At 38.9% G+C, this 72,089-nt stretch overlaps 4 protein-coding genes and 1 long non-coding RNA gene across 5 annotated transcripts; 3 read left to right on the forward strand and 2 right to left on the reverse strand.

Annotated features, from left to right (window-relative positions):
* Nucleotides 1-10,002: 10,002 nt before the first annotated feature.
* Nucleotides 10,003-14,148, forward strand: LOC107790941 (uncharacterized). Its single transcript, XR_001649148.2, has 2 exons — nucleotides 10,003-10,210; nucleotides 13,444-14,148. It is a non-coding gene; the product is annotated as an uncharacterized LOC107790941 (long non-coding RNA).
* Nucleotides 14,149-20,752: 6,604 nt separating this feature from the next.
* On the reverse strand, nucleotides 20,753-21,583 carry LOC142168098 (uncharacterized). Its single transcript, XM_075228758.1, has 2 exons — nucleotides 21,444-21,583; nucleotides 20,753-21,371 (listed from the first exon to the last, which is right to left on the reverse strand). Exons 1-2 carry the CDS (start codon nucleotides 21,581-21,583, stop codon nucleotides 20,753-20,755), a joined length of 759 nt encoding a protein of 252 aa, XP_075084859.1.
* Nucleotides 21,584-31,110: 9,527 nt separating this feature from the next.
* Nucleotides 31,111-31,626, forward strand: LOC142168099 (uncharacterized). Its single transcript, XM_075228759.1, has one exon. The coding sequence runs from the start codon at nucleotides 31,111-31,113 to the stop codon at nucleotides 31,624-31,626; it is 516 nt and encodes a 171-aa protein (XP_075084860.1).
* Nucleotides 31,627-41,912: 10,286 nt separating this feature from the next.
* LOC107831306 (uncharacterized) lies at nucleotides 41,913-42,498 on the forward strand. The gene has a single exon (XM_016659064.2). It carries the CDS (start codon nucleotides 42,045-42,047, stop codon nucleotides 42,405-42,407), a length of 363 nt encoding a protein of 120 aa, XP_016514550.1. The 5' UTR covers nucleotides 41,913-42,044; the 3' UTR covers nucleotides 42,408-42,498.
* Nucleotides 42,499-43,009: 511 nt separating this feature from the next.
* Nucleotides 43,010-46,803, reverse strand: LOC107831305 (replication protein A 70 kDa DNA-binding subunit A-like). The gene is made up of 2 exons (XM_016659060.2): nucleotides 46,385-46,803; nucleotides 43,010-44,964 (listed from the first exon to the last, which is right to left on the reverse strand). Exons 1-2 carry the CDS (start codon nucleotides 46,642-46,644, stop codon nucleotides 43,308-43,310), a joined length of 1,917 nt encoding a protein of 638 aa, XP_016514546.2. The 5' UTR covers nucleotides 46,645-46,803; the 3' UTR covers nucleotides 43,010-43,307.
* Nucleotides 46,804-72,089: the final 25,286 nt, after the last annotated feature.

A 72,089-nucleotide genomic window follows, 5' to 3' on the forward strand; every position in this document is an offset into this window, starting at 1 on the left:
CCATGATACTCACTATCAACAACCATAAGCATATCAACATCAAACACATGAAGCGTGTGACCATAACTATGGAGATATGGACAACACTATATATCTGAAACAGGAAGACCATAACCAAGGCACAATCAACCATTCAACATCCCAAGAGCAATCTCACTCGAATTCCGCTACAAAGCCCAAACATAACTGCATAGGTGTGTAGATAACCAACATATCACAACCCATCGCAGCATAGGAGAGTAACGCATGAGACAAATCAGAACACGAATGTGATCCACCCTAACCGATAACATACCCCTCCACAATAACTGTGGTGAGTAAATAAATCTGACCCGACTTAGAACACGCGTCCTTATTAGACCTACTAGTAGTCTCCAAATTAATTCTGATCCTTTAGAAGTAGGTAGATAGACTTTGAAAAACCCACATTAACATATCTATAGTACATACCGTCAGCTTCCAACCTCTTAACATACCTTCATCGTTCACAAATATGGAGCAATCTGCCTCAAGAACCCTCTTAATCTTCAAATCCCTAGAATACTAAAATCTCCATATACGATCACAACTACACTACTTAAATAACTGACGTATTCCTCACATACGGCCAATCCACAATAAGTACTTCCATAATTCTTTCGTGCCATAAAGCAAAATCCGGACATCAATTCTAGATTGACGATCAATTCACCAAGTTATAACAGAGGCACAAATTGGCATGTTATAAAGCAACACAATAAATCACATAGAATGCATGACTCACACAAGAAACCACAATCGTTCCAACACCAATATAACAACAAATAACCAAAAATAATCAAAATGCAGATGAATGATGCCGCGTGGCTTTACGTAGTTCCCTTACAAGCAACACACACATAAGTCTCACCTTATACTGTCGCATGCACATAAACCCCAAGCCTTATACCGCCGCATACGCGTCAATATCACATCACAATAACAACTCGCACTACAAGTGACCATATATCATAATTTTCCAACAATCAATAAAATCAATGTTTTCACAATATTAGCTTATGGCTCTACCACAGCGGGTACAACAATATCAACAACAACAATGAATATAAAATGCCCAACAAGGAAGATGTTTGAACAATAATAATTTTGCCTCAACATGATAACATCCTCTACAACCTCAACACCAATAACTCAACAATGAGCTAATGTATAACCACGATATTAAATAAAAATAATTCATAATGGAAGAGATAACATATAACAATAACTTCAAATAGTAGAAATCAACAAGGAAAGAGATAACATGAACAATAACTTAAAGTAATGATAATCAAGAATAAAGGGGATAACACGAACAATAACATCAAATAATAATAATTAACAAAGAAGAGATAGCATGTAATAATAAAAGAGGCATCAAGTTCAACTAAGGCATTAGAGCAATTTATCAAGTAGGATTTAGAACAAGTTTTAAACAACACAATTAAGGAATGTACGGATAGACTAACACAAACAAGAATAGATTAACTAAGAAAATTTAGAACATGATATGGCATTTTAACTAAAGCATGGAAAATAGTCTAAGTATCCTAAACCGGCAAAATACCACGTACAACCTGTGTACCCACCCGTCACCTTGCGTACACGGCTTTCACATAGCACAAATGAATCATTCAATACCAATCCTAAGGGGTATCCCCCCCCCCCAAAGTAAGGATAGACACTTATCTCAACTAGGACAACTCAACCCTCTGAAATAGCTTTTCCCCTAAAATTCACCTCCACACGGCTCAAATCTAACCAAAAATGACTTAATAATATCAAACAATGCAAGAGAAATCATTTACAACAAATAAAGCTATGGATTCTGAATCCAAGCTTACCTAGCGAAGCCCCAACCAATACAAGCTCATACGAATGAAATCTGACTCAATCGGAGTCCGATAGCTCAACCAATTCGCCAAAATATAGCTCTTGGTTGTTCAGAATCCAAGAGTCCAACCCACACTAGCTGGGTCCTATATCTCTCGAAATACTCTTCCAAAACTTGCCAAATTTGAATATGTTGTTCTCCTTATATAGGAGAACAAAACCCAAAAGGAATCGGTAAATAAATGCCTCTAACTCATTTTCAATTTTTAAAAATTAGAAAATAACCCTAGGTCTTGATTTAAAGAATTAAATGGGTTTTCAATTAAAATCATGGATTAAAGCTTAAACCAAGGGAATGAATCAAAGGGAAATACTTAGGTTATGGTTTAGACCCTACCCCATGAAAGAAACTTGAAGAACTTTCTTGAATTCTCCTAATCCCAAATTTTCTCGATAAGAAAACCTCCAACAACATTAATAGCCAAAAATACCTGAATATTCTACCTCGTTTCTTGTGCCAAATAATCTCGAAACTCGTTTTTGATGTCTCCAATGGAATTCGCATGAAATTTCAGTCGATCTAGGCTTTTGAATCACATCATTTGTCCGTATAATAAAAGAAATATGTTGGTTTCAATATTTGGAAATAGTGTAGATTTTTAAATACGAATTCAGTGGCAATTTCGTAATTAATTTAAACAAAATCTAGCAACCCAATTCTTAGTAAAATGACCATAAGTTCCTAGTATGATTTCAAACCTTGATGATTTCAGTTGCTATGGTTCCAAAATTATTATACGGATATAATGGTTTAGTCGAAACATGAATCAAAAGTCGTTTGCTCAATATGGTAACCTTTATACTCAAATCGATGTCAAAAACAATCACCATACAACCCAAAGTTCTCCAAAACTCATCAGAATTTAACCAAAATTTGTGGATATGTCCAAAATTATCATACAATCTTATTGGAATAATTAAAACCCGATTCCGTGTTCGTTTACCTAAAAGTCAAACCTTGGCCAACACTTCTAATTTAAAGCTTCTAAAACGAGAATTATTCTTCCAAATCAAATCCTGAGCCACTCAAAAACCGAAACCAACCATATACACAAGTCATAATACATAATATGAAGCTACTCAAAGTCTCAAACCACCAAATGGAACGCTAAAGCTCGAAATGACCGATCGGGTCATTACACTTAGCTCTATCATGCATGTCCCCAATTGCCCTAATGTAAGCAACCAGCACACCTTAAGCCTCCAAGCATCTCCAAAGAACATCTAGGAACCTTTTCATACGCTTTCTCTAGATCAATGAATACTATGTGCAAATCATTCGTCCTATCCCTGTACTGTTCACCAACCTCCTAATAAGGTGGATAACTTCTGTAGTAGAATGTCCCGGCATGAACCCGAACTGGTTGTCAGATATAGACACCATCCTCCTTACCCTCGCTTCTACCATCCTCTACCAAAACATTCATGGTATGACTTAGTAATTTGATACCCTTATAGTTATTGCAACTCTTAATATCACCTTTGTTCTTGTACAACAGAACCATCGTACTCCACCTCCACTTATCCGGCATCCTCTTCATCCGAAAAATAATATTAAACAACCTAGTCACCCACTCCAAACCTGCACTACCCACACACCTCCAAAATTCTACCTGGATCTCGTCTGGCACGATAGCTCTACCCCTGATCATCTTACGCATAGCCCCCATGACCTCCTCAACCTTGTTGCATCTATAGTACCTAAAGTCACGGTGACTCTCGGAATGCCCCAACTCGCCTAGTACAATATCTCGATCCCCTTCTTCATTCAGACGTTTATGAAAGTAAGGTTGCCATCTCCGCTTAATCTGGGCCTCTCCCATCAATACTCTACCATCCTCGTCATTGATGCACCTCACTTGGTCTAGATCTCGAGCCTCCCTCTCTCCCGTCTTGGCCAACCGGAATAATTTCTTCTCCTCGTCTTTTGACACTAGTTCCTCATACAAATGACCAAACACCGTAGTCTTAATCTTTGTGACCGCCAGCTTTGCCTCCCTTCTAGCTACCTTATACCTCTCTCTGTCCGCTCTCCCCTCTTCCTCGCATGTGCTCCCTACTAACTTTAGGTACGTCGCCTTCTTTGCTTCCACTTTACCTTGTACCACTGCTTCTACCACCAGTCACCTTATGCCCACCATAGTAACCCGTCGAGACTCCCAACACCTCTCTTGCCGCCACCCTTATACAATCCGCCATCGTCAACCATATAATGCTCGCATCCCCACTATCCTCCAAACTCCCACAATCGATAACCTCCTTCCAACTCCTGAGCTTTATTCTTAGTCAAGGCTCCCCACCTAATCCTCGGATGTCCTCATGAAGTCCTCTTCTTCCTCCTTGTTATGATACAAACGTCCGTCACTAAGAGCCTATGATGCGTTGCAAGGGTCTCACCCGGGATAACCTTGCAATCCTTGCACATACCTTTGTCATACCTCCTAAGGAGAAGATAGTCAATCTGAGTCTTTGCCATCGTAGTTTGAAAAGTAACCAAATGCCACTTCCTCTTTGGAAAAGTAGAGTTCAAAATCAACAGCTCAAATTCCTTAGCAAAATCCAACAAAGAAGTACCTCCTACGTTCATATCCCCAAAACTGAAGCCGTAATGCACCTTGCCATAGCCAAATGAAATCAACCCAATATGTCCATTAAAATCCCCTCATATAAATAACCTCTCAGCAGGCGGAATATTACGCACAATCTCATCCAACCCCTCCCAAAAGCGCCTCTTAACCTCCTCAACCAAACCCGTTTGTGGCGTATAAGCGCTAACGACATTTAGGTTGCACTCTCTAACCACTAACCTAATAGACATCAACCTATCATACTTACAGATTCTCTAAGTTCTATATCCACCAAAATACTTAAACCATTCTTACCCTTTAGGACTCCAAAGTAACACAGCTTATACCCGTCTACATCTGTAATGACCCAGCCGGTCGTTTTAAGTGTATTAGCCTCGATACCCTATTTACTGCCTCCTTTATGTTATATTGTAGTTAAGTGACTTGCCGAGGGTTTTGGTTTTGGTTTCGAGTGAGTTCCGGAGTGAAATGGGACACATAGTCACGAAGTTAGAAGGTTAAGTTGTAGGAGTTGATCATAGTTTGAATTGTGTGAAGACAACTCCTAAATGGAGTTTTTATGGTTCCAATAGCTTTGTATGTTGATTTGGAGGTCCGTACATCGTTTCGGCGTGATTTGGCGAAAGTTGGAAATTGGAGGAATTTGAAAAGTTTGACCGGGAGTGGACTTTATTGATATCAGGGTCGGATCCTAATTTTGAAAATTGGAATAGGTCTGTAATGTCGTTTATGACTTGTGTGCAAAATTTGGTATCAATCGGAGTTGTTTTGGTATGAATCAACACTGGTTTCGGAATTTGGACGTTCACAATTGCTTAAGTTTGAATTTGGGTTGCGATTCGTATAATTCATGTTGTTTGATATGATTTTTGGCCTCAAGTAGGTCCGTTACATATTTTGGGACTAATTGGTATATTCGGATGAAGTCTGGGGGGCCCGGGTGTGAATCAGATTGAAATCAGATCATTTTTGTACTTAATGTTCTGCTGAAGTTGGGTTGTTCTGGTGTCATCGCACCTGTAGAGGGATTGACCGTAGGTGAGGGCTCGTAAAAGCGGGTTGGGGAGCGCAGGTACGAAAATGGCCTAGCCTAGCTGGGTTCGTAGGTGTGAGGAGTGGACCGCATCTGCGCGTCCACAAGTGCGGAGATGTGGTCGCAGATGCGGAAGAGGGGCGGCTGGTCGTCCTTCGCAGAAGCAGAGAAATATTTTGCCGGTGCGAGCAATGGTCCGCAGAAGCAGAATTTTGGGACTTAAGTGTTTTCCGCGCCTGCGATCGTTTTTCCACAGGTGAGGCGTCGCGAAGTGACCCATAGGCTGCAGAAGTGGAAGTCGCTGGGCAGAAAAGGGGAATACGAGAGTTTGATTTCATAATTCATTTTGGGACTTTGAGAGCTCGATTTAAGGCGTAATTCGAGGGATTTTCAAAGGAATTGTTAGGGTAAGAGTTCTTGACTCGATTTTGGTTAAATTATACTAATCTATCATTATTATTATCATGTAATTAAGGATTTGAGTTTAAATAATTGGGGAAAGAGTGTAGAAGTTCTTAGACTATTCTTTTTGAGTTTTGAAAGGCGAAATGAGATCGGATTTGAATAATTCATGTATTTTTGGACTCGATATCGAATGGGAGTTCGGTTTTTATAATTTTGGTCGGGTTTCGAGGCACGTGCCCAGGTTGACTTTTTGGGGCGATTATTCAATTCTTTGCTAAGGTCATAATTTAATTATTTAAATTAGTTTCCTATAATTATATTTATAGTATGAAATTGTTTTGGCTAGATTTGAGCTGTTCGGAGTTGGAAAATCAAAGGAAGGGCCTTCTAATTAATTGATTTAGCGTGGTTTGAGGTAAGTGACTTGTCTAACCTTGTGTGGGGGAAATTCCCCTTAGGATTTGGTTTGTTGTGATAATTGTGATATGTGGAGGCCGTGTACGCAAGGTGACAAGTGCATACACGGGCTAAATATTGAGATCTCGATTTTAGCTACATAGTTTCCTTTTCATGCTTTAATTGAGTTACTTTAGCATGTTATAGTCACCATGTTTAGTCTAATTTCACATGTCTACTTATCTTATCTCTTATTTGCAACTTGTATTACATATTTAGTTCAGTTACTTGCTTTCTTAATTCCGTATTCATTATTTAACTGTGGGATTCTTTACTTGAAATTTGCTATCCTTGAAATATCTTGCTGTTGAGTTTGGTGTTGAGTTGCAAAGGCCGTGGTTTCTATTGAGGCAAAGTGTAAGTTGTGAAATATAGTTTTATTGAGTTGTTATGTTTTGGCATGTGTGTTATTGTTGAGAGAATTGGTTGGTTGTTTGCACGAGGTTTCTGTTGTGTTGTTGTTACTATTTACACGAGGTTTTTGCCACGTTGTTGTTACTATTGATACGTATGTGGTGGCATAAAGTCTGGGTGTTGAAACACATGCAGTGAGATAAGGTGGGCTTGATACGCGTGGCTAGTAGGGAATTACTAGATGCCATGCAGTGTGATAAGGTGGGCTACAACGTGGGGTGTTATTTTGGGTAAAATGATATTCAAAACTAAATGTAAAGGCTCTCGCGGTGATATAAGGAAAGACTGTGAGTTACTTTTATGATTTCGGACTACGAAGCGGTACCTCGGTAGGCCCCCCCGTTGATCTTCTCTATTTGCTGTATTTGTTTGGTTATTGTTTCCTTAACATGTAAAATCCTTATTTTCCTTTGGTGTTGTATTAAATGCCTTGATTCCATGTTGTTAACTTTTTGTAGATTCTTTTTTTTTTTCACTTTCTTTGTCATTATCATTATATTCTTATGTCTTCTATCTTATTTTCTTATTATCTCCATTAGAGCCTTGACCTGACCTCGTCACTACTCTACTAAGGTTAGGCTTGGCACTTACTGGGTACCGTTGTGGTGTACTCATACTATGCTTCTACATATATTTGTGCAGATCCAGGTACATCTTATCAGTCCCGGTACTAGCAGGCTGAGCTTGATTTGGGAGACTTCAAGGTACACATGCCCGCGTCCGCAGGCCTCGGAGTCCCCTTCTATCTTGTTCATCCTTATTTCATTCTACTTTTATAGACAATGATGTATAGGATTGTTTAGCACTGTACTTAGATCTTGTGACTTATATCTCACTAGGTTTTGGGAAGTGAATGTATTTAGTTTACAGATTTTATTTATGAAATTGTTGGAGTTTTGAAATTCTAAGCTTTTATTTAATGTTTATGCAGCCGATACGACATTATACGGAGGGAATTTGGGGTCGTGACAGCATCCCTCACCTTCGATCCTACCCACCTAGTCTCCTGGACACACGCTATATTAACCTTCATCTTCTGGAGGATTTTCGCCAGCTCTATAGACTTACCCGTCAATGTACCTATGTTCTATGACCCAATCCTCAACCTATAGGCTCCCTTGTGCTCCTTGCCTCCCGTCCCGCCCCCTGACCCCTGCCCCACCCCCGCCCCACTCCCTGACCCCCGAGGACATGACCTTACTCTACCATCGAGACTACAACCATTATACCTACAACAAAATAAGGAGAATCACTAACACACAATAGGCAAACAGATCAAACTAGGAGAAAACAAGTTGTAACTACAAGCACGCTAATTGTATACTTTAAACTAATACAAACTAAAAAGGCAACAATATAATTAACACAAGAAAGAGAAAACAGGAAAGCGGAAGGTACCAACTCTCGAGAATAGAACCTAAAAATTTTCTTGGTGTACACAACATTGTTGCGACACATGGCGCGTTTACGTCCAACTTTCCACCGCCCCTTACTGATACTCGCCTAGCTGCTCTTCTATGCTTACGTGTGCGCTTCTCGCTCGTCTCCACTAGCCACTGCGCATTACCTGAAAGACACACAGAATACCCAAGAGCCAAACAAGGTGGTTGTCTCCGTTACCAATGGTAGAGCCCCAACAAAAGCAAAGAAGAGAAAAATAAGAGAAAACTAGAGGGAAAAAAATGTTGGGGGAGGGGGGGGTAATTTCCGAATAGTCTAACATGCAAGTACAAAGAAGAGGAAAAGAAGTAAATAAAAGGAGAGGGACAAACAAGGAGGGGACTGCAGCCGCCGGATTGGAGGTCATCAACGGGACAACAGTCGTCGAAGTAAACAACTACTGCGAATATTGGGGGTGAAGAGGAGGGGAGAACGAAGGAGGAAGAAAGAAAGAAGGGAGAGAAATGAGTGGTATAAGAGAGAGGAGTGAGAGAGGTGAAGGGGAAGTCGAAAATCATACCTTGTTGTTGTCGTCGGCACTGGTAGGGTTCCGGTAGAAGATGACCGTTGGGGTTGGGGTTGGGGTTGGGGTTAGTGTCGTAGAGAGGGAGAGAGAGAGAGAGAGTCGGGGAGTGCAACTTTCGTGTTCTTGCACATCAGAATTGCATCCAATTTTTATTAAAGTGCAAATATTTAATTTCAACTAACAATATTAAAATAGGATCGGATCAAGTAATAATTAAATTACAAATACCAAAAAACTGAAATGTTAAAAAACAAAATTTCAATGATTTTAAGTTTTATGAACAATGGTATAAAACAATATTTACAGTATCAAAACACTTATAAGGTAATAGAAATTAAGTTCCTATGATAATAATTAATTAATATTAATAATTTGATAAAAGTAATAGATACTAATTAACTTAAATTTAAATAACACTGATAATATTAAAAAAATTAACGTCGTGACTATATACAAGTGAAATCATTTTTTTTCAATATAAGAGCTTGTTTGATCAAGCTTCTAAAAGGTCAAAAGTATTTTTTTTTTTTGCCAAAAAAATATTTATTTAAAAATATAAGGTGTTTGGCCAAAACAGAGAAGTGCTTTTAAGCACCAGCGAAAATAATTTTTCTGCTCCTTGGAAGAAGTTAGAATTCTTTTCTTCGTCTCCTGTTACTCTTTGAAATAATAAGGCTAATCACCAAATCCAAGCACTTTTTTGGTAAGGCATGATTTTTTTTATGATCTCCACTTTGTAGCTTTATTTATATATTTTCTTTGCGTGCATGCATATAATATAGTTGACATAATGCAATACTACCTAGTTTATTTTTCTCAAAAATTGATAGTATTTTTTATATAATGTAACTTGTAAGAACATGTGTTCCTACTAATATTATTGTTTTTATATACTTATATTATATATTGATTAAAATATTAATATATATTACTTTATGTTTTATGCTTTAATATAATTACATAAAAATAAAAAAATTAATTAAATTCCTTCATAATAAATATATAAGATATCTCTTTTTAAATACTACTAATGTAAACTAATCTTTATTGTCCTTTATCATAATTTAATACTCAAAAGTACTTTTTTGAAAGAGATTGGTCAAATACAATTCACTTATTAAATATCGCAAAAATACTTCTCAAATGAATTGATCAAATACAAACTGCTAATCTCTAAAAAATAACTTTTTAAATTTTTTAAAAATAAATAGTTTTTTCAGCTTGGCCAAACTATGGCCAAACGGGTCTAAGCAGGGGAAGTAGCAAATCTAGGAAACAAAAGAGAGTGGGTCGAAACCTGACTGTCAAATCTACATATTCTCTCTCTCTCCCTCTGAAGATTCGATTCAGTCGCCGATCATTATTCTTCTCTGCTGTTTCAATCTCTTTCCTTTGCCTCTCTCTACCACAATAATGTTCTCAGATATTACGTTCTAGGTACGTGAAAATTGAAATTATATATAACTTTTTGTCTCTTTAAACACCATTATTATTTGGTATTTACACGTTTTCTTTTTTCTTGGTGGCTTGTGAGAAAAGAACTTACAAATATAAACAAATAATTCTTGTTTACTTTTGGAAGTTTTCTGAGTTTCCAAGATTTTAGATTAGTTAAATTTGTCATAAGCTTGAAAGTATTGATATTTATAACTTCTGGTACACTGGACTTTTTTCTATGTTCTTGTTCTTGGGAAAATTTCTAATGTAGCTTGAGACTCTGAGTACAACTCTTTCTCCCTTTTTTTTTTTTCTTCTTGTGTGTTGGGCGTGGGTTTATCTGATATCTACCTTTTTCTTTATACTTTTTGTGGGAATTTTATGCTTTTGCAACTGTAAAAAGACTTGTCTGTAAAGTTTTCAACTTTGAATTCCTTGTCTCTGCTTAATGATTTCTTAATTCTCTCTGATAATAGAAATGTTTTTTCCTTTTCTTTTTTTTTTCCTTTTGCTTTTCTTTTTTCAACCCAGCTTTTCAAGTTTTCTTATGCAGCTGCTCTTGTCCCCCCCCCCCCCCGGGTGATGATAAATTTCTGTGCATTTCTTGATTGGCAAATGGTGTCTTGAAAGGCTACTCATATGAGAATTACAGCCAAATCTGAACTGCAAAAAGTTGAGTGGTCATCTTTTTTCTAATAACATTGTCTGAAACAGTTTGTGTCGCACGTCGATTATATCATTGGTTAGTTGCGAGTCCAGTAGTTCTCCCCCTTTTAAATTTTGATTGTGAATAGAGATATAAATTCCGGCATGCTTTTTAAAATGGTTTAAGAATATTACTCGTTATACTATTGAGTTATCTATACCCCTGCAGTCATACTTTGGATTCAAATATACCCCTCATTTAAATGGATGGACACGTGTCATCGTCCTATTGGCCAATTCTAAATAGCTCATAATTAATTAAAAAGATATATTATTTGGTACCCGAAAAGTAATTTTCTAAAGCAATTTTGTTTTTTGTAAAAACGAAAAAAAACGGCAATATTTGTTTTCCAGTTTTTACAAAAAAACTGTTTTAAAAAAAACTGAAAAATATTTTCTAAAATAATATTTTTGTAAAAACTAAAAAAAACAGAAAAATAATTTTCTAAAGCAATTAAAAACTGAAAAAAAACATAAAAAATTTTAAATAAAAACTGAAAAAAAGAAAATATTTGTTTTTCAGTTTTTATAAAAATATTGCTTTAGAAAATTGCTTTGTAGTTTTTTTTTTAGTTTTTACAAAACAAATTGCTTTAGAAATTATTTTTCAGTTTTTTTAAAAATAGTTTTTTGTAAAAACTAGAAAAACAAATATTGTCGTGTTTTCCGATTTTAGTAAAAAAATAATTCAGTTTTTAATTGCTTTAGAAAATTACTTTTCAGTTTTATTTTTCAGTTTTTATAAAAATATTATTTTAGAAAATATTTTTCATTTTTTTTTAAAACAGTTTTTTTGTAAAAACTGGAAAAACAATATTGCCGTTTTTTTCAGTTTTTACAAAAAATAAAATTGCTTTAGAAAATTGCTTTTCGAGTATCAAATAATATGTCTTTTTAATTAACTATGAGCTATTTAGAATTGGCCAACAGGACGATGACACGTGTCCATCCATTTAAATGAGAGATATATTTGAACCTAAAGTATGACTGCAGGGGTATTCACGTAGAGGAGTATGGGGTACGTGAACCCATGCACCCCTAATTTGTGTATTGCACTGGTATTTTTCTGGTAAAATACTTATATTTTTATGTGGGAACCCATGCTCAAAAGAGCATTTAGTGTAGTGGTTGCATAATGCTCCTTTGATTGACCCTAGATCAAATCCACGCCCTATCTTTTAATTGAAAGCCAGTTTTCTATTTCTTTTTTTTCTTCTTTCTTTTCTATGCCTGATCTTTCTTTTTTGTTTCAGTTGAAATCCCACACCGTATCTTTCTTTTCTGTTTCTTTTTTCTTCCCTTTGTTCTTTCTCTATTTTGGTTCACTCTTTTACCTATCTTTGGATTAAATTCTTATATTTTTTTTTGTTGGCTTTCATTTCCTTTTTCTTCTTTTGTTTTTGGTTCAATCTTTGAGTTTCAAAACTCTAAAAAGGTCTAAGTGGGCGTTTGGACATAAAGAATTGTAAAATTCTAAAAAAAGGTAAAATTGTTTTTCAAGTGAAAATGATATTTGAAAATTAGAATTGTGTTTGGATATAAATATAATTTTGGGTTGTTTATGAATTTTTGTGAGTGATCTGAGTGAAAATTTTGAAAAACAGCTTTTTGGAGGTTTTTAAATTTTATAAAAATTCCAAAATTTATCTTCAAGTGAAAATTGGAAATTTTATAACCAAACACTGATTTCGAAAAAAAGTAAAAAAATTTTGAAAAAAATAAAAAAATTCTTATGTCCAAACAGGCTATAAGTTAGTTTGAATTTTTTCAATTTCAAATTCTCTTTCTTCATTTTCCATTCTCTTTTCGAATAGCTTTTTAGTTTTATTATATAGAGCTAAGTATTTGTAACTATATCGCTATGATATTATTCTCCAGGGTAGGGAAACTATCATTGATATTCTAAAAGAGAATGGAAAAGGTTTGTAACTATATCGCTATGATATTATTCTCCAAGGTAGGAAAACTATCATTGATTTTTGTCAACGAAATGATGCGTTTTTGTAATAATAATATTGATTGTAGTTTACTTATTAAGCTATTGTCATGGCAACATTTTAGAGAATCAAATCAATTAATAGTGCACCCATTCTCCTAAAATTCGGGACACGCCTCTGCTTCAGGTCATTTAGCTAGGTATAGAATACACACTAAAAGGTTCTCTTTATGGAAATGGGATCTGCTTTTCTTGACATCTCATTATACCTCATACAATATTAGGTAAATAATAATGGTATTAATTAATAATTGTATACTCCATGTTTGTTACATGATCAAAGAAACAACCTATGAGGAGGGGCAAGTCATAATTTCAAGTTCAGATGTTGTCTCTCTCCCATGTACAATTTGTCTTTAAACAATTCAAAATACCTTATCTAGTTTTGTCTCTGCCTTTTCCTTAATACCATAGAGTCAAGTACACATGGGAAGATATGATGGGGTTTCCTTACAAGTATTATAAAAATTCCAAGAAATTGTCTCTACTACTTTTCCTCATTATTGTCTTGTGTTTTCCTTTTCCTTGAAAGGGGCCAGATTCTTTCTTCACCAACATAGAGATAGAGAAAAATGGAAGGGGATTATACTGTTAATGGTGGTAGAGAGATAGATGGCAAAGTTATGAAGACATTTCAAAAGAGCTTTGTTCAAGTTCAGAACATATTGGACCAGAACAGGCTGCTAATCAATGAGATTAATCAGAACCATGAGTCCAAAATCCCTGACAATTTGAGCAGGAATGTTGGTTTAATTAGAGAACTCAACAACAACATCAGGAGAGTGGTTGACTTATATGCACATCTTTCAGGTAATTTCAACAAATCAATGGATGTTTCAACTGCTACACACAAAAGGGGTAGGCCTGTTTAAACCTCAGACCTTTCTTTTTCTTCTCTGATGTTGTAGAGAAGATGAATTATTAGATTGTATTATAAACTCTTTAGTACCTACCTCCCCATTTTACAAGAGAAAATAATGACACCCAAATTCTGTTAATGTGTACCTCCAGATCTAATTGAAAGAAGAATGTCTATATCTTCTAGTCTTTCTGCCTTTCTGGGTATATTCTTGATTATGTCCATAGTTCAAAGTCAACTGACCATAAATAGTTTGCGATTGAGGAGTAGTTGTTATTGTTGTTCTTAAGCCTAATGATATATTGATATTTGATTTGGGTCTTTAGTGTCTTTACAGACTTTCTCTACCACTCTCATTTAATGGAATTTCTTCCTTCATTTCTGCTCAAAGTTTCTTTTCCATATTACCCCAGTTGTGAGAAGTGGAAGTTGTAGTGGCTGGCACTGCTTCTCTATTTCTAAAACATATGATATTCAAAAGTCACAAGCTCGATTAATCTAGATTCGCACTCACGTGTAGGTCTATTAAAGGTGTAAAGTGTTCCTTACCAAGATGTTCTCCATCAAGGATGGTAAGAAATCAAAGTTCCTCTTACAAAAAAAAAGAAAAAATGAAAAAGTTTCAAACTGTTGATGATTTGTATGTGGAGAACTGAGCAGAGTGAAGGAGATGCATCGAAATTCTTTGGGATGAAAAGCAGCTTTAGATTACGTCTTTTTATTTCCCAATCACACAGCACTACAATGAATCTCAAACAGGAAATGATGGGTCTTTTGACCAAAATTTCAGTAAAACTTTCCCCCATTTGTTTAAGTTTATTGTTTGTTCCATCCAATGATATTATCTTGGAGAGCATTGATAGGGAAAGACATAGATAATAAATTTATGGGATGAAATAAATAAATAAAAAGCAGCTTGGAAGTTAGTTTAAAGTTTAGAGCACTAGAGTTCCAAGAGAAAGACAGATTATATTATATGAACTGACAAGGGCCCCTGGGCCCTCCTTTTAGATGGAACTCAACTTCTACATGCTTATCACCAACTCTAAGGGTGGTCTTATTGTTTAATGTGTTGTTTTAATTTTGAGATTATCAATTTTACTATTTTATCTTGGGATTATTATTTCACCTTCTAGTAAGTATAAATTATCTCAGTACTATTTTAATTATGAGATAATTTATCCCAGGATTAGTAACCAAACAAAGTATTACAAAATTTTTATCCAAAAATTATTTTTGCTTATCAATCATACCAAATGACCCCTAAGGAGTCGCTCGGTTGAGCAACAATTTATGCACGAATTATAATGCAAGAATTAGTTATGCAAAAAATAAAATTTATCGAACATTTGGTTCTTTATTCTAAAAATAGAATATAAAGGGTATGATGATGGTTTTGAGGAAAAGCATAAAGAGAGATTTTACTTTTTAGTTTTAATTCATGTATAACTTAATCCATGTATTGTTATACCAAGTTATATTAGGTATAAACTAATATACCAATTGAGGTATGGAAGTTTTAACGTACAAACCGAATAATATATAAAGCAACCAAATTTATACCATGATTATATTATGTTATACCTCAAACCAAACGAACACCAAGTTTCTTTCTATTTGTGTTACATTTCGTTATCTCTTTCCTTTGGTATGTACATTCGTAACGGATCCAACCATGGTTCATCGGTTCAATAAAATCTGATGTTTTAAACTCGAACTTTTATATGCATATGAAAAAACAAACATAAATAGAGTTAAATATGTGCAAATTCAATTATGTGACTCATAATGCGGATGTATACGTGAGACTTGATGCACAATATGAAGATTAGGAATGAAGATATTCGGGACAAGGTGGGCGTGACTCTCGTGGAGGACAAGATGCGGGAAGCGAGACTTAGATGGTTCAGATATTTGAAGAGGAGGGACAGAGATGCCCCCGTAAGGAGGTGTGAGAGATTGGAATCGCTGGGTCTGATGAGAGGTAGAGTTAAGCAAAAGAAGTACTGCGTGGAGGTGATTAGGCAGGACATGACGCTGCTTCAGTTTATCGAGAACATGACCCTTGATAGGAGGGTGTAGAGGTCGAAAATTAGAATAGAGAGGTAATAGATAGTCATGAGCCATGTATTTTCTATTTTAGATTTCAATTCCTACTTCCCTTTTCTCTTGCTTAGATTTTCTTGTTATCTTGTTGACGTTACTTTATGTTATCTTGTTAACGTTACTTTATGTTATCTTGTATTTATTGCATGTTGTTATCTTGTTCTGCTTCTTTTTGCATCTTTTCTTGAGCCTAGGGTCTATCGAAAATAATCTCTATCTTCTCAACGTAGGGGTAAGGTCTGCATATACACTATCCTCCCCAGACCTCACTTGTGGGATTACACTGGATCTACTATTGTAGTTGTAAATAGAGTTAATATAGGTGAAATAGCCTAAATGGAACCTCTACTTGTTTCAGTTTGTCATGCCGGTCCCCGTACTTATGATTTTGCTAAGTGAACACTTACACTCATTCAAACCCTGTGTAATAAACACTTACGACTAGAGGTTGCGGGTATGTGTAATATAGTCTCCTACACGTAGGACTTCACCTTATTATTAGTGCCGCATAGGAAAAGAAAAGATAGAAAAATAGCACTTAACCCCAAACCCAATATTTTCCTCCATTTTACATTTTGCCGATTAGATTAGGGCTTGAAAAATCTCGAACCTTTTCCATCTGCCTCTCTTCTCCGTCATCGTTGCCAGCATATGCAATCATCAATTGTGTCATCTAAATTTCTGGTGTAAGTTCCTTCATCTGTTCTTGAATCATTTGTCTTATTGATCTTCATTTCCCTCTTTGATTTAGGGTTTTTAGGAGAAGGCTGTATTAAATCATATTTTTTGTTTAATTTATTGAATATATGGGGCTTTTATTGTGTTTCGTTACCTTTTGAAGTGTAAAACTCTTTGATTTAGTGTCATGCATGTAATGCCATATTTGGTTTTTTTTAAGCAACTATACCACTCGGCAGCACTTACCTAGTGGCTAATATATAAATAAAATCCCAAAATGGGTCCAAAGCTTACAAGATGTCCTAACCAAAATAGAAGTTACATGAAGCTACTAGCTATTAAAAAGATAGAAAAGCTAAAATCCAATGAACTAGCTATTACAATATAATAAGTTGAATGCTTCCTTCTCCTATCAGTGTATGTGAATCCAATTGTCATTGGAAAATACCAAGCACCACCTATCAAGCTCTCACCAGGCGCCAGGGTATACTGTCCATAGGCTAAAATGAATTCTAAACATCTCCACCACAGAGTTGAAGCCAACATAGTCCTCCAAGTGTAGCTACTATATGATCTCCATATGCAGTGAACTGATTTTGTCCAAGTATTAATCATGTGCTCACTCATCAAAATAAATGTGTAGAAGAGGAGCCTGGCTTTAGGCAGGCTTTACAAGGCAAAAGCCAGGCTTGAGCTGGCTTTAGGCAGGCTTTGCAAGGCAAAAGCCTGGCATGAGCTGGCTTTAGGCCGGCTTTACAAAGCAAAAGCCAGGAATGAGCTGGCTTTAAGCAGGCTTTGCAAGGCAAAGGCCAGGCTTTGAAACTGTGCCTTTTTGTGATCTTGTAAGCTCAGATCCTTCCCTACTAGAACCTTTAATGTAGACATCATTCTAAATATTGCTAAACCATCCTCAGATTGAGCATGAAAGCATGCTAATACCACTGAGAAATGATTCAACAATCTCTAGAAATACCATATGATAGGTTCAGCATTTTCCTTAACATTTAGACATATCAGAAGTAGGATAAATTATACCATCCAACACCTACTTATCGTATTTTTTCTGTACACTATCAAAGCACCCCCAGAATGAGCATGAGACCATGCTAATACTATTGGAAAGTACCTTAATAGTATACTGAATGAGACAAAGAAACATGCAGGTTCGTGCAGAGTCCAATTCTGTGAAGCCATCAGTCTGGGGTTCTTCTCTTTGCTATCCTAACCCTAAGTTTAGGTGATTGAGATTTTTCTAGATTGATCAACCTCCTCCCTGCACTAGGCAGTTCAGAGAATGAATGAAACATAAATGTACCTACAAAAAAAACTCAATGTTAGCTATAAAATCTGCCACTGAGTTGCCTTCTCTGAACACATGTTGAAAACCACATTGAAGTTGTCCTTCATCTCTATAATTTTCTTCACATCTTGTGCAATTACACAAGGAGGATCCCATTCCCCTTCTATCACCTTCTTCATCACCAACGAATCAGTTTCTAATATGACAGGGTGAAGATCATGCTCCACACAGTATTCCAACCCTTGAAGAATAGCCTTAGCTTCAGCTACCACATTAGTTGTCACTCCCAGGTCTACTGCCTAGCATATACCACATCACCTTTATCATCCCTCACACAAAAGCCTAGGGAGCTAGGTCCAGGATTGCCCTTTGAGGCTCCATCATTATTATATTTGTACCAACCATGAAAAGGAAGCTGCCACATTACTCTTGTAGTGATCAATATAGGTTTATATCCTTCAAATTATTGAATCATGTATGGCCATAACATTGGAATATTAGGCATCCAAGCATACCTCACCCTTGCCAGTTGATACAATGTCCTATTTATCTCATGAATCACCCTATTTGTGGACACTAAACTCCCATGTTTACCTGCATTTCTTCTCTTCCAAAACTCCCAAGTGATGATAGCTGGTACTGCTTGAAATAATGACTTTAATTCTGGACAACACTGAGCATACCACCAATGCCTAATAACCTGCTTCAATTGAATCAATGGCACAGTAATTCCAGCAGCCCCCATGAACAAGTTCCATACCTTAGAGGCAGTAGGACTTGTGACAAATATATGCTGAATGGATTCCTCTTGGGAATGCTGACAACACCAACACCTAGACATCACCATTTGCCCTTGCCTTCTCCATATGTCATCAGTGGCTATTCTTTGCCTCAACAATCTTCACAAGAACAAGGATATCTTGAAAGGAAAACTTTTAATCCACATTAACTTGAATTCCTAATTAGGATCAGCCCTATGCCTTAATATTTGCCAAGCACTGCTAACACTGAACTTGCCTGAAGGAGTTGGCATCCAGTATGGGATATCGGACTAACACTGAACTTGCCTGAAGGAGTTGGCATCCAGTATGGCCTATCCCAATATCCCTCACTTCCTTCATATTGCACATTTAGCCTTATATGTTCTGCAATTTCCTCATTGAAAGTTTGATCTAGCAGCTGAACATCCCATGCTTCCCCTTGCCGCAGTTTTGCCATCTCCTGAAGATCTTCATTAATTTGAAAGTCTTCAGGTAATACGTGATAAAGTACACTTAATCCAGTCCAATTTTCATGCAAATATTAGTGGTTTCACTCTTCAATTCCCATACGATCTCATGTTCTACTTCTTCCCTAGCATTCAGCATTTGTCTCCAAACATGAGACCCTTCCCTAAAATACACCACTGTTGGTAGCTCCTTCTTGCAATAATTATTCTACATGAAATTAGACCACAAAGATTTTGTGGTCCTAAACCTCCACCATAGTTTAGCAAACAGTGCCCTTGAGACATCATGTAAGGACCTAAAACCTAGGCCCCCTTCCTCTGTAGGAAGGCAAAGATTTTTCCATGAAGCCCAGTATCTTCTTCTCCCTTCTTCCTTTGTGCTCCAAAAGAACCTAGCAAAAATCTTATGTAGATGCTCCAGGATGTTGTTTGGTGGATCAAGGACTGATAACATGTGAACTGGCATACTTTGCAACACACTAGAGATGAGTGTTGCCTTTCCTCCAAATGACAGCAGCTTTTCTTTCCATGAATACAATTTAGCCTTCACCTTCTTGATAAGATCCTCAAAATAGTCCTTCCTCCTTCTAGTGTAAAAAAATAGGACATCCTAGATATGTGAAGGGGAATTTTCCTCTTGCAAATCCTGTAATAGCTCCAACTGCCTGAAATAATCCAATAGCAACCTTTGAATGCATGTAGTATGAACTCTTATCTTTGTTGATCATCTGACCTGATATCTTCTCATAGTTCCCCAACACTGCCATAATCTTGCTCGAGGAGGGAGGATAAGCAGATGCAAAGATTATGGTATCATCAGCATATGCCAAGTGGTTTAAAGGATCAGACCACTTAGGCATTCCAAATCCCACAAATGACTTGTCTTCAAAGAGCTTATTCAAAGACCTGGAGAGTACCTCAGCTGACAGAATGAACAATGCTGGAGATAGGGGATCTCCTTGCTTGACACCCCTTGTAGACTTAAAGAACCCTGAGGACTGCTCATTCACCAATACTGAATACCAGTTATTTGACATCAAGTTCCACACCATGTTGATGAAGTGCTCAAAAAATCCCATCTTCCTTAGCACATGAAACAAGTACTTCCATGAAACCCTATCATAGGCCTTTGCCATATCAAGCTTGATCACCACATTAGCTGGCTTTCCCCTTAACCTTATGTCAGTGACAATATTTTGAGTCAATAAGATGTTCTCAAATATACTCCTACCCTTTACAAATCCGGATTGATTAGGAGATATTAGAGATGACAGAAAACTCTCCAATCTGTCATGTAACACCCTAGACAAGACCTTGTTAGTGAAGTTGCTCAAACTAAAAGGTCTTAAGTCAGAGAAGGTCTCAGCTCTAGGTTTCTTTGGCAGCAACACTAGATTGGTGTGAGTGATGGATTTAGGCAATGCAGCTCCTCCATAGAAGAGTAGCACCATGTTGTGTATATCAGCACCAATAACATCCCAGCATGTTTGATAAAACAGGCCATTGAATCCATCAGGACCACTAGCACTCTCCCCACTAAGCTCAAAAACTGCTGCCCTTACTTATTCAATTGTTGGCAATCTGCTAAGTTCCAAATTCTGATCCATAGTGACCATTGAAGGTACATTATTGAGCAAGGAAAATTCAGAAGCATTACCTTCATTTGTGAACTATTTTTGATAGAAGTCCATTGCAGATGTAGCCAATTGCTCCTGGTCTTCAATCCATACCCCACTGCCACTTTTAATCCTCTTCAGTTGTAATTTCTTTCTTTTTCCATTGACATGATTGTGAAAGAAACTTGTATTCCTATCTCCTTCAGCAAACCAAATCATCCTAGCTTTTTGCTTCCAATACTTCTCCTCAATACTCAAGTATTTCTTCAATTCAGATTGAGCCTTTTGAAGCACAATCCTATTCTCAATTGTAGGCTCTTCTTCAAACAACATTTCCTTCACCCTAACAATATCCTCCAAAATAGCCAATTGCTTGAAGATATCACCAAATGTTTCCCTACTCCATTTTGAAAGTGCTGCCTTCACCCTCTTTATATTCTGCTTGAACATCAAAAATGGATCCCCTATGAAATCAGCTTCCCAATTCTGCCTCACCACATCCATGAATGCAGTATGCTTTGTCCAAAAGTTCAAGAACCTAAAAGGCTTGACAAAATTGGTTATCTGCTCCCCACATGTCATTAGCAATGGTGCATGATCTGATCCAGTTCTGATTAGATGCTCAACTTCAATAGTTGGCAACATGTTTTGAAATGGCAAATTCACAAAAATTCTATCCAATCTCTTGAATATACACTCAGCATTAGATCTCCCATTCCACCATGTAACTGGACTTCCTTTTTACCCTTGCTCAAACAAACCATAAGAGTTTACACAAAATGCAAAATCCTCATATTCAGAAGGGTGTACTGGAAGTTCCCCTATTTTCTCATCTTCATGCAATACCACATTGAAATCCCCTCCTACCAACCATGGTAATTCCATATCACTTGCTAAGAAATACAAGTGATCTCACAATTCTAACCTCTCGATTGCTGAACATTTTGCATAAACAAATGTCATCATCATGTGCTGCTCCAGGTCATGGTGAAACACTCTCACAGTCACCTGTTGCTCAGTATCCTCCACTAATTCCCATTCCACCACTACATCGAAGAACAACCATATTTGTCCATTAATATTTGCATAAGCAGTCTCCATATTCAACCTCCTTCTATATCTATCAATGAGTCCCTTCTTTTGAAAAGGCTCCATCAATGAAACTACACAAAAATTATGCTCTCTATTCATGTTGATCACCCTAGGAAAGGCATGTTGTGTATTCACAGACCTTATGTTCCATATTAATGTTTTGATCATCATCATTTAGATAGAGAAGCTGCCCTCCTGGGCATTATTCTTGAAGGTTGTGGTGGATCTTTACTCTGATTCTTCTTAGTTTTCTTACCTCCTTTAGCACTAGTTGTGGGTGATAAATCCCCTTCCCTAGCCACTTGTTTGAAGTTTTCTGCAGTTGATTCATCATCTCTTTCATCCTCCATTGGATTATGAAACCAAACCGAGCTCTCAAAGTCCCAAAATGAATTATAAAATCAAACCCTCGAATTCCCCTTTTCTGCTCAGCGACTTCCGCTTCTGCAGCCTATGGGTCGCTTCTGCGACGCCGCACCTGCGAAAAAACCATCGCAGGTGCGGAAAACACTTAAGTCCCAAAATTCCACCTCTGCGGGCCATTGCTTGCACCTGCAAGCCCGCTCCTGCGAAGTATTTCTCCGCTTCTGCAAAGGATGACCAGCCGCCCCTCTTCCGCATATGTGACAATATCTCCACATATGCGGACGCGCAGATGCGGTCCACTCCTTGCACCTGCGAACCCAGCTGGGCTAGGCCATTTTCACACATGCGCTCCCAATCTTGCTTTTACGAGTCCGCACCTGTGGTCAATCCCTCCGCAGGTGCGATGACACCGGAACAACCCAACTTCAGCAGAACATTAAGTCCAAAAATGATCCAATTTTAATCCGATTCACACCCGGGGGCCCCGGAACCCCGTCCGAATATACCAACTAGTCCCGAAACACGTAACGGACCTAATCGAGGACAAAAATCACATCAAGCAATACGAATTCTACAAATCGCAACCCAAATTCAAGCCTAAGCAATTATGAACGTCCAAATTCCAAAACCAACACCGATTTATACCAAAACAACTCTGATTGACACCAAATTTTGCACACAAGTCATAAACGACATTATGGACCTATTCCAACTTTCGGAATTAGGATCCGACCCCGATATCAATAAATTCCACTCCTAATCAAACTTTCCAAATTCCTCCAATTTCCAACTTTCGCCAAATCAAGCTGAAATGACCAATGGACCTCGAAATCAACATCCGGAAATGCTCCTATGACCAAAATCACCATGAGCTATTGGAACCATCAAAACTCCATTCCGGAGTCATCTTCACACAAGTCAAACTACTGTCAACTCTTACGACTTAACCTTCCAACTTAGGGACTATGTGTCCTATTTCACTCTGGAACTCACTCGAAATCGAAACCGAAACCAAAACCCCCTGAAAGTCACATAACTACAATATAATATAGAGGAGGCAATAAATAGAGGATCGTAGCTAATACACTCAAAACGACCGGTCGGGTTGTTATAGATGCAGACGGGTATAAGTTGTGTTACTTTGGAGTCCTAAAGGGTAAAAATGGTGTGAGTATTTTGGTGGGTATGGAACTTAGAGAGTCTGTGGTTGAGGTTAGGTGGGTGAATTATAGTTAATTTCTTTTAAGTTAGTGATTGGAGAGTACACCCTAAATGTCATTAGCGCTTATGCGCCACAAACGGGCTTGGTTGAGGAGGTTAAAAGGTGCTTTTGGGAGGGGTTGGATGAGATTGTGTGTAATATTTCGCATGCTGAGAGGTTATTTATAGAAGGGGATTTTAATGGACATATTGGGTCTACGGCAGGTGGCTATGGCGAGGTGCATGGCGGCTTCGAATTTGGGGATAGGAACGCATGAGGTACTTTGCTGTTGGATTTCGCTAAGGCATTTGAGCTGGTGAATGCGAACTCTAGTTTTTCAAATAGGGAGGATCATTTGGTTACTTTTCAAACTACGGTGGCGAAGACTCAGATTGAATGTCTTCTCCTTAGGAAGCATAAGCTTTTAGTGATGGACGTTGGTATCATGATGAAGAGGAAGAAGAGGACTGCACAAGGACATCCGAGGATCAGGTGGGGAGCCTTGACTAAGCATAAATCTCAGGAGTTGGAAGGGAGGTTATCGGCTGTGGGGGCCTGGAGGAGTAGTGGGGACGCGAACTTTATGTGGTCGACGACGGTGGATTGTATAAAGGAGGTGGCAAGAGAGGTGTTGGGACTCTCAACGGGTTACTCTGGCCGGAATAAGGTGACTGGTGGAAGAATGCAGTGGTACAAGGTAAAGTGGAAGCGAAGAAGGCGGCGTACCTGAAGTTAGTAGGGAGCACATACGAGGAAGAGAGGAGAGTGAACAGAGAGAGGTATAAGGTAGCTAGAAGGGAGGCGAAGCTAGCGGTCACAGAGGTTAAGACTACAGTTTTTAGTCGTTTGTACGAGGAACTAGTGACCAAAGGTGAGGAGAAGAAATTATTCTGGCTGGCCAAGACGAGAGAGAGGAAGGCTCGAGATCTGAACCAAGTGAGGTGCATCAAAGACAAGGATAGTAGAGTAATGATGGGAGAGACCCAGATTATGCGGAGATGGCAGGTTTACTTTCATAAACTTCTGAATGAAGAAGGGGATCGGGATATTGTGCTAGGCGAGTTTGGGTATTCCGAGAGTTACCGTGACTTTAGGTACTATAGACGCATCAAGGTTGAGGATTTCATGGGGTCTATGCGTAAGATGAGTAGGGGCAGAGCTACCGGGCCAGACGAGATTCATGTAGAATTTTGGAGGTGTATGGGTAGTGCAGGTTTAGAGTGGCTGACTAGGTTGTTTAATATTATTTTCAGGACGAAAAGGATGTCGGATGAGTGGAGGTGGAGTACGGTGGTTCCGTTGTACAAGAACAAAGGTGATATTCAGAGTTGCAATAACTATAGAGGTATCAAATTACTGAGTCATACCATGAAAGTTTTGGTAGAGGGTGGTAGAAGCGAGGGTAAGGAGGACAGTATCTATATCTGACAACCAGTTCAGGTTCATGCCCGGTCATTCTACTACGGAAGCCATCCACCTTATTAGGAGGTTGGTGGAACAATACAGGGATAGGAAGAAGGATCTGCACATAGTGTTCATTGATTTGGATAAAGCGTATGAAAAGGTTCCTATAGAGGTTCTTTGGATATGCCTAGAGGCTTAAGGTGTGCTGGTTGCTTACATTAGGGCGATTAAGGACATGTATGATAGAGCTAAGTGTAACGACCCGACCGGTCGTTTCGAGCTTTAGCATTCCATTCGGTGGTTTAAGACTTTGAGTAGCTTCATATTATGTATTATGACTTGTGTGTATGGTTGGTTTCGATTTTCGAGCGGTTCAGGATTGATTTGGAAGAATAATTCTCGTTTTAGAAGCTTTAAGTTGGAAGGGTTGATCAAGGTTTGACTTTTGGGTAAACGAACACGGAATTGGGTTTTAATTATTCCAATAAGTTTGTATGATTATTTTGGATATGTGCACAAAATTTGGTTAAATTCTGATGAGTTTTGGATAAGTTTGGGTTGTATGGTGATTGTTTTCGACGTCGATTTAAGCATAAAGGTTACCATATTGAGCAAACGGCATTCGATTCGTGTTTCAACTAAACCATTATATCCGTATAATAATTTTGGAACTATAGCAACTGAAATTATCACGTTTTGACATCGTATGAGGAATTTATGGTCATTTTACTAAGAATTGGGTTGCTAGATTTTTTTTCAATTTAATTACGAAATTGCCACTGAATTCGTATTTAAAAATCTACAGTATTTCTAAATATTGAAACCAACATATTTCCTTCACTATACGGTCAAATGGAGTGATTCAAAAGCCTAGCTCGACTGGAATTTCACAAAAAATCCATTGGAGGCATCAAAAGCGAGTTTCGAGATCGTTTGGCACAAGAAATGAGGCAGAATAGCTGGGCATTTTTGGCTATTGATGTTGTTGGAATTTTTCTCATCTTGAAAGTTTGGGATTGGGAAAATGCAAGGATGTTCTTCAAGTTTCTTCCATGGGGTAAGGTCTAACCATAACCTAAGTATTTCCCTTTGATTCATTCCCTTGGTTTAAGCTTTAATCCATGATTTTAAATGAAAACCCATTTAATTCTTTAAATCATGACCTAGGGTTATTTCCTAAATTTTAAAAATTTAAAATAAGTTAGAGGCATTTATTTCCCGATTTCTTTTGGGTTTTGTTCTCCTATATTAGAAGAACAACATATTCGAATTTGGCGAGTTTCGGAGGAGTATTTCGGGAGATATGGGACCCAACTAGTGTGGGTTGGACTCTTGGATTATGAACACTCAAGAGCGATGTTTTGGATTGGTTGAGCTATCGGACTCCGATTGAGTCGGTTTTCATTCGTGTAAGCTTGTATTGGTTCGGGCTTTACTGGGTAAGCTTGGATTCGGAATCCAAAGCAAGCCCGACGTTGACTTTTGTTGACTTGTTGGAAAAAATGTAAAGATCATAGCCTTATTTATTGTAATTGATTTCTCTCGCATTGTTTGATGTTATTAAGTCATTTTTTGTTAGAGTTGATCCGTATGGAGGTGAATTTAGGGGAAAAGCTATTTCGCAGGATTGAGTTAGCCTAGTTGAGGTATGTGTCTTGCCTAACTTTGTGCGGAGGAACTAACCCTTAGGATTGGTGAAGAGTGGGTACACGGGTTGTATGTGGTATTTGGCCAGTTAGGATACTTAGACTATTTTCCATGCTTTAGTTGAAATGCCATATCATGTTCTAAATTCTCTTAGTTAATATATTCTTGTTTGTGTTAGTCTATCCGTACATGCCTTAATTGACATATTTAAAACTTGTTCTACATCCTACTTGATAAATTGCGCTCATGCCTTAGTTGAACTTGATGCCTCTTTTATTGTTACATGCTATCTCTTCATTGTTAATTATCATTATTTGAAGTTATAGTTCGTGTTATCCCCTTCATTCTTGATTATCATTACTTGAAGTTATTGCTCATGTTATCTCTTTCCTTGTTGATTTTCACTATTTAAAGTTATTGTTATATGCTATCTCTTCCATTGTGAGTAATTTTTATTTCATATCGTGGTTATACATTATCTCATTGTTGAGTTGTTGGTGTTGAGGTTGTGAAGGATGTTATCATGTTGAGGCAAAATTTTTATTGCTCAAACATCTTCCTTGTTGGGCATTTTACATTCATTATTGTTGTTGATATTCTTGTACCCGTTATGGTGGAGCCATAAGCTAATATTGTTGAAACATTGATTTTATTAATTATTGGCAAATTATGATATATGGGCACTTGTAGTGTGAGTTGTTATTATGATGTGATATTGACGTGCATGCGGCGGTATAAGGCATGCGGTTACTGTGCATGCGGCAGTATAAGGTAGGACTTATGTGCGTGTTGCTTGTAAGGGAACTACATGAAGCCACAGGGCGTCATAAGGTGGGCTAAAGTGCGTGTAGCTATTTCGGAAAAACTTTTTTTAAAAACCAATTTCAAATGTAAGGCTCACGCGGCAGTATAAGAAAAGATTGTGATTGAAATTGTGAAATATGAATATGAGGCGGTACCTCGGTTGTGATTTTCATTGTACATTCCATGTTGGGACAACTTGTTGATTTGAACGGTCATTGTTCTTCCTTCAATCATTCGTCCACATTTTGATTATTTTTGGTTATTTGTTGTTATCTTGGTGTTGGAACGATTGTGGTTTCTTGTGTGAGTCATGCATTTTATGTGATTTGTTGTATTGCTTTAACATGCCAATCTGCGCCTCTGTTATAACTTGGTGAATTGATTGCCATTGTGAATTTAATTATGTAGAGTCACTATATCATATTCTGTTGAGTTGTTGGTAACATAATGGTTTAAATAAAAGTATTATTAACATGCTTTATTCTATGTGCCTCTTAAGATAGAATTTGTTATCTCACTCGGTGCCTTATTTTTCTAAATGGTTGTCGCACTTTCACTATAATTAGGTCCTCAAATTGTACTCATCACCCTGTTAGATGTTTACCTTACTTGAAATTATTATCATATTTTTTTTTAACAAATTCTATATTTAATTCGTTAATTTAATTTATGTTTTGCTTTGTTTTAAAATGATACTTTTACTCAATTTTATTGATTTCTAACCTAAACCCATCTTATACTCTGTTTCGTACAAATTGTATATTATTTTACTTTACTTGATTTCTAAAATAAACTCATTATTTCTTTTGATACCTTACCTTATTCAAGATTGTTATTATGTTTTACGATGTCTAAATATATCTTTCGTTCATCTAAATTAATATTTATCACGGTTGCAAGGTACATGATAGCACGTGGGCTTTGCCGTGCGAAAGTGATTGTTATTGTGGGCACGAGGTTCCATATGTGTAAGCTTTGGAAATTGTCGCTCATGACTTATGGTTTATGAGGTGAGGTGCCTCGGGGTAATTCTTGTTATAAGTCCATGCGTTGGGAGCAGTTTTATTATTTGAGTTGTCATCCATTTTTTTTTCCTTATTTGAGTTCATTTATATCTCATCAGTGTTCTGATTATGTTGTTTCTTTATTACTCGTTTACTACTTGCTGCCATTTATATTTCTATTACTTCATTGTTGATTGTAAATCAATAATTTTTCCGTTGTTGGTCTTACATTGATGTTCTTTCCATTGTTAGCTTATGTATATCTTGAATAGGTTTTTATTCCTAGTAGGTGTCTTGACCTGGCCTCGTCACTACTCTATCGAGGTTAGGCTTGATACATACTGGGTACCGTTGTGGTGTACTCATGCTATGCTTCTACACATTTTTGTGCAGATCCAGGTATTCTGATTGTGCTGTTGAGAGTTGCATCTGCGCAGCAGGAGACTTCAAGGTATACCCGCTTGACGTTCGTAGGCCTCGGAATCACCATCTTACTTCATTATGCTACTATTAAATTATAATTCAAAACAATATTGTGTTTAAAAATTCTAGTGTGTTTTAGTATTGCTTATGACTCCGTACTACCGGTTTTGGGAAATGTATAACTATTGGCCACTTGCGGCTATGTATGTCATTTAATGGTTTATGATAAATGATTAAATAGTTCAATCCTGTTATTAAATCAGCATGTGTAAGGCTTATCTAGTCTTAGAGATTAGGTGCCATCAAGATATCCTAAGGTGGGAAATTGGAGTCGTTGCACTAAGACTCGGGTTAGGACAGTGGGAGGCGACTCTGAGCATTTTTCGGTTGTTATGGGGTTACACCAAGGATCTGCGCTCAACCCATTCTTATTTGCCCTGGTGATAGACGCACTGACACACCATATTCAAGGGGAGGTGCCATGGTGTATATTATTCACTGACGACATAGTTTTGATATACTAGACACGAGGCGGCGTTAATGAGAGGCTAGAGGTTTAGAGACAGGCCCTTGAGTCTAAAGGTTTCAAGTTGAACAGGACTAAGACGGAATACCTTGAGTGCAAGTTTAGTGTCGAGCCGAGAGAAGCGGGCATGGATGTGAGGCTTGGATAATACGTCATTCCCAAGAGAGGGAGTTTTAAGTACCTTGGGTCGGTTTTCTAGGGGGATGGGGAGATCGACGAGGATGTCACACACCGTATAGGGGTGGGGTGGATGAAATGGAGGTTAGCATCTGGAGTCATGTGTGACAAGAAAGTGCCATCGCTACTCAAAGGTAAGTTCTATAGAGAGGTGGTTTGGCTGACCATGTTGTATGGGGATGAGTGTTGGCCAGTTAAGAACTCACATATCCAGAATATAAAAGTAGCATAAATGAGGATGTTGAGGTGGATGTGAGGGTACTCTAGAATGGATAAAATTAGGAATGAAGATATTTGGGAGAAGGTAGGCATGGCTCCCAAGGATGACAAGATACGGGAAGCGAGGCTCAAATAGTTTGAGCACGTACAGAGAAGGAGCCCAGATGCCCCAGTAAGGAGCTGCGAGTGGTTGGCGTTGGTGGCTACATGGAGAGGCAAAGGGCGGCCTAAGAAGTATTGGGGAGAGGTGATCAGGTGGGATATGGTGAGGCTTCAGATATCCGAGGACATGGCCCTTGATAGGAAGATGTGGAGGTCGAGCATTAAGGTTGTAAGTTAGGAGGTAGTTGTGCATATTTCTAACTGGTACCAGTGTGAGGATAGTCTGATAGGATTTGGTCTTAGACTACTAGTGGTCAATATTGTGGTCACATTACTCTTCCGCTTTTATAGTATCAGGCCTTATTTACTGATCATTGTTTTTGCTTTCCATCTATTTACTAGTTCTTATGATATTATTATTTCTATGGTTTTTGTTGATGGTACTGATATATTATCTCTTTTCATCTTCTTGAGCTGAGGGTCTATCAAAAATAACCTCTCTACTCCCTCGAGGTAGAGGTAAGGTTTGCGTACACACTACCCTCCCAAACTCCACTTGTGAGATTTTACTGGGTCGTTGTTGTTGTTGTTGTTGTTGTTGTTGTTGTTGTTGTTGTAGACTATCAGATGCAGGTTAATATTTGGGATACATTATTGTTTAGACCCATATTTGTGGTGAGCCCACATGTAATATTTATTCAGTTAGCTTATCGGGTCTAGCCTATTATTAATTGTAGGGACTCACATTGCATTGGACAGAGAATTCACTTCTAATTTATTTTACACTCAGTCACAAATGTCTCTCGAAACTTCTCTCAAACTCTCATGAATCCTAATTATATTCTATCAAATCTAGTGTAGAATTCGACAGTTAACATGATATCAGAGCGTAGATTCAGGTTGATCGTCTCATCCTCTTCCAATTGATATTACCCTCGATAGATTTCGTTGGTGTTTTCGATTCCTACTGTGCTCGCACTGATATGGGGTTTTCGGTGAATTTTTGGTTGTTTTAAGGATTTTCCTTGCTTATCGTTCTTGTTACTCTTCTTCATTGTTTCTCCTATTGCGTGATGGTGCTTGGATCGAATTTTGTGAATTTTACTTCGAACTAGGGTTTTGTCGCTAGTTGCTGAGTCGTCAGAATATTGTTCATAAGGTTGTTCTCTTTTCTGTTGCAAAAGAGGAGGGTAGATTTGTTCTCTTTCTCTCTTATATCAATTGCATGATTCTGTCTCTTGTTGCTAAGAGTTTTCTCAAATGACAAATGATACTCCTGTAGCTACATATTTTCCTTCTACCTATGTTACATCTTGTGCTGTTTTCATGAGGATGACTACACACATCCTTGCCACCCATTATTGGACATCCATCAGATGTGCTGGGAACCTCTTTGGTTTCTAGTCCGTTTGACGGGAGCTGCTATGGTAGTTGGAGGAGAAATATTATGGTTGCTCTCTCCATTCTTAATAAACTTGATTTCATTCATGGTACCTCTGTAAGTCCTCCACCGGGATATCCTTTGACACGACAATGGAAACGTTGTAATGATCTTGTGGTCTCATGGTTGATTAACTCTCTATCAAAGAAAATCTCTCGTTGTGCAAAATATTCTGAGTCTGCCAAGGATATCTGGTGTGAACTGGAGGAGAGGTATGGGAAGGTTTATGGTGCTAGAGTATTTGAACTTAAAAAGGAATTAGCACATATTTCTCAAGGGTCATTAGACATAGCTTCTTACTTCAATAAAATTAAACAGTTATGGGATGAAATAGCTTCTTATAAGATCATAGTTTGTACTTGTAGGGGTAAGGCTACTGAGGATGAAGAGAAAAAGGTTTATCAGTTTCTTGTGGGTTTGAATGACACTTACATGCAAACTTGCAGCAAAATTTTAATGATAAAACCCCTCCTATCTGTTGGGAATGTGTACAACATTTTGTTTTCTGATGAGAAGCAGTGATAGATGTCTTCTGCCTCTCAATTTTCTACAAACTCTGCTTCTTTTACTGTTGGGACTTCTAAGCCCAATTTTACCTCCAAAATATTTTTTGAGGCTCCCAAGTCTTATATCATATGCAGTACTGCAAGAAGCCTAGGCACACCATAGACAAATACTATAAGTTGCATGGGTATCATCTTAGCTTCAAGTTCAGCAAAGGACCTCCCCCTCGCAGAACTGTTGCATATGTTGAGGTTGACACTTCTGGTGCTTCTTCTATGCACGGTGGGTCTAATGATTCTGCTGAGAATGACCAGTCTTCTGCATACCTGGCCTTACCAAGGATCAATACTCCCGACTGATGATGTTACTGCAACAGTCTTAGATATTTGCTTCCTCACAGTCTCCACCTCTCTTGGGTTTTACTAACTTTATTGGTAAGCTCATGTCTTATGACGGTGTGTCTTATGGAGCTTTCATGCTACCTAGTGCGAATTGCATTGTTTGGATAATATATTCTGGAGCTACTGATCACATGACTTCCATTAAAAGTTTTCTTTTTGATATTATCGCTCTCCATGTTCCCTACCTTGTGTCTCTTCCAAATCTATCTATATAGAATTGGAGAGGCAAAATAAGGAGAGGATGACAAATGTCATCACCGGAAAAATCTCAATTTTAAAAAGAAAATAAATAAATAAAGTACTTAGCAAAATTCAAGGATAGGATGACAAGTGTCATCATAGAAAAATTTTAATTTTAAAAAGAAAAAAAAATATATATATATATATATATATATGAGAGGCAAAACAAGGAGAGGATGGCAAAAGCCATCACCAGATTAATCTCGATTTTAAAAAGTAAATAAATAAATAAAGTACTTATCAAATTTCATGGATAGGATGACAAGTGTCATCACATATAATTTGAATTTTAAAAAGTAAAATAAATAAATAAGATATTTAGAAAAATTAATAAATAAAAAACTGCATGGAACAAAACACTTAGCATAATTAAAAAATTAAAAAGGATAGGATAAGTAATACAATATTTTTTAATTATTATAAATAATAATACATCTATTTTTAAAACAATATTTATAATCTAAGATCCAATTGAAAGCTATAAGATTTCATCAAATAAGTAATGTAATATTTTTTAAATTAGTGTAAAGAATAAATCTTAGAAGATATAATTAATTTTTAATTTTTATTGAATTAAAAAATCTATTTATATATAATAGGAGAGGCAAAATAAGGAGAGGATGACAAGCGTCATCACTAGAAAAATCTTAATCTATAAATAAAAATAAATAAATAAAATACTTAGTAAGATTCAAGGATAGGATGACAAGTATCATCACCAGAAAATTTTAATTTTAATAAAATATGAATAAAATATTTAGCAATATTATTAAATAAAAAACTGCATAGAATAAAACACTTAGAAAAATTAATAAATTAAAAAAGGTTAGGATAAGTAATACAATAACTTTTTTAATTAATTAGTGTAAAAAATAATAATTTATCATTGTCTTGAGCAATGCCAAGTAACTTATTATTAGGCTGTCACGTGGATTATTGTAGATATGTTTTGAATTAATTTTAAAAAATTAAGTAAATATCACGACCCAATTTCATCTATAGGTTGTGATGGTGCCCAACACTACAGTTAGGCAAGCCAAGTGATAAATTAAACGTATATTGATTAAACTTTTAATCAAAAAAAATAATAAAATACCAAATTCTACCAATGTGTGTGCCAAGACCTGGTGTCACAAGTATATGAGCATCTAGTAGATTATACAAAACCTCAAATACTGTCTGAAATAAAAATAGACAGAATAAAAAAAAATACAAGGAGAGACACTGGTAGCTGCAGAACGGCTCAGAAAGGTAGCTCACCACTATGCCCCTAAATAACGTGGGTGTAAGACGGTAGGTCCCCCACTAGTACTTACCTCAGGTCCTACACAAAAAGTACAGCAAGCGTAGTATGAGTACGTAAATAACGTGTACCCAGTAAGTATCAAGCCTAATCTCGAAGTGGTAGAGACGAGATGGCCGAATTTGACACTCACTACGGGTCAATAATAATAATTGAAATAAAATTAGAATATATAATTCAGCATGATTCACAAAATATAACAATAATTTATTTAACCAGCATAAATAATTAAATTCCTTCAAATGCAACAATTCTCAGTATATTAACTAAATTCCTTCAATTCCAATAAATTTTCAGTTTATCAATTAATCTCATTTACAGGAATAATAATAATTCCTTAACTAACAGGGATAATAATCCTTAAATTCCAAAGATTTTTAAATTTATCAATTAGATTCACAAGCTACAATAAACTATCAAAGTATCGTGTAATTATTATTATTAAGTACGATTTCTGCTAAAATCGTTCGGCCCGATCCAGAATATTATGTACACTGCCGAGGGACGTGCGGCACAATTCATAGATGCATCTATCCTGCCGAGGCGTTTGGCCCGATCCACAAGAAAGGAGGACATTTTCTTATGTACCTCCAGAATAGAGTATTTATTGTAAAATTTATTCGAGAGGATAACAATTTATTTCAACAATTAATCAATCTAAATAAAAATTAAGCATATGAAAATTTTATATTTTTCCACCTTTCATAACAATTCACAATATATACATCAAATATTTTAATTAATAAAGAATATAATTTACATAAGTAATTCATGCTTTGAGTCCTAAACTACCCAGACTTTAGCATTAAAGTAGCTACGTACGGACTCTCATCACCTCGTGCGTACGTAGCCCCCACAATTAGCAATAATTATTTAATTTAATCACCTATGGGGTAAATTTCTCCCTCATAAGATTAGATAAGAGACTTACCTCAATTTGCTCAAATTTAATCCACTAGAAGGCCCTTTCCTCGATTATCCAACTTTGATTGGCTCGAATCTAGCCATAAATAATTCGATACAATCACTAAAATTTATAGGAATCAATTCTATAAGAAATACTACATTTTCAATAAAAATCCTGAAATTAATTAAAAATTCGTCTGTGGGGTCCATATATCGGAATCCGGCGAAAGTTATGAAATCCGATAACCCATTCAATTACGAGTCCAACCATACCAGTTTCACTCAAATCCGACTCCGAATCGATACCGAAATCTTAAAAATTAATTTCTATGAGATTTCTAAAATTTATCAAATTTCAATCTCAAAACACTAATTAAATGGTAAAAATAATGATATATTTGTGTATATAGACCAAATTCGAGTTGGAATCACTTACCCCAAATGTCTTTCCTTGAAAATCTGTAAAAAGTCGCCTCTACTCAAGCTCAAGTTTGTCAAAAATGGCAAATGGGTCGAATGCCTCTGTTTTTATAACTTATAGATCTGTCCAGTCCGTTTAGGGAGCTCGATCAGGGAGTCCGATCAGGGAGCTCGATCAGGGGAGTTCGATCATGGGAGCTCGATCTTGGGAGCTCGATCAGGGAGTTCGATCTTGGGAGCTCGATCAGGGAGCTCGATCAGGGAGTCCGATCAGGGAGCTCGATCACGGGAGCTCGATCATGAGAGCTCGATCTTGGGAGATCAATTAGGGAGTTCGATCTTGGGAGCTCGATTTTGGGCTCGATCTTGGGCTCGATCACATCCCAAAATTTCCAGCAGAAGAGAAAAATTGCAGCAGCTGTTTAAGTCTAATTTTTGATCCGTTAACCATCCGAAACTCACCCAAGGCACTCGGGACCTCAACCAAATATACCAACAAGTCCTAAACATCATACGAACTTAGTCAAATATCTAAATCACATCAAACAACGCTAAAACCACGAATCATACCCTAATTCAAGCTTAATGAAACTAAGAATTTTTAACTTCTATATTTGATGTCGGAATCTATCAAATCAAGTCCGATTGACCTCAAATTTTGCACACAAGTCATAAATGATATAACAGAGCTGTGAAAATTTTCAGAACTGGATTCCGACCCTGATATCAAAAAGTCAACTCCCCGGTCAAACTTTCAAAATTTAAATTCCCATTTTAGCCATTTCAAGCCTAATTTCACTACGGACTTCCAAATAAAATTCCGATCACGCTTCTAAGTCCAAAATCATCATACGAAGCTGTTGGAATCATAAAAAATTTATTCCGGGGTCGTTTGCACATAATTCGATATTCGATCACTATTTGAACTTAAACTTTTAATTTTTCATTAAAATTCCATATCTCGGGCTAGGGACCTCGAAATTTGATTTCGGGCATACGCCCAAGTCCCAAATCACGATACGGACCTACCAGAACTGTCAAAATACTGATCCGAGTCCGTTTGCTCAAAATATTGACCAAAGTTAACTCAGTCGAGTTTTAAAGCTCTAATTTATATTTTAATCCATTTTTCACGTAAAACTTTCTAGAAAATTTTACGGACTATGCACGCAAGTCGAGGAATGATAAATAGTGCTTTTCGAGGTCTTAGAATACAGAATTAATTATTAAATTTAAAGATGACATTTTGGGTCATCACATTCTCCACCTCTAAAACAAATGTTCGTCCTCGAACGAGTTTAGAATTATACCTGAAGTGCTGAATAAGTGTGGATATCTACTCCACATGTTTTTCTCGGCCTCCCAAATCTCTTCCTCGACTGGTTGGCCCCTCCACCGGACTTTAACTGCAAAAATCCTCTTGGACCTCAACTGGCGAACCTGTTTATCAATAATGGCAACTGGTTCCTCTTCATAACCCAAGTTATTATCTAGCTGAACTATGCTGAAGTCTAACACATGTGATAGGTCGGCATGATACTTCCAGAGCATAGATACATGAAAAATCGGATGAACTTCCGATAGGCTGGGAGGCAATGCAAGCTCATAAGCAACCTCCCCAACTCGTTTCAACGCCTCAAATGGGCCTATAAACCTTGGGCTCAATTTTTCCTTTTTCCCAAATCTCATTATTCCCTTCATCGGTGAAACTTTCAAGAGAACTTTTTCACCCATCATAAAGGATAAATTGCGCGCTTTCTGATCTGCGTAATTCTTCTGTCTGGATTGTGTTGTACGAAGTCTCTCCTTAATCAACTTTACCCTTTCTAAGGCATCTTTCACCAAATCAGTACCATATAACTTAGACTCACCGGGCTCAAACCACCCGATGGGCGAACGACATCGTCGACCATACAAAGCCTCAAATGGAGCCATCTCGATGCTGGATTGGTAACTGTTGTTATAAGCAAATTCGGCCAAAGGCAAGAAACGATCCCACTAACCTCCAAAGTCAATCACACATGCCCTGAGCATATCCTCCAAAATCTGAATTGTCCGCTCTGACTGCCCGTCGGTCTGCGGATGAAAAGCTGTGTTGAGCTCTACATGGGTCCCCAACTCACTCTGTACTGCTCTCTAGAAATGTGAAGTAAACTGAGGACCTCTATCTGATATGATGGAAATTGGCACACCGTGCAACCGAACTATCTCCTGAATATAAATTTGGGCCAACCTCTCTGAAGTATACGTAGTCACAACCAGAATGAAATGTGCTGACTTGATCAACCTGTCGACAATGACCCAAACTTCATCAAACTTCCGCAAGGTCCGCGGCAACCCAACTACAAAGTTCATAGTGATGCGTTCCTATTTCCACTCCGGTATATGCATCTGCTGAAGTAGGCCACCAGGCCTCTGGTGCTCATATTTAACTTGCTGACAATTTAGACACCTAGCTACATGCTCAACAATGTCCCTTTTCATTCATCGCCGCCAATAATGCTACCTCAGGTCACGATACATCTTCGTAGCACCTGGATGAATAGAATACCGAGAACTGTGTGCCTCCTCTAGGATCGCTTTCCTCAGTCCATCCACATTAGGAACACATAGACGACCCTGGAGTTGTAGAACACCATTCGCACCAATAGTAACTTCCTTGGCACCACCTCGTAGTACTGTTTCACGAAGAACCATCAAGTGTGGGTCATCATACTGGCGAGCCTTGATCTGCTCAAATAGTGAAGATTGGGCCACAACACATGCAAGAACTCGGCTGCGCTCTGAAATATCCAGCCTCACAAGTTTGTTAGCCAAGGACTGAATATCCGAGGCTAATGGCCTTTCCTCTACTAAAATGAAAGCCAAACTACCCATACTTTCCACCTTTCTGCTCAAGGCATCTACAACCACATTTGCTTTGCCCGGATGATACAGGATAGTAATATCATAATTTCTACCACTTCGAGATTAGGCTGGATACTTACTGGGTACACATTGTTTACGTACTCATACTATACTTGCTGCACTTTTTGTACAGGACCTGAGGCAAGTACTAGTGGGGGACCTACCGTCTTACACCCACGTTATCCAGGGGCAAAGTGGTGAGCTACCTTTCTGAGCCGTTCTACAGCTACCAATGTCTCTCCTTGTATTTTTCTTTTTCTATTCTATCTATTTTTATTTCAGACAGTATTTGAGGTTTTGTATAATCTACTAGATGCTCATATACTTGTGACACCAGGTCTTAGCACACACATTGGTAGAATTTGATATTTTATTATTTTCTTGGATTAAAAATTTAATCAATATACGTTTAATTTATCAGTTGGCTTGCCTAGCTGTAGTGTTGGGCGCCATCGTGACCTATAAGTGAAATTGGGTCATGACAACATGGTATCAGAGCCCTAGGTTCACGTAGGTCTCACAAGTTATGATCAGACCTAATAGAGTCTTGCGGATCGGTACAGAGATGTCTGTACTTATCTTCGAGAGTCTATAGGGTGTTGGGAAACTACCTTTCTTCATATTCCATCGTGCTATTAATGTAATACTAAATATCCTTCTCTTATTCTCTCACAGATGGTGAGAACATGCTCTAATGAGGTTCCAGACCAGGGAAGAGCTACTCCCCCAGTTGCTAGAGGCCGAGGGAGGGCTCCAACCCATGGTAGAGGGCGAGGACGTACTAGGACTATTCCAGTTATGCTGCCAGTGGGTCCAGTAGAGAATCCCATTTTTGAGAAACAGAGTGAGGTGCCTGTGGCAGAGCCAACTCCGATGGATTTCACATATGCACCAGGATTTCAAGATGTCATGGGTCGTATGTTACGGTTCATAGAAAAAATGACTCAGGCCGGTTTATTTCCGGCAGACCCAGCCATAACTCAGGCGGACGGGGGAGCACATACCCCTACCGCACATGCCCATGGACAGGCAACTGCTATATATCAGACCCAGGGTACACTACCTGTGAGTGGAGCCTAGCCAGTGGCAGCAGCTACACCTGAGCCCAGGCCAGCTGTAGCCGCTGACCCTCAGAAACTATTGGACAGATGGACTAGACTACATCCTCCTGTCTTTGGGGGTGAGCGACACGAGGATCCCCAGGATTTCATTGATCAGTGCAAGGATAGACTGATATAATATGAGGATATTGGAGTCTCATGGGGTAGACTTTGCTACTTTTCAGCTAGAGGGCAGAGCCCGTAGATGGTGGCAGTCTTATGTTCTTGGCAGAGCAGCAGATTCTCCTCCCATAACTTGGGACAGGTTCACCCGTATCTTCCTGGACAGGTATATTCCACCCTCCTAGAGGGAAGAGTTGAGGTTTCAGTTTGAGCAGATCTAGCAGGGTCAGATGTCAGTGACCGATTATGAGGCGAGGTTTTCTGAGTTATCTCGCCATGCACTTATGATACTCCCTACTGAGGCAGAGAGAGTGCGGAGGTTTGTTGCGGGTTTACATACTGGCATTCAGGCCACTATGGCTCGAGAGGTTGAGATGGGTATTTCTTATAAGCTAGTCATGGAGATAGCCCGCAGGATTAAGGGTGTACGTCAGCGGAGCCGAGAGCAGGGTATGAGAGATAAGCGGTTTAGGTATTCTGGAGAGTTCACCTCGAACTAGGACACCGCTTACGGAGACTTCCGATACTGCCAAGTACAAACAAAGTTTTTGTCTGTTTTTGGAGTGTGAAGTAGTGGTGGGCTTGATAGATATCGCTTTAGTTCCTCTAATTCTTGTTGGCACTCCAGGGTCCAAGCAAAATTGTTCTTCTTTTTTAGTAGAGAGAAAAATTTATGACTTCGATCAGATGATCTTGAAATGAACCGGCCTAAGGCTGCAATCCGACCCGTTAGCCTTTGTACGGCCTTCACGCTGTCCACAATGACGATGTCTTCGATGGCCTTAATTTTATCGGGGTTAATCTCTATTCCCCGATGTGACACCATGAAGCCGAGGAACTTGCCCAAACCGATTCCGAAAGCACATTTTTTGGGGTTGAGCTTCATGTTGTATTTTCTTAAAATTTTGAACGTTTCCTGCAAATGGGACAAATGGTCCTCTACGCGCAGGGATTTAACTAGCATATCATCAATATAAACTTTTATTGATTTTCCTATTTGTTCTTCGAACATTTTATTTACTAGGCGTTGGTAAGTAGCCCCTGCATTCTTTAGCCCGAAGGGCATCACATTATAACAATACGTTCCATATTTGGTGACAAATGAAGTCTTTTCCTGGTCCTCCGGGTTCATCTGGATTTGATTATACCCGGAATAGGCATCGAGAAAAGTGAGGATCTCATGGCCGGTCGTGGCATCGATCATGCGATCGATGTTGGGTAGCGGAAAGGAATCTTTGGGGCATGCTTTGTTCAAATCCTTATAGTCCACACACATTTTAAGTTTATTCCCTTTTTTAGGCACTACAACTACGTTGGCTAACCATTCCAGATATTTTACCTCCCGAATGGACCCTACTTTGAGAAGCTTGGTTACCTCGTCCTTTATGAATGCGTGCTTTCCCTCGGACTGGGGTCTTCGCTTTTGCTTCACTGGTCTGAACCTGGGGTCCAAACTTAGCCGATACATCGTTATTTCCGGCAGGATCCCTGTTATATCCAAATGGGACCAGGCAAAACAATCGATGTTATCGATAAGAAATTGAACGAGTTTCTTCCTGAGTTCGGGGCTCAACTCCGTTCCCAAGTATACCTTTCGCTCGGGCCAGTGCTCGATTAATGTGACTTGCTCTAGTTCCTCGATTGTTGATTTGGTGGTGTCGGAGTCATCGGGAATCACGAAAGATCGAGGGACCCTTTGATCATCATCCTCTTCGATCTTCTGGTTATCTAGCTGGGTCGAAGCCGATGTCTTTGATTGCTATTTGGTGTCCCGTTCTCCTTCCGAGCCCGATCCTTTTATCGGCGAAGGTGAGGACATTGGTTTAGCTTCATCGACGGCGAACATTTTCTTTGCGGCTGGTTGTTCTCCGTACACCGTTTTGACACCTCTCGATGTCGGGAATTTGAGGGCCTGGTGTACGGTCGAAGTACAACTCTCATGTTGTGGATTCATGACCTTCCGAAAAGGGCGTTGTATCTCATATCGCCTTTGATCACGTGAAACTTTGTTTCCTGGATGGTTCAGGCCACGTTTATTGGTAGGATTATCTCGCCTTTGGTGGTGAGAGACAACTCTGCTAAATAGCCATGCTTGATCCCAGTGGCATACACATGATTTTAGGCCAATGGTATCAGCCTATTATCACAACTGAACTTGTATATATGTGAATTTGAATGAAGGCTCTAGAGGTTATAAGATTTTGCTTCTTGTCCGAAATTGATGTTTATTTGATATTATTTTCTAATAATGTCACTTTTTTTTAATATGTATTATACATGTTCTCTTTAAATATGTATTTGTGGATTGTTTTCAATGAAATTTTGTCGGATGACAGTACCTTGTAAATGGAGGCTCTGCGTCTTCCAGTTTCAGATCTTGCAGAGGATGGTTTACACGACTGCGAAATAGCTCCGTTTCCCTTGGTGGTTATTATTATTTTTTTATTTGTCCTTTTGTATTATTTTTTAATAGTGATCCCATTTAAATTTTCAGCTCTAAAGTAAATTCGTTTTTCTTTTCCTTTTTTCACTGTGACTGCCAAGCCCCTCCAAATAAACCCCCTGGTCGAGTTTAGTCACCCTCAGCCAATCTAGGCTATTAGACTATATGACCTAATGTGCAGTTCTAATTCATATATAGAGAGAGAGACACACACGATAAGCTATATCCACTTTGAATCTATTAACTCTAATTTTTGAATCTGTCTCTGTTCTACTTATTTCCTCCACTCTCCCCTCTACAATCACAAATTAGAGTGGGATTACCCTCAGGTTTTGTGAATATAAAATTACAACACTTACAATCAGATAACCTTATCCAGGATAACCAAGTAGAATGCGCCACATAGGACGGAGTAGGTGGCAACGCCATTGCTTATTTCCACCTCTCATAGAAAAGCCTTTCTCCATTCTCTCAATCTAACTCGAAATTTTTCTCCTCTCCAAACCAGTCCTTACTAATACCATATTTCTCATTCAGCAAAGTTAGGGATAAAAGGAAACCGCAGAGCAAAGACCAAAAAAGAAAGGCAAATTATGGCTTCTTCTTCTGCAGTTTCCATGGCCATGCCGCTGACTTACACAAGTCAGAAGAGGCAATCAAGTGCTGTGGCTTTCTTGAAGCCATTGCCAGTAAAGCCCTCAAAGAGTAGTGCAGCATCAAAACCAGTTGCAAGGTTTGAAGTCAAGGCTTCACTTAAGGAGAAGGTTGTGACAGGATTGACAGCAGCTGCACTGACTGCTTCCATGGTGATTCCCGACATAGCCGAAGCAGCTGACGGTGTTTCGCCATCCCTCAAGAACTTCTTGCTCAGCATTGTTTCAGGAGGAGTTGTGCTTACTGCAATTGTTAGCGCTGTAATTGGTGTTTCCAACTTTGATCCTGTCAAGCGGACTTAAGAAACAAAATTCTGATATATCTCCACTCTCTTCTTGTATCTATCTAATGTTTCCCCTGATGATTTATGGAGTATAATGTTTACATAACCAATCAATGTGTTATCATAACCAATCAATGTGTTATCTCTACTTTAGCTTATTTCTTCGCATGAAGAAATTCACCTTATCAAAGGAAACATAGAACTGCAGTTTGCTGCTCTCGCACGACTGGGGAGAGCAATACAATTAATTCCGGTTAAAACGCTAGCTAATATCCCTGCCTTTTCACCAATCAAATGATTTTCAGAGAGCTGAGCATAGCAATAGCTAAGACTCAGTAAACCTGTGGATGACTCGTTTATTTACTAAAAACTGAAGAAATCCACCAATGCAAATGATAACATGCCTTATGAGCTTCTCCCGACTCAACATCCAATATTTACATATAAAATAAGAACAGCTGAAAGATTATTCCATTTTATACATCTAGAAATACGAACTGAAAGATTATTCCATCCAAGTTGAGTGCTCACTTACAAGAAGGGCAAAAGTGAGAAACACCACTGGCTGGACCGTGGAGAGAACGGATTAAAGGGAGGTGGGGATTACCAAATCAAAAAAAATAAAAAATGTTCTTGTGATGAAGACAAATGAGAATAATATTGTAAATTCAACTATTCAACTCATGGGACAAGAAAAATGAAAATATGCTCCTTCCAAATCAATTGGATACTAAAACTACATTAGACCATTAAGTGGGATTTCAAAGCAAGAATGCAAATAATGCACCTTCCTATGGCGAAGAGAAAAATAATCACCTGACTACAACAATGACTTTTTGCCTATATCTCTCTGAGAAAGAGAGCCAATGGGTTTCCTAAAAATGGATGCAATAAGAATCTCTCATCTGGCTTCCTTTGTTCAAGAAGGACAGAATTTTGAAATTAAATCAAGGAGATATCTGCTTTCTGCAGAATGTTTCACTTTCTCTGCCTTGATAACTGTAATCTTCACCTTCTGCTCATCACCATAAAGTTCCTCTTTGATTTTAAGCCTGAATAGAAATTGTGTAAAGAGACATTTTCTAATAATTTCAGAAAATCTGTTACCATCCGCCTCTTCATTCATCATGTGTAGCTCCTTTGCGGGACGACCCAAAATCTCTTCCCCAGATTCCTGGAAAGCTGTCACCCATGTCAACCCAGTATGATCTTGAATTTGAGCTTGAAGAAGGTATCTGTAATCACATTCCTCAAACTCTTGATTGCACCTATCACATTGCCATCTCGAGTTTCCTGACCTGGTAACTTTCTTATTACATTGTCTATCTCCAATCATCAGAGGGCAAGCAGTGTAACAGAAGCTTTCGGTTTTGATGAATGTTATAGTTGCCTTAACTGTAATCCAGTCTGGTTTATCTGACCTACCAAGCCCTTCATCCTTGATCTGAGACACGGTCTTACGTATCTCACTTTTTGATCCTGCAGGCATGTTTTCCCTAGATATAGATTGAGAAGCAACATCTTTTCCTCCCTGATCAAACCATTCTCTTAGAGTTTGAGCCTCTGCAAAATCTGGATCTATGAACAGTTGAGTGGAAGAAATGGTTCCAATGGATTTCCCAGTGAAGTCACTAACTTTTGCAGCTTTGACAGCTAAAACAGGGGAAAACCCAGCTTCTGCCATTTCTTGCAGCTTTTGACCTTCCCTGTTACAGAAGTCTCCCCATAGTGTCAGCTCAACACTTCGCCTAGACTGATCCTTTAGATTCAAGATTCTTCTTTGAGTTTCCATTCCATTCTTTCTCAGGATCGGAACAGAAGGATTGACAGCTATTACAATTCCAATCACATCTATGATTGAATTGCTTTCTGCACTTTCAATGTCACTAATAGGTCTAAATGAGAACTGCTGTCTTGGTATAGTGGCATCTTCATCTGGACAGACATCTACGGTTGAAGTTATCTCCAAGAATATTTCCCATTCATTCTTCAGATGGTTGAAGTTCTTCTGAGCAGGTTTCAAGCTGCCTTTTGATATCATGTACACTTTTCCAGCTTCAATTTTGTCATAAAAGCGATCAACAACCGCATTAAAGCAAGTGACACGTATTTCACCCCCATCTGAGTCAAGGAGATCAAATGAGAAGACCTTTCCATCTCCTCTGGAATTATTATAGCGACGTAGATCCCCCTTTGCAGTCACTCTAGCCTTAATAGCCCACCGACCCTGATAGGGGTTCAAAGCAGCAATTGGAATAATGCGGGCAGGTGCTTCATTCTTCATTATTGTCCCATGGCTTTTGTAATTTGGAGGAGGCTGATATGCAGGTTGAATTGCAGGTGGGTAGTTCTGCATGCTATTACCTGAATGTAGGGAGCTCAAATTGTTGCTGTTAGCAAAGCTTGTTTGGCCAGATCTTTGAGCACTCAAGTTACCATTGTTAAAGATTGCAGACCCAGAAACGCCATTAGATATAGCTTTCTGAGCTCCAAAATTAGATTCTACAAGCGCTTTAGGATTCCCAATTATTTCACATTCAGGTATAATAGTTTCCATGTTGATGACAACAATAATTCTGCAAAAGGAAAACAAGATCAACACATCCAGCCCAAGTTCCAATCAAAGGTATAATCCAGATTGATATACGGAAGAAGATAATCCATTACTTCTTATTAGCTAAAATAGACACTTGTTTGATCCCCTAATACACTGCGCCCAATGCACAAAAGTGCCACACTCTTCTAATATGGGACAGCATTTTCGGCACCCAATTCAAGATGACACACCAAGGCAAAGATGTGGCAGTGCAACAATTTCCAAGGGGAAAACTGCTTCATGTTTCTGACACAATCGTCGCGGAACACATAGAAAGCTAACACCAAATCAAAAATGAAACACAATTACCAATTATTGACAAGAAACATGTGTTTTGTTATGTTGCACTACTGCTCATGCTCAAATTATTAAGGAGTAATTCTCCACCATCGAGCCGACCAAAAAATCATTTCCTTCCATGACATTAACCTTCTAGTTAAAGCTCAAACAACAAATCAAAGCCAAATCTAACTTTATGATCGAAATGACATGCGCACACCAGAAAACTTGGACAAAACATAATGAAGTTATACATGCGTATTGCCTTTTGCATATAAAAAGAAGTGCTTATCAATATGATTAAAGGATAATTCCTTATGACGGCATTAACATTCTAGTTAAAGCTCGAAACAACAAAATCCAAGCCCAATCTATCAAAGTTAAAATCGGAATGACTAATGTATGGATGATAAACACAAATGTGACCACAAGAGAAGTAGCAGAAAAAATAATGAACTAATATAACTGCATTTTTTTTTTGGGCATAATTGCACATCCAAATCAGCGAGGAGTAATTCTCTACCAAGGCATCAACATTCTAATTAAAGGTAAAACAACAAAAGCAAAGTCAAATCAATCATTTTTTACATTTGAAAGACTTTGTACATGGATAGAAAAAGTACCTTTTTGTTTTGTCTAACTTTCTAACTCTTTATTTTCTCTGAATTATTATATAGACCCCCATGTATATCTTGCCCTTAACCCAATAGAGAAAATTGCTTAATGAAATTCTGTATGACTGGTTGTCAATTTTGAGCGATGCAAAATAAGTTCTTTTCTTTCTATTTTGTCTTCAAAATCCATTTTTTGTTTTAGATTTCTGAAATAAAATAAATAGGAAATAGCTGATTAAACAATTAAAATATTTACACAATAAGTCTTATTACGAGTATCTCTTAATAGGCATTAATTAGTAATCTATTTAAAATAGCATCTAAAAATCACTGATAGCGTAAAAAAACAGTTACACAAGCACGCGCACAACAGAAAAGGAGAACACATAATAAAGCAAATATCACAAAGCTTTATATGCAATTAAAAGTAGAAGCACATGTAATCATATGCACTGTACATATAATATTTCTAACTGAAGCTTGAAGAAAATAATAATAAATTCATACTTGCGATTTTTAACAGTGGTACAAATGTACTCAATCAACTGAATGACGGAGGTTTTGCGAACGCGGCCCGTTTTGACTCGGTCATTAAGCTGAGCAGCCAGCATAGCCTGCTGACTCGACTCAGAATCTGAGATTAGGAGTCCGTACCGATCCGCTGCGGCGCCGATTAGCTTGATGTCCAATACCTGAACCACTGGCTTTGAGTTCACGTCGCCGGCGATAATAGCCGGGATCGCGTTCGCCGTCAAGTTCACAGGCATTCACGAAATTTGAAAATCTCAGTGATAAATCCGAAACAGAAATTTGAATTTGAGAGGATTTTGGGGATAGTGAAGAAATTTCTCGTGAAGACTTGAATTCGAGAATTTATAGAAGCGGGTAGTGAGAGAGTGGAAAGGGAAATGGCGGGTTTACAAACCGACCTATGAGGAAATGACAATATGAGAGTTATCCATTGTACAAAACCCAAATTTGATTTTGACATTGGCTCACTTTTTCACCTGGCCCAGTTTTCTTCATGTGATCCAATGATTATGTGTTACAGACTGTAGTACTAATTTCGATTTTTTTTCTATTTTTCTTAAATAATTTCGATCAAATATATGTATCCTTCTTGTACAGGGTAAAATTGATGAGCCATGGGTGGATGCACGACGAGTTGACACGTGGAAGTAAAAAATAAGTAAGGTATGAGTCAATAAATAGTTGGCACCATCACGTACACGTGACCGATGCTAAATAAGTTCCGAAGGCATTTAAACTGAGAGCAAAGACTCAAAAGGAAGATATCGTTTGGAAAGGACGGCATCCAATGAGCAGTCGTTACAAAGAATCTTTGCATTAATTCCCCACCATTATGCAGCCATCAAGAGAGGTTTTATTGACATTAAAAAAAAAGTTTGATTTGGGGATCTTGCCTCCCTGGATTGAGTTATAAATAGGAGAATTTGTATTCATTGTAAGACACAAAAAATATTATTTGTACACAAAATCCAAAATTTGCTTTTATTCTATTAAATATTTTTTTCTCTTTTTGTTCGTAATATTGTTCTTATTATTGATATCGGAGAAGCTGAGCTCATAGTCAGGCTTGTATTTTCTTCAAGTTATATTAATCAATTTACTTTTGTTCTTAGTTATTTTATATTCTTGGATCAAATTAATTCACGTTTCTATAAATCACGTTACAAATTCAATTGTACTATTTTAGGGTAAACAGTTTGGCGCCCACCGTGGGGCATAGACAATTGTGTCATTATTTTGATCCATTCATGTGTTATTAACGGATTTTGACGTTTTTTCTTTAGTAAAAATAAAATCAGATATGGCAGCTAACGATGTGAACAACTCTTTCAATGTTGGAACAAACAATGAACATGCAGATGTGTTCCAGCGTGATGATTCAACTAATGAAACTCGCAACGAATGAGATGAAACAACTCTGGTTTGCAAAGAACGAAATCCTTGGCATGTGAGAAGTCCAACTCCTGATGATATGGACGATCAACGTGTTGTTGAAACGGTCAAAGTTTTGAGAGCGCAACAAAGAAAAATTATGAATCATCTCTCAAGACAAGACCGGGTAATGACAGAGCTGAAGCAGGCTCTTTCGGCTACTTCCAATAACTCCAATTGAGGAGTTCGAGTCCCTCCTGGTGTGCCTGCAAATCAATCAACACAGAGAACTGGAAATGTCGCTTCAAGGGAGGAGTTCGATTTTAATAAAAATGAGGCAACTGGTGCAGGTAGTGGATTCGGGAATGACAACAACGCCAATGATCCTTTCAAAACCGAACTCATAATATTCGTGAGGGAAATGAATGAACTATTGGAGAAAAATGCTAAAGAATTCCATGCCTGGATGGATCAGATCCATGGAGCACCACCGATGTTGAAGGGACCGAATTCGAAGAAGTATACACAGTTGTCGTTCAAACCGAGTATGGCCTCGGAATTGAATCTGAAAAGATTCAAGATTCCCGATATTCCAAAGTATGATAGGAACTTTGGATTCACAAGATCATATCACAACTTACACTATAGTTGTAAAGGAAAATGATTTGGGATGCATGAGATCAAATCTTGTCTTGTTAAAGAAATTTGGCAAAACTTTAACGAAGGGTGCTTTAACATGGTATTCTCTTTTACTTGAGCATTCGATTGACTCTTTTGAAATACTTTCCGATTCTTTTATTAAGTTCATGTTGGGGCAAGGAAAGTCCAATCTAGGAAAGCAGACATATTCAGAATTACTCAAGGAGAGTCTAAATAGTTACAAGAGTTCGTAATGCGGTTTCAAAAGGAAAGGATTCTAATGTCGGCAGTACCAGATGAGCGGGCAGATGAAGCGTTCACCAAAGGTCTTAATCAATTGAGCTTTGATGCCTCTAGAAAATTGAAGGAAGGACTGTTGGCATTTCAGGAAACCACATGGACAGATGTCCACAATCGTTATGAATCAAAATTAGAATTGAAGATGATCAATTGAGTTCTTCGGTGTCGTCCAAGGGTCACAATCACGATCAGAATCAGAAAAAGTTCAAAACTGATTTCGATGCAGACTAGAGGTCTTCCATAAGTCATTTTCAGCCTTATGAAAGAGCTGAAGAGCGAGGAAATAAAGGATTTTAGACATCAGACATGTTTGTATTAGATAGAAGGACGGATCATGGTCGGAATAGTAGAGCTTTGCAGGAGAAGGAGCTATCGGGGTCCCGGGATTCAGGATAACCCTGGTTATCCGATTACAACTTCTATATAAGCTTGGTAGAGTTATTTTCTGCTATGAGAAACATCAAGGAGTCTAGATTTTCAAAGCCAATTCAGTCGGATCATAGTCAAAGGGATCCTAATCTATGGTGTGAATTTCAAGGAACACATGGCCACATGACTAGGGACTACCGCCATCTTCAGGAAGAGGTTGCAACATTGTTATAGAACGGTCATCTTAGAGAATTTTTGAGTGATCGAGCTAAAAGTGATTATGGGAGGAATCAAGATGATGTGGAACCGGCCAAACCGACTACAAGGTCACCTCACCTAACAATAAACATGATCTTTGGTGGTGTTGAAGTAAATGGAGTGATATTTTCAACAACAAATAAGATAAAGATAACGGTAACTCATGGAAAGAGGATCTGAGAAGCATCAGAAGATGATGAAATCACCTTTACGGAATAATATGCTGATGGCCTTCTTTTACCACACAATGATGCTTTGGTAATATCGCTTAATGTTTTAGATTTAAAAATTAAACATGTGTTGGTTGATCCAGGTAGTTCAACCAATATCATTCAATTGAGAGTTTTAGAACAAGCAAAGTTAACCGGAAACATAATTCCGGCAATAAAGCTTCTGGCCAGGTTCAACCTAACGAGTGTAACGATCCAAGGAGAGATTTTACTTCACACACATGCCGAAGGCGTAACGAAGACCACTTTGTTCGAAGTGGTGGATGGCTATATGGGATACAATGTGATTCATTGGTAGGCCTTGGATTTGCGAGATGAAGGATGTGACATTAACTTATCATTAGTTGTTGAAATTTCCAACACCAGAGGGGATCAAGCAGATCCAAGGTGATCAACCTGCAGCATGAAAATGAATATAGTGACTTTATCCAGTAGCAAGGTGGAAGGAGCAAGTAAATAGCAACTACAAGAACCAATGTCCTCTTCCATCCCGATTGAAGGTGATGGGGAAGAGGAGTCGTCGGATTTCTATAAGGTACCAAGGTCGTTTCAGGTACCGGAAGAAACATATGCAACAAGGTCAACCGCAGAGGAGCTCGAACAAGTTGCTTTGTTCTTAGAGTTCTTAGAAAGGAAGTTTCATTTGGGAACAGGGTTGATCCCCAAACTAAGACTTAAAATTATTGATTTTCTTAAAACTAATATAGATTGCTTTGCATGGTCTCATTCAAATATGACAGGTTGGAAATGGTTGTCCATAAGTTGAGTTTGGACCCTAACTTCCCTCTGGTAAAGCAGAAGAAACGATCGATATCTAAAGTCAGGAACAAGTTTGTTAAAGAAGAGGTAATCCGATTACTGAATATAGGTTCAATTCGAGAGGTAAATTATCACGATTGGTTAGCTAACGTAGTGGTTGTTCCTAAAAAGAATAATAAATTTAGAATGTACATAGATTATAAGGATTTAAATAAGGCATGCCCTAAAGATTATTTCTCGTTGCCGAAGATCGACCAAATGATCGATGCTACGGCCGGACATGAGTTGATGAGTTTTGTTGATGCATATTCTGGGTATAACCAAATTAGGATGCACCTGGAAGATCAATAAAAAACTTTGTTCATTACAAATTTTGGCACATATTGTTATAATGCGATGCCTTTTGGGCTTAAGAATGCTGGAGCCACTTATCAAAAACTCGTTAATAAGATGTTCGAACATCAAATTGGTAAAACCATGGAAGTTTATATTGATGATATGTTGGTTAGGTCTTTTAATGTAGGGGATCATTTCGCTCATCTACAAGAGGCCTTTGATATTCAAAGAAAATACAACATGAAGCTCAATCCTGAAATATGCGTCTTTGGAGTTGGTTTTGGGAAGTATCTTGGCTTCTTGGTTTCACAATGAGGAATTGAAGAGAATCCTAACAAGATTAAGGCCATAGAAGATATACCAGATCAATTGACAAGTGTAAAGGAAGTCTAGAGGTTGACAGGCCGGTTGGCAGCACTTAGTGGATTCATTTCAAGATCTTTAGAGAAGTGTCATAATTTCTTTTTACTCTTGAAGAATAAGAATAATTTTTCGTGGACTCCGGAATGTCAGCAAGCATTGAAAAACCTAAAATCGTGTGTAGTCCTCAGCTGTTATCAAAAAACGAAGGAGGGTGAGCACTTGTTAATTTACTTAGTAGTTTAAAGTTTCGGTGAGTATAGTTCTAGTCCGGGAGGAGGAAGGTACACAATTTTCTGTTTATTATGTTAGTAAAATTTTATCGGGAGCGGAGATACATTATCCACACCTAGAAATGTTATCTCTAGCTCTCGTAGTCGGCTCTTAAAAGCTTAGACCTTACTTTCATTATCGCCCCATAACTGTTGTGACGACTTTTTTCTTGAGGAGTGTCCTTCATAAACCTGAATTATCGGGTCGGTTGGCTAAATGGCAATTGAAGTTATTGAATTCGACATTGAATTAAATCCCGGACTACAATTAAGTCATAAGTTTTGATTGACTTTGTGGCTGATTTTAGTCCTGGTATGATGCCTTTAGCTACTAAGGAAGCAATTACAGTATCAGAGACTATTTTCAATGTATGGACCCTGTTTATGGATGGAGCCTCTAACGTAAAAGGGTCCAGTCTTGGGATAGTATTAATCTCTCCTTCAGGAGAGACCCTGAAACATGCCATTAGAATTGTTCCTTTAACTAACAAAGAAGTCGAGTATGAGGCTTTGGTTGCAGGACTTGAATTAGCCCGGGGACTAGGCTTCAAGGTGATTGAAGTAAAATGCGACTCCCAGATGGTAGCAAACCAGATATATGGAATATTTGACACCAAAGAAGATCGCATGCAGCAGTACTTGAAAAAAGTTCAAGTTTTAGTTTTTGATTTAGTGAATGGTCAGTAATTCACATCCCGAGGGAGGAGAATGTGGAAGCAGACACGTTGGTTTATTTTCCATGGAAATGAAAGGAGTTGATTCTGGTGCAGTTTCTTAGCTATTGCATTCGGTCCTAGATGTGGATGGGTATTGCGAAGTTAACTCGACCAACCTAATTCGGGATTGGCGAAATGAGTTTATAGAATATTACATGGAAATTGCCCGAAGATCTTAAAGCTTCCTGAGCATTATGAACTAAAGTTGATCGATATTGCCTTGTCGATGGAAAATTATACCGAAGGTCTTTTCAAGGTTCGTTGGCTTGGTGTTTAAGGACATTAGAGGCTGATGATGTGTTGAGAGAAGTTCACAAAGGGGTGTGCAAAAATCATTTCGGTGCGGACTCGTTGGTTCTTAAGCTAATAAGGGTTGGTTACTATTGGCCCCGAATGGAACAATCGCGAAGGCATTTTTACAAAAATATGATAAGTGTCAACGTCATTCGCAATTAGTGCATCATTCGGAAGAGCTCTTTTATTCAGAGGTGTCACCATAGCCATTCATGAAATGGGGGATGGACATAGTTGGTCCTTTGCCTCAAGGGCCCCGACAGGTAAAATTACTTTTAGTTTTAACTGACTATTTCACTAAATGGGTTGAAGCAGATGCTTACAAAAATATTGGAGAGAGAAAAGTGTTTGATTTCATTTGGGATCACATCATTTGTCGGTTTGGAGTACCAAAAGAAATTGCTTGTGACAATGGGCCACAATTTATAGGTTTCAAAGTCACAGAGTTTTTGGAAGTATTGAAGATCAAAAGGATCACATCTTCTCCATATCATCCAAGTGATAATGGAAAATCAGTGTAAACCAACAAAGTTATAATCCAAAACGTTAAAAAAAAATTAGAGGATGCTAAATGTAATTGGCCAGAAGAGCTATCAGGTGTGTTATGTGCATATCGAACAACGACAAAGTCAAGCACAGGAGAAACACCATTTTCCCTTACGTACGACGCAGAGGCTTTGATTCCGGTAGAGATTGGAGAACCGACCATAAGGTATTCCTGGGAAAACAAGGAGGCAAATAATGAAGCACTATTAATTAACTTGGATTTGCTTGAAGAGCATCGAAATTTAGCGTATGTGAGGATGGTGTCACAAAAATAAGAATGGAAAGATATTATAACCATAGAGTAAATATTTGATACTTTAAAGTAGGGGATTTGATTTTGTAGAGAGCAACCCAAAGCACACAAGAAATCAATGCTGGTAGGCTAGGACCAACATGAGAAGGACCTTATCAGATTTCAGCTATAACCAGTAAAGACTCATATCAGTTAAAAAATCAAGATGGAGTAAGATTGCCAAGAAATTAGAACGTGACTCGCCTCAAAAGGTATTATTGTTGAAGATCCTTGTTGATACTGAAAGTATGTGCTGCACGTTTTTCCTTTCGTCTATTTTTTGCCCCAATTGGATTTTTGGTGCAAGATTTTTTAACGAGGTAGTAACATAAAGCATACTACAAAGAAGGATCATCGACGATATCAAGAATTCCAGTATCCGAATTCTCATACTTAGCATCCGACCACTGGGGGAAAACCATAATATATTAGAACGCTAAAAGTGTCATGAAGATCGAGGATTGTTAGAAATAGAAATTGTATTGTATCAGGACCGGGGACTACATGATCAACCCCATAGAAATAAGTTGTACAAGTTAGCCACATGTATTGGAAGATTTATTTACCTAAGCACATAAATGTTTATGTAAATATACTTTTGGAAATGGAAGGAAATAATCAAAGTCCTTTTGTTTTTTTCTTATTTCTTGTCCAAGTGATATGTTAACATATTTTTCGTTTGAAAATTAGTTAAACTTCAAATGCTTATGCCAGAATGAACAGGAAACGTCATCTTCAAAAGCACCATAAATATAAAGTCCCTCTCTTATGAAACCCTCATAGTCAAAGGGTAGACACCGGAAGTATGAATGCCCAGGTTTAAAGTTATCGAATGCAAACAATTCCCGAACTTTATTTAATATTAAAATAAAATATTCCACACAGAAATTAGGCAAAAGATGCCTTTTAATTATTGAAAATGTCAAACTCAATAGAAGTTTTGGCATAGTTACATATATATATATATATATATATATATATATATATATATATATATATATATATATATATATATATATATATACACACACACACACACATCAATTGGTTTTGCCTGCGGAGTCTAAAGGAAGAGAAGTATCTTCTGCATTTTTGTAGATGAAGGCAGTTCAACTCAAAATGTATTATTGCTGAAGATCCTTGTTGGTACTGAAAGTATGTGCTGCACTCTTTTTCCCTTTGTCCAGTTTTTGTCCCAATCAACTTTTTTCTGGCATGGTTTTTAACAAGGCATCGATGTAAAGCATACTGCGAAGGAAGGATCATCGGCAAAGGTAAGACCTTCGGTATCAAGGAACTAAAAGTTCTTCCGCCGATGGGATCGATGACCATGAGCTCATGTGGCAAAATATTTGTGGATGGTTAAATAATCTTTAGTTTGACGGAAAATCTCTCCTCCTAAATCTCAAACAGATTATTTAATCATTCACAGGTTGTCTCCAACGATGAAGCAACAATATAAAGTATAAAATGAATGGAAAGGCATTCGATGAATGCAAGACTTCCAATGTTTGAATTCTCGTACTTAGCATTCGAACACTGGGGAGATAATGCATGATACGACACCAAGAGTGCCACCAAAATCGGGGACTATTAGAACCGAAATCAATGTCTTATCGGGACCGGGGACTGGGTGATCAGCTTCGTAGGAATAAGTTGTACAAGTTAGCCACATGTTTTGGCAGCTTTAAGCAAATGAATGTTTATGTAAGTGTACTTTTGAATTAGAAGGAATAAATTAAAGTCCTTTTGTTTTTATCCTATTTCTTATCCGAATGATAAGTCATTTTATTTTATCATTTGAGAGTTAACGAAAACTTTAAATGCTTGTGACGTAATGAACATGAGACATCATCTTCAAGAGTACCGTAAACATAAGAGACTTGTATTATGAAACCCTCATAGTAAAAGGTAGATTCTGTAAGTGTTTATTCCCGGAATCAAAAGCTATCGGATGCAAAAATGTTCCCGAAGCTTTATCAATCAAACGTAAAGAGAATATTTTTGCACAACACTTAATCAAAATATTCTTTTATTTATTAAAGTTCCAAACTTAGTAAGACTTTTTGGCATAATTACAAAAGATAAAAGAATTTTCTTATACATTATTCTTTTCTGCCAGAACCCGAAAGGAGAGAGGGGTCTTCATTCTCCCTGGTGGAAGAAGGTTGTTCCGCTGCCGGTTCGGGGTCTTCATCCTCTTTGGTCTTCCTTTTGGTTCCCGAATACTCAGAACTAGTATTCGAGGAGTCAGTTTCAGTGGGCCGAAAAGGATGATTCTCACAAGCAGTTAACTCCAGTCTTTAGGCCTAGTCAATGCAGTCATCGATATTGGCAATGCCTTCTCTAGACTCCTCCAAAGTCTTCCTCTTCATATGATACATGGCGTAGATTTTCTCGAAGACAATGGAGTCTTCTTAGTTCTGGAGTTTTGCTCGGAGTTTGTCAATTTTGCCCTGAAGCTCTTCATTTTCAGCATTTATTGCACTGAGTCTGGAATCAAGCTCAACATTGGTGGTTGAGTGAAGTCGGATTTGCTCTATGACTCTCTTAATCGTCTCTTCCATTTTGGCCCTCCTTTTTTCGGCAGCAGTGGCCTCCTCGGTTTTAGTATGTAAGACAGCCTCCAAGTTCTTAACTTCTTCCATGAAGGCAAACTCACGCTCGGCAATAGCTGTCACAACATCGTGAAGCTCGCCCCATTTAGCCTTCGCTTCCTTGAGGTTCTTGTAAAGTTGGGCGGCTTCTTGACTATGTGCTATCATGTCTTGCTCGGACTGTTGCAGTTGGGCCTCAAGCTCATCTATTTGAGCGACTTTGGTCACCAGCACCGGGAGATGCTTAGCAAGTTGATTCCTCTCAGCCAACAGTTGGTCTCATTCCAAAGCAAGCTCTTACTTGTCTAGATTCAACCTCTGTAGGCACTCGGAGGCAAGAAAGTTGGCTTGAAGAAGGGATAAAACCAAGGTTATTACTTCGAAATGTAAATTGAAAGAAAGTGGAAAATAGCGAGATTGTTACCTGCGCCGAGCAGTGCATGCTATTATTTATGAGGCACTCCCCCAAAAGAGAGTCCATATTCTTAAGTCTTTCGCTGAAGCCATCGGCTTCAGGTAATTGGCAAGATTCACAGGCTTGGAGAGCATATGTCACTCATTCAAAACCAAAATAGTAGCACTTCACCTTCCACGAGGATCTTGGGAAGGTGCCGAGTAATTATTTCCCAAGATCCCTTAGTTAGGAGATCGTGGAGGGGTGGCATTCACATCTTATTCGGCTGATGCCAGTGGAGGAGAAGTAATCGGTACTGGTGGAGAAGGGACAACTGGTGTCTATGGATAGGAAGCCGTTGGTGTAGATGATGATGAGGCAGCTGGTACGAAGGGGGAGACAGTTATAGTCAGCTCAGTAGCCGGTGATACAGAAAGGTCATGGGCCGAATGCCTCAGACCGGGAGCATTGGCAGGGATCGAAAAATGGGAATCAGCATTTTCAACCAAACCCATCTCCCCCAGAGCGCCTGAACTTCCTTTGACCATGGATTTTGAAGCTCTACCGACTGAGCACCCGGTTGTGCTGATGAAGACCTTTTTCTTCTTTGAAGAGGGGCACCTTCATCATTAGCCCTTCTTCATCATAAATAACCACTGTGACTGGTTCAATTGCTGATCTTTTCACTCTCTTCTATTGAGTCCCAGTCGAGAGGTTTGCTTCCTCTTTGATTTCATACTTTTAGACTGGGCACTCCGAGATGAGGCATCCTTACCGGAGGCTCAAGCAGATCCATGAACCCTACTTTGGTTAAGGGAATTCTAAAATACCCGCTCGGCTTCCTCGGGGTCATCGAGGGCATCGACGTCAGGGCACAAGACAAAACCCCGCGAAATCCCTATGCAAACTAGAAGACAATTAGTGAATTATTCTTAAGATTTTTACATAGATAAGATTGAGAGAAAGAAGAATCTTGCTTACCATGGTTCTTGGCTCTCCACCCGTATTTGGGAGCCATTTATTTCCATTATCGGGTTTCCGGAGTAGTGATATCTAATATTTTTTGAACCCACCAGGCCATTCCTTCAACTTGTGGTGGTTCCTAATGGGTAGATGGAACGAAGAAAATAAAATGTCAGTTAAGGAGAAAGTTTTTGCACGAAGACAGGAAAACAAATATACGAAGACTTACAAAAATGTTTTCATGATTCGGGAACAACTGACATTATAGATGGGATGATGTCCCCGGTAGCTATGACGACGAATCGTTCCATCCACCCACGGTCATTATCATCCTCAACACTAGTGAGAAGAGCGTGGTGACCATGCTTGCTGAATTTTAGCACACCCCGCGGAAAATCTTGGTGGAGTAAAGATTCATCACGTGCGCAAGAGTCAGGGTTTCCCCGGTCTCAGAGCACAACTGGCGAAGGCAAGCCACTGTATGCCATATAGATGGGCCTACTATGCCAAGCAAACCTGGTACCGATGGCAGAACTCTAAGATTATTGGGTCGATTCCTTCACGCGACCCCAAGGTGAAGGGACCTAAAATGAAGGGGTATGTATAGATATACATGAACCTCGCTCTGGAGTAGGTAACTCGTTCAACCTAATTTGGGGCGAAGATTTCAATATTGTTGCAGTTAAAATCCTCCCTCACAACAGGGATTCTAGAAGGTGAATAGAGGAGGGGTACCTACGAACATGCCAAAACCTCCCACTTGTGGGATCTGCAAGTGCTTTTTGCTCTTGGAGATCAGACGCAGTACTAAGGTGAAGTGGAATGATGGTATTTACGGTTGGAAATTCCGACTCGGCATCAACCTCTTTGGTTTTATTTTTTTTTGGACCTCCACCGAAGAGAATGCCAGTATTTTCGAAGATAGCAGTGTAAGAAAACATGGTGGTAAAGATCAGTAAAGAAGTTTTTACTAAGAAAGTTAAACGTTATAGAAAAGTTCTAAAGAAATTTAGAGAAGGAAAAAGAGTTGTGAAAGTAGTGAAAGTGAAGAAGTAAAAATGATGAGTAGCAGATAAGTTATATATGACAAAAATCGTGGTCATGGTTGCCTAAAACACCAGCAAAAATACATGCTGAATCCCAGGGAGACCGTTCGGGTACTTTCCCGCCAAGAAAAGAATGCTCATCTACTTCCCGATAATACTGAGTTGCGTCACCGAAAAATAGGGGGACTATCTACATGGGGTGAAGTTGGTTGATAACAGGTGGTCAAATGGTGAGGTGACACGTGGAACCGAAGACAAACAAAATATAAGTCAGCAAATAACTTGCATCTGGTACGAAGTGTGTAACCGGTACAAGATCGATCTTGAAGGAAGCATAGCTGATAATAAAGATTCAAAGGTTTGACATCGGATAGTATTTAATGAGCAAGTGTTACAGATAATATCTGCATTCAAAGCCAGTCGTTATATACCCATCAATGACGTTTTTATTGTCATTCAAGAGAAGCTTGATTTTAGGATCTTGTCTCCCTAAGTACATTGATAAATAGCAGGACTAACAACCATTATTGGGACGTGAAATATTCTGCACTCAAAATTTATAATTTATTATCTTGTTATGTTCGATCTAAACAGTTTCACAATTGCTTTTGCTTTTTTTACTCTCGGAATGACTGAGTTATGAGTCAGGCTTGTTATCTCTTTTAATTTCAGTCATTAATCTTATTTTTGTTCCTATTTATTTATTATTTTTGGATCAAATCGATTTGCTTGTCATAAACTACGCTATAAATTCAACTGTATCGTTTTACGGGTAAACAATAACTCCAATTGCTTTGTGAATGACATATACATGAGATGAATTCTCTCAGATCCAAGAGCATTGCAGACTACACATATTAAGCATTAAAACATCACATAATAAGCAGAGAAAGCAGAGGGGTTCAATTATGAATCAAAATCTTTGATACTGATCAAAATTTATTAACTCCTAACAGCAAGACCACGAAGGAGCTTGTAGCGATCGAAGAGATTCAACCTGTGCAATGGCACAGAGTCCCCTATTGTTAGCCTTCTCAGCATATAGCTCCACAGTGTTCTCTTTAAACTTGAAACGCTTCTGGACAACTAATATTAATTCCCTGATTCTTCGACCTTTATCACCTAACACAAAAATCAAATCAAGCAGAAACGAACTACTGACAATAAATCAAGTCATAAATGATGAATCTAGTGTTCAATCCCACAAGGATAAAAAGCTTCTCACAATAATTAGTTTATGAGAGATATTTAAAGGTTAACAACTATTGACGCAAATTGATGGTTTTAATATGATGCAGACAAGATTTTGACAAGTAAAACTTAAGCTTCTTTTTCTTTTTCTTTGTATTTCAGTTATCTCGTTAGTTCAGAACTAGTATGTATGTGTAGTGTGAGATTCGAGAATCTATAGTTTAGAGAACCCCAAATTTACCTTAGAAGACGAACTATTTGTTGGATTGTTTTTCAAAGGTTGTGAATGGGAAAAGAAAGAGATATCTCTTGGATTGCACTTCTTGATTTCACTCTTTCATTGTCTATAAATTTAGAGGTTTGGCCTTTTTTTTTACATACAGATTAATTTGAAAACTTCTCCTCTCTTCTCTACATTGTTGCACTAATATGTTTTTCAAAACAAACATATAAGTGTCGAGTATGATTTGCTCCGTTTATTGAGTTCAATGAAATTTTGTAATTTCGATTGTTAGTATTGTATACGGTTAAAACCGGGCCTACCCGATTTTACTGTTTGATCGAGACCAAGAGTTTGCATCGAAGGATGGCTCCGAAGTAGATCGGATCAAGGCACAAAGATAAGGTATAGAGATCGGGATTCGAGGCAGCTGCCAAGATTGAGACCGACAGCAATCGAGACCGAACGAGACAGGCATCGAGCAATACCGAAGATTGCGTAATAATAGAAAAATGAGATATCCGCGACCGGTCGAAGATCATGGCGGAAATCTCGGAACAAATCAAATCAAGAACGGTTATTTAGTTAATCATGGGATTTCCTTCTGTAATTAGAATTGTATCATATATAGAATTCTTCTACTATATAAAGGGGAGTTTTAACTATTTGTAGACAACTGATAAAAACATAATATAATTTTCTTCTTCGCTCACACTCTTGTTCTTCAGCTATTTGTGTTTTTATTGTCCTTGCATCAATCAGTTTCGACGATACTCTAACTCAAGGGTTGAGTTCTACTCAAACACTGGTTTGATTTACTTTATTGTATAATTCTATCCTTAATCTTCATATCTATCAATCGGTATTAAGTGGAAGCACGTGTCCTTAAATCCACATTATAAGTTTAATTGTTATCCAATTTTGAGAGTAAATATTTTAGCACCCACCGTGGGGTAAGGATAATAGTGATTGCCTAATACTGATTCCGATAACACATATTACTTTACGCTTGTTCTTGTAAATATTTTTGTTTTCAGGAAAAAGCATGTCAAACTCACAAACAACACCTACACATGGTGACAACAGTTTCGTATTTCACGGGAAAAATGATAATATAGTTGCCCCAGGAATCGAGGTGCCTCAGGCTGATCTTGAGGGGGTACCAATTGTAAACCCCATCGACGTTAGTTCACATATCTCCCTAAATACAAATTTTGGCGATGATCCTGAAGGTAGCGTACGCAGGGAAGGTCAATCTGGTGGTCGAAGTACGCATGGTGGAGGAGATGGTGGAGTCATCCTCTAATTGATATTTGAAATGTTACAGGCTCAACAAGCCGCTATAGCACAATTACAAAATTAACATCGAGCGCCGAGTGGGGTAGAACCAGAAGTCGTCTACATGAACGAGCCACTGTCAGAAATGTCGAATGCCAATGAATCAGAGACTGACCCCGTCGTTATGAAAATGTTCGAGGAGCTCACTAAACAAATTGAAACAGGAGAAAAGAAAATCGAGGCAAATGACAACAAAGTAGATACATATAACTCCCGGGTTGATCAAATACCGGGAGCACCGCCAATTTTAAAAGGTATAAACTCGAAGAAGTTCGTGCAGAAGCCGTTCCCCCCGAGTGTGGCTCTGAAGCCCATTCCGAAGAAATTCTGCATGCCGGAAATCCCCAAGTACAATGGGACCACCGATCCAAATAAGCATGTCACCTCCTATACATGTGCGATAAAAGAAAATGATTAGAAGATGATGAGATCAAATCAGTTCTACTAAAGAAGTTTGGAGAAATTCTATCGAAGGGGGCAATGATGTGGTATCACAATCTGCCACCTAATTGCATCGATTCCTTCGCCATGCTTGCAGACTCTTTCGTAAAGGCACACGCCGGAGCAATAAAGGTTGCGACTAGGAAGTCGGATCTCTTCAAGGTAAAACAGAAAGATAACGAAATGTTAAGGGAGTTCGTATCTCGGTTTTAGATGGAACATATGGAACTACCACTAGTCATAGACGATTGGGCTATTTAAGCTTTTACTCAAGGTTTGAACGATCGAAGTTCTGTGGCCTCACGACAGCTAAAGCAGAATTTAATTGAATACCCAGTGGTAACCTGAGCCGATGTACATAATTGATACCAGTCAAAGATCAGGGTCGAGGATGATCAATTAGGGACTCCTTCCGGTTTCGCTTATCCGATCAGGCCCGTTGGAAGAACTCAGAGAGATATCGACAGAGAACCTCGGTCGAACAGAGATCGATATCAGCCATACAATGCAGATCGTAGAAACAGCAGCCCAGGATGCAATCCCATCTGAAATGATCGAAGGAACAATCAAGGACAAAGCTCTCGAGGGCTCATGAGCAAAAATGGTTTTGATAAACATGCCGATCCCACAGAGGCACCACGATTATCAGAATACAACTTCAGCATCGACGCATCAGGTATTGTGTCAGCTATTGGGAGAATCAAAGATACTAGATGGCCCAGGCCCCTACAGACCGATCCATCCCAAAGAAACCCCAATCAAATATGTAAATACCATGGTACGCATGGTCACAGAACCAAAGACTGCAGACAACTAAGCGAGGAGGTGGCCCGTCTATTCAACGAGGGTCACCTTCGAGAGTTCTTGAGCGACCGAGCTAAAAATCATTTTAGAGACAGGGATATAGACAGAAAAAACAAGCAGGAAGAACCACAATAGGTGATTCACATGATCGTTGGTGGGATCAATATTCCACAGGGGCCCGTTTTCAAACTCACTAAGGTATCGATCACCAGGGAAAAATGAACTCGAGACTATACACCAGAAGGCACTTTATCATTCAACGATGAGGAAGCAGAAGGAATCTCACAACCCCACAATGATACAATGGTAATCTCTATCCTTGTGAATAAAATTCAGGTTAAACGTGTTTTAATTTATCCAGGAAGCTCGACCACTATTATTCGATCGAGGGTTGTGAAGCAGCTCGGCCTACAAGACCAGATCGTGCCCGCAGCTCGAGTTCTCAATGGATTCAACATGGCAAGTGAAATGACTAAAGGAGAAATCATTTTACCAGTAAATATAGCTGGGACTATTCAAGAAACCAAGTTTCACGTGATCGAAGGCGACATGTGATACAACGCCCTATTCGTAAGACCCTGAATTCACATTATGAGAGCAGTTCCTTCAATACTTCACCAAATGCTGAAGTTCCCAACACCGGATCGAGTAAAAATGGTATACGGGGAACAACACGCTGCCAAAGAAATGTTTGCGGTCGACGAAGTGATACCGGTATCAGCACTTTTGTCAACAAAAAGATCGGAATCTAAAGGAAAACATGAAGCTAAATAGCAACCACAACTACCAACCTCGACTCAATCGGAGGAGCAGGGAACGGACGAGGACAATGACTATTGGATCCCTCGATCCTTTTTTAATCCCCAAGGATTCCGACTCCACCAAATCGACGGTCGAGGAGCTAGAGCAGGTCGTACTGATCGGGCATCTACCCGATCAAAAGGTATACCTGGGAACGGGGTTAACCCCCGAGCTCTGGGAAAAACTCATTAAATTTTTTATCAATAATATGGATTGTTTTCTTGGTCCCATTTAGATATGACAGGGATCCCGCCGGAAATCACTGTACATTGACTGAGCTTAGACCCGAAGTTCCGCCCAGTAAAACAAAAGAGAAGACCCCAGTCCGAGGTAAAACACACATTTATCAAGGACGAGGTAACCAAACTTCTCAAGATAGGATCCATTCGGGAGGTAAAATATCCCGAATGGTTAGCAAATGTAGTCGTAGTCCCTAAAAAGGGAAATAAACTTAGGATGTGCGTAGATTATAAAGATTCAAACAAAGCATGTCCTAAAGACTCTTTTCCTTTGCTGAATATCGATCGCAAGATCGATGCCACGGCCGACCACGAGATCCTTAGTTTTCTTGATGCCTTCTCCAGGTACAATAAATACAAATGAACCCGGAGGATCAGGAAAAGACTTCGTTCATCACTAAGTACGGTACCTATTGTTATTATATAATGCCGTTCGGACTAAAGAATACTGGTGCCACTTATCAACGCCTAGTAAATCGAATGTTCAAAGAACAAATAGGTAAGTCAATGGAAGTTTATATTGACGATATGCTAGTTAAGTCCCTGCGAGCAGAGGACCATTTGACACATTTGCAGGAGACCTTCGATATACTAAGGAAATACAATATGAATCTCAACCCGGAGAAGTGTGCATTCGGGGTCAGCTCGGGCAAGTTCCTCGGCTTTATGGTATTAAATCGGTGTATCAAAATTAACTCCGATAAGATCAAGGCGATCGAAGACATCACAGTCGTGGATAAAGTTAAGGCCGTGCAAAGATTAAAAGGGCACATAGCCGCCCTAGGCCGATTCATCTCAAAGTCTTCAGATAGAAGTCACAAGTTTTTCTGGCTGCTCAAAAAGAAGAACAATTTTGCATGGACCCCGGAATGCCAACAAGCATTGGAAGAGTTAAAGCGGTACCTCTCGAGCCCGCCGCTGCTTCATACTCCAAAAGCAGACGTGCAACTCTACTTATACTTAGCAGTCTTGAAAATCGCTGTAAGTGGAGTCCTAGTTAGAGAAGCTCAAGGTACGCAATTTCCTGTTTACTATGTTAGTCAAACTCTAGGCGAGGCCGAGACCTGGTATCCACACTTAGAAAAGTTGGCACTTGCCCTAATAAGCGCCTCTAGGAAATTAAAACCATATTTTCAATGCCACCTAATTTGTGTAGTGACCAATTATCCTCTTCGCAATATTTTGCATAAGCCCGAACTCTCGGGCCGATTGGCCAAATGGGCCGTCGAAATCAGCGGGTACGATATCGAGTATCAACCCCGAACGACCATCAAGTCTCAAATCTTAGCAGACTTCGTGGCCTACTTTACGCCAGCCCTCGTACCTGAGGTCGAAAAAGAACTATTATTAAAATTGGGTACAACATCGGGTGTGTGGACCCTATTCACAAACGACGCTTCGAACGTGAAGGGGTCCGGGCTAGGCATCATTTTGAAGCCGCCCACGGGTAATACAATTAGACAGTCTATCAAAACTTCCAAGTTAAATAGTAATGAGGCCGAGTATGAGGCCATGATTGCAGGTCTCGAGCTAGCTAAGAGTTTGGGAGCAGAGGTCATCGAAGCGAAATGTGAATCCTTACTTGTGGTAAACCAAGTCAACGGAACCTTCGAGGTTCGAGATGATCGAATGCAAAAATGCCTAGATAAATTACAGGAGACATTACATCGGTTTCAAGAATGGACCCTACGGCATGTACCTCGAGAGCAAAACAGCGAAGCCGATGCCCTTGCAAATTTGGGGTCATCGCTTGAAGACGATGAAATTAGCGCGGGGACTATCGTGCAAATTTCAAGGTCAGTGATTGAAGAAGGCCACGCCGAAATAAACTCCCCAAGACTGACCTGGGATTGGAGGAATAAATATATCGCGTACCTAAAGAACGGAAAAGCTTCCGTTGGATCCTAAGGAATCAACTACGTACGAAGGCCGTATGATTCACATTGACCGAAGATGGAACACTATATAGAAGGGTGTTCGATGGACCACTGGCGATATGTTTGGGTCCCGGAGACACCGATTACGTCCTACGGGAAATTCACGAGGGAACTTGCAAAAATTATTCCGGTGCCGAATCATTGGTTCACAAAGTCATCAGAGCAGGATATTACTGGGCCAATATGGAAAAAGATACGAAGCAATTCATTCGAAAGTGCGACAAATGTCAAAGATATGCGCCAATGATCCACCAACCCCTGGAGAAACTCCATTTGGTCCTATCCCTATGGCCGTTCATGAAATAGGGAATGGATATCGTCGGCCCTTTACCATCGGCCCCAGGTAAAGCTAAATTTATTTTATTTATGACTGACTATTTCTCTAAATGGGTTAAAGCACAGGCCTTCGAAAAAGTCAGGGAAAAAGAAGTTATCGACTTCATCTGGGACCATATTATATGTCGATTCAGAATGCCTTCCGAGATCGTATGTGATAATGGAAGGCAATTCATCGGCAGCAAAGTAACAAAGTCTCTTGGAGACCACAAAATCTAAAGGATCTTGTCAACGCCATATCACCCCAGCGGGAACAGACAGGCAGAGTCAACGAACAAAACCATCATTCAAAATATAAAGAAAAGGTTGAACGACGCAAAGGGAAAATGGAGAGAAATGTTGCTCGAGGTCCTTTGGGCATATCAAACAACGTCAAAATTCAGTACGGGGTCAACACCATTCTCTTTAGTATATGGCACCGAAGCTCTAATCCTGGTCGAAGTCGGGAAACCTAGCGTCAGGTTTCGATATGCAACGGAAGAGTCGAATCACGAGGCTATGAATACAAGTCTTGAATTGCTAGATGAAAAACGAGAAAGCGCCCTCGTTCGAATGGCTGCACAGAAGTAACGGATCGAGAGGTACTACAACCGAAGAGCCAACTTTCGACATTTTAGAATAGGGGACTTAGTATTGAGAAACGTCACCCTCAATACTCAAAACCCAAACGAAGGAAAACTCGGCCCAAATTGGGAGGGACGGAATCAGATCCTCGATATCGTTGAAAAAGGATCTTACAAACTCGGCACGATGAACGGCGAATAATTGTCAAATAATTGGAACGTGTCACTCCTCAAACGATATTACTGCTAAGGTACAACCTTCTCCATTTTTATTTATATTTTATACTAACCGTTTGCAGGTGTTTAATAAAAGACATCAAAGGATCCTTCAAACGCAGTCCTTAGGTCTAAAAGCACGCGTTGCACTCTTTTTTTCTTAGACCGGATTTTATCCCAAATGGGTTTTTTCGGCGAGGTTTTTAATGAGGCAACCATTGTTCGTTCTAACTTAGAGCAATTCAACAGTATCCGAGGCTCCTTTACAATCAACCTCGAATACTGGGGGGCATCACCCTCGGATAGTTACAAGGAAAATCCTTCGTGTCGATAGGGTCTCGATAGGTAAAGTTTGTAGAGGACCAAACGGTCAAATGAATCGTGTCCGTGTAGATTACTCGAGCCCTAATGGAAAAACATGTACGCATGTATAATTTATTGGAAGAAGTATTTTTCCTTACCAGATGCACCAAGTTTTAAAATTTATACTTTGCAATTTCATACTTATTATCTATGGTGGAAACTGGCTTAAGGGTAGATCACAACTAAAGTTCAAACAATTTATCCGATACTCGGGACTGCCGTCCAAAAAACCGACACGATCAAATTACTAAACCTCGAGATCGTAAGACCTTAAAAAGGCAATCCTTGATTTTATAGGCCATAGAACAAGCCCAAAACGCGAATCCCAATAGGCCTTCGAATATTTTCATAAACCGGTTAGAAAAGGCTACCCTCAACAAAATTTCTAAGGGTCTCGATAGTATGACCCTCGAAAACCCTAATGGATACAAAGGTGTTCGAACTCTTGAACAAATTCTTTATTTTATGCTAAGGCACTGCGAAACAAAAGGTCTCGATAATATCGACCCTTGAAATTTCTAATGGGTACGGAACCATTCGAACTCTCGAGCAAATCCTTTATTTTGTGTTAAGGCACAACAAATATTTTTAAACCTATCAAGCCGAGAAGGGAGAGAAAGCCATTCTTTTTGCTATGTCCATATTGGCCTAATTTAAGAGCCTAAAAGGCCAGTTTATTTTTGAGTTTGAAGAAATCATCCTCACTCAATTAAAACCTAAGGAGTCACCCTATTACGAGTTCGAGCAAGTACTTACTCGATTATAAAAACTGCACTAGTCCGGTTTCAATCAAAATGCCTAAGCCTCGAACTTATGAACAAAACTTTAACAAGGCATAAAAGAAATAAAGATAAGTCGGAAAGGAAAGAGATATTTATATATATGAATATTTACAAGGTCTGATCGGGATCCTATACAAAAAAGATAAAAAGTGAAAAATCCTAAGGTTCCTGATCTCCTCCGGGGGCAGCTTCTTCTACATCGAGGTCTTCCCCATTCTCAGACCCGCTCTTGCTGCCATCATCATCATCGTCATCGGAAGTGGCCAACGCTCCGGCTTCGGCTTCATGCTCTCTAGTCTTTGCTATCTCATTGGTAAGATCGAAACCCCAAGCGTGAATCTCCTCGAGGGTTTTCCTCCGAGATTAGCATTTGGCGAGTTGAGCAATCCAATATGCTTGAGTTTGAGTGGACTCGAATGCCTCTCTTGCTTGAACTTGAGCGGCTTCAGCATCAGCTTGATAGACGGCCACGATTGCATCCGCCTTGGCCTTTGCCTTTTTGGCTTCAGATTTGGCCTTGGCAAGTTTAGAAGCCAACCGAGCCTCGAGCTCCTCTATTTTCCTTGCTTGAGTCGAGCTCTTCTCTTTCATGCCTTGAAGTTGACTTTCGACCCATCATAATTGGGCTCGAGCATTCTCTTTTTCTGCAGCAAAGCGGTCCATACCTTCCTTCTACCCTAAGGACTCCGCCTTTATTGTATCGACCTCCTCACGAAACTGCTCGATCCTCTCAATTTTTTGTTGCATCTGTGAGATTGAAATGTTTAGCCACCGTTCCCGAATCGAGCCCATGAGCTTTTAAGATTTCATTACCTGCTCGATCAGATATGTCTGATCTTGTTGAGCCTTGGCCAACTCGGCTCGAAGATCTTTGATCTCTTTCTCTTTCTGCCCACTAAGAAGTTTGAGGGCATTTCTCTCCTCCGAAAGCCCTCGGAAGTCATCCTCACATCGGCTTAGCTCCACCCGAGACTTGGAAAATGTCTCATGATGAAAAGCTAAAGCCTATATAAAAAGAGAAAAAGTTAGGCAGAAAATGGAAGAATATGACATCAACAAATGGAATCGAGACTTACCCGATTCAGGGCTCGTTGAGCCTCAAAGAAAAGACCCGATGAGTCACTCAGGCCGGCAGCATCCTCGATACCTATAAACAAATCACGGAAGGGTTCTTCTCTCTCATGAGCTATTTCTACCTTGAGGATTCCCAAAGCTCAGGCTTCCCGAATCGCCCCTTCGAAAAAAGCAGGGAGAGTGGGCGAGTCTCCGATTACTATTGCCCCAAGGGAGTCACTTGGGGCGTTCTCCTCAGTTTGAAGAGCTTCAGAGCCGGTCCCTTCAGATATACCCACCGTTTGTTCATTTCGGTGGGAGACATCCTCGATCTCCAATGACTCGGGGACTTTGCCCGAGTCCTTCTCCGATATCCCCTCAGTTCGAGGCGGAGCCTCATCAACCACCATCGGTCCAGCTGTCTTTGGGGAATCGATGGTTTTCTTCACTCGGGCCACCAGTATGGAGCCATCGTTTTCTTCTTCTTCTTCGTCTTCATCCCTCAGATGCCGAACAGATTCTTCAGTCAGAGGGATGGTGTTCTTCCTCGGCTTACGAGCCATCCTTGTCTTAAGTTCTAGATCCTCGAAAGCTGAGGCACTTTTTCTCTTGTTGTCCTTTGTCGGTTTCGGAACCGGGGCCGAGGTCTCTTTTTCGCCAGACGGGGGCCTCATGACCGCATCTTTGCCCAGGCCTACACGCAGGAAAATTGGTTAAGTATAAGAAAGACATTTTTATCAAATAATCAAGGACATAGGAAAGGGGCTTACCATGAGTTTTGGCCTCCCATCGGCCCTTTGATAAATCGCGCCATGAGCGCTCAGTGTACGAAGAGGTCGAGGCCAGGTCCCGAACACAGCTCTTGAGGTTAGGAATTGCACCGGGCATCCAAGAGACCGCTACATCACAGAAAAGGATATCAATGAGAAGAAGCAAATGGGCAAAACAATAAATAAGAATTAATACCGGAATTATACTTTCGCTTCATATTCCATTTATCGGAAATGGCATCTTCTCGGTCGGGATTAGGTCGGAAGTCCTCACTCAAATGAACTGGCCCATCCAGCCTCGGTCCTTGTACTCGTCTATGCTCGAGAACAACACTTTGGTTGCCCGACATTGGAGTTTTATCAACCCGCCTCGATAGAGGCGGGGGCTGTATAACCTGATGAGGTGGTTGAGGGTGAAAGGCATCCCCTTGACTTTGCTCACGAAGAATCAGAGCAGAATAACAATTCGCCAAAAAGAAGGGTGGATTTGGCCTAGGGTTATTTGTTACTGACGACAAAAATCAACGACAACGAGGTCAAGGGGGCCTAGCGTGAAAGGGTAAGTGTAAAAACTTAAAATCCCTTCCACATGGGTGGTAATGTCTTCTTCCGGGGTCGGTATCACCACTTCTTTGCCTTTCCAGTTGCAGTCTTTCCTTACCTGCTTAAGGTACCTTTCAGTTATCGAGCATGTGTACCTCGACACTGGCTCACATTGACCAGGAATCGACGAGGCTTTATCGGTTTTGAAGTCAAAAGTGATAACACACCCCACGGGAACACACTCTTTAGGTCGTGGCTCCACCGGTGTTTTGTCGCCGGCCGGCCGCGATGAAGAAGCATTTTCCTTTTGAGGAACAGTCTTTGATGTTTTTTCCATTTTTGTATGGATTTGAAGTTAAGAATAGATGAAGATGATAATTTGATGTTTTGAGAAGATGGTAGCAGTGAAAATCGTAGATGTGCAGATGAAGAGGTTAAAACATATAAAAAGCTTTGAAGATTAAGAATCTCAAAGTAAAAGTTCGAAATAGTGGAGAGAGTGGCTATTTATAAATTTCACAACGACGGTTCAATATTGGCGGTGGCCGACTATCAACTGATGCACATTTAATGCCTAGAAAACTGTACATACGAGACGTTTCAGTCACTTCCGTCGCTTACGTCACAAGGATGATGTCATGATAGGTCGAGGTAGAAAGTCGAAGGCTCAATTCGTTTCTTGTCATTACACTCCAAACAAAACGAGGGGACTATCTGTATACGGTTAAAATCGGGCCCACCCAATTTTACTGTTTGACAGAGATCGGGAGTTTGCATCAAAGGATGACTCCGAAGTAGATCGGATCGAGGCACGAAGATAAGGTATCGAGATCGGGATTCGAGGCACCTGCCAAGATCGAGGCCGACAACAATCGAGACCGAACGAGATAGGCATCAAGCAATACCGAAGATTGCGTATTAACGGAAAAGCGAGATATCCGCGGTCGGTCGAAGATCATGGCGGAAATCTCGGAACAGATCAAATCAAGAACGGTTATTTAGTTAATCATGGGATTTTCTTATGTAATTAGAATTGTATCATATATAGAATTCCTCTACTATATAAAGGGGAGTTCTAACCATTTGTAGACAACTGATAAAAAAGAAATATAGTTTTCTTCTTCGCTCACACTCTTGTTCTTCAATTATTTGTGTTTTTATTGTCCTTGCATCAATCAGTTTCGAGGATACTCTAACTCAAGGGTTGAGTTCTACTCAAACACTGATTTGATTTACTTTATTATATAATTCTATCCTTAATCTTCATATTTATCAATCGGTATTAAGTGAAATCACGTGTTCTTAAATTCACATTATAAGTTTAATTGTTATCCAATTTTGAGGGTAAACAAGTATTACAAAATAGTTTTTCCTTTCTATTCTGTGTGGAGTAATCCATAATCTTGGGCAATCGTGAGGGGATTAAATTCCTTCAAAACACACAAACAACTTGTGGACTCGAAAATTATTTTATATTTTGCTTTATTGAACTAACATTTCTTTACTTCTGTCATTGTTTGATTTCGAACATAGATTACTAAGGAATTTAAATATTTGTGTGTTAGTTTTACTTTTCTGGCGGAAGGTTGGATCAATTGGTGATCTAACAATGTTCACTTCGGAGACGTCACTACAAGTGATTTTCACTGGACGGAAATTTTCTTGGCCTTCTTTAATATTATTGTGTGGAACTGTGCGGTGTGATGCCACAGGAGGCTCTGGAATATTTATAAGTGCTATTTGGCATTTAATAGTGTTGATATTCCGAAAGTTTCCAATTGGAAAGAAACGATTTTGACGGCACAACTAATCAATCATTCGAAGGAACATTTTGTATTTTCTGCTTAAGGACTTGATTATTAAACATTTATATAGTGTTCAAAAGGGATAAAAGATTGGACCAACAGATCTAATGAAATTGAGGAGGAGAAATTTTGCCAAAAAAAATTGATCGACAGTGTGATAAGTGTCTCGATTATGGGATGTTTTCCTTAAAATTGTTATAAAATAAAGACCCTAAAGTAAAGACAAATATAAAGAGAAACTGATATATTATACAACTTCAAACTTATGTACATGATACACCGAAAATTCCTCTATTTATAGAAGAAAGGAAGCAGCTGCGAGGCTTTTCAGGAAGCAGCTGCGAGACTTTTCTTGAGCTGCTTGTAAGCTGTCTGTATGAGCTGCTTGTAACCTGCCTGTTTAATAAGAAGCTGCTGCAAATCATTTCATTGAGTTTCTTGCAACCTGCCTGCATCAGCTACTTGTAGATTAAACTTCAATAAAGTACCAAACGGATAATCTTCTTCAGAAAGATTATCTATAGCGGAGTAATACAT

This window comes from Nicotiana tabacum, chromosome 13 (assembly GCF_000715075.1).
Source record: "Nicotiana tabacum cultivar K326 chromosome 13, ASM71507v2, whole genome shotgun sequence".
Classification (NCBI taxonomy): domain Eukaryota; kingdom Viridiplantae; phylum Streptophyta; class Magnoliopsida; order Solanales; family Solanaceae; genus Nicotiana; species Nicotiana tabacum.

Excerpts from the sequence above, each read along its gene's own strand:
- LOC142168098 (XM_075228758.1), bottom strand. The coding sequence starts at position 21,583 with ATGGAATTACCATGGTTGGTAGGAGGGGATTTCAATGTGGTATTGCAT. Across the intron at positions 21,372-21,443 it reads TATGGTTTGTTTGAGCAAGG|AATTTTTGTGAATTTGCCAT; the intron begins GTAAAAAGGAAG and ends GAGATTGGATAG.
- LOC142168099 (XM_075228759.1), top strand. The coding sequence starts at position 31,111 with ATGGTTGCTCTCTCCATTCTTAATAAACTTGATTTCATTCATGGTACC.
- LOC107831306 (XM_016659064.2), top strand. The coding sequence starts at position 42,045 with ATGGCTTCTTCTTCTGCAGTTTCCATGGCCATGCCGCTGACTTACACA.
- LOC107831305 (XM_016659060.2), bottom strand. The coding sequence starts at position 46,644 with ATGCCTGTGAACTTGACGGCGAACGCGATCCCGGCTATTATCGCCGGC. Across the intron at positions 44,965-46,384 it reads ACCACTGTTAAAAATCGCAA|AATTATTGTTGTCATCAACA; the intron begins GTATGAATTTAT and ends TTCCTTTTGCAG.